General features: G+C 42.0%; 1 protein-coding gene and 1 long non-coding RNA gene across 2 annotated transcripts; both read right to left on the bottom strand.

Annotated features, from left to right (window-relative positions):
* Nucleotides 1-12,490: 12,490 nt before the first annotated feature.
* Nampt (nicotinamide phosphoribosyltransferase) lies at nucleotides 12,491-45,525 on the bottom strand. Its single transcript, NM_021524.2, has 11 exons — nucleotides 45,234-45,525; nucleotides 35,537-35,693; nucleotides 32,725-32,828; nucleotides 30,830-30,958; nucleotides 27,403-27,561; nucleotides 26,573-26,709; nucleotides 24,710-24,935; nucleotides 23,056-23,175; nucleotides 19,014-19,154; nucleotides 17,109-17,243; nucleotides 12,491-15,437 (listed from the first exon to the last, which is right to left on the bottom strand). Exons 1-11 carry the CDS (start codon nucleotides 45,288-45,290, stop codon nucleotides 15,327-15,329), a joined length of 1,476 nt encoding a protein of 491 aa, NP_067499.2. The 5' UTR covers nucleotides 45,291-45,525; the 3' UTR covers nucleotides 12,491-15,326.
* Nucleotides 38,941-41,744, bottom strand: Gdap10 (ganglioside-induced differentiation-associated-protein 10). The gene has a single exon (NR_045032.2). It is a non-coding gene; the product is annotated as a ganglioside-induced differentiation-associated-protein 10 (long non-coding RNA).
* Nucleotides 45,526-60,948: the final 15,423 nt, after the last annotated feature.

Raw genomic sequence — 60,948 nt, 5'->3', positions numbered from 1 at the left:
CTGCTTGGGACCATTTGCTTGGAAATTCTTCTTCCAACTCTTTACTATGAGGTAATGTCTAGCTTTGATGTTAGGTGTGTTTCTTGTACATATCAGAATGATGGATCCTGTTTTGAATCCATTTTCTTAGCCTGTATATTTTTACTGGTGAATTGAGTCCACTGAAAGTGGAAGATTTTAATGACCAATAATTGTTAATTTCTGTTATTTTGATGTTGGTAGTAAGTGTGTGTGTTTCCTTACTTATGGTTTTGCTGGTGTGAAATTATTTTCTGTGTTTTCTTGGGTGTAGTTAACCTTCTTGGCTTGAACTTTTCCTTCTAGCATTTTCTATAGTGCTGTATTTATGGATAGATATGTTTAAGTTTGCTTTTATAATGAAATATATTGTTTTCTCCATCTATGTTGATTGAAAGTTTTGCTGGGTATAGTAGTTTGGGCTGACATTTGTGGTTTGTTAGAGTCTGAGAGACATCTGTCTGTGACTTTCCAGCTTTTAGTGTTTCTGTCTTACATGGGGGTCACTAGAACCATCCTGGCTTCCCAGTGAAGCAGCTGGCATTGTGGGCCAGAATATAGAGCCCAGGGGGAGGGGCTAGCCTTTATCTTTTAACTGGAGAATAAAGACTAGTTACATTCCGAGTTATATTAATGGAAGATATGGACTTGTATCAGTTATTTGTTGGTTTTCTTTAGTTGTTTTGATTATTCCAGTCGTTCATCTTTGTGGCTGATGATTTATTATATTGAGACTTGATGATTTTTTTCTGTTTTTTATTTCTTTAATGTCAAATGGAATCTAACGCCTCATATGCTATCAGGATGGCAGCTACCATTCTTCTACTGGTAGTGCTCTGTCAGTCCTCCTTCATAAAGCTGATCTGAGGGTCATGAGCTCCCCTAGTTCTGCTAACCTAGAAGATCTCTATTTTCCTTTAATTCTAGAGATCATTTTGCTGGGTATATTTAGCTTGGATGGCAGCCACCATCATTTAGGACTCAAACTATATCACTGCATGCTCCCTTGTCATTGCATGCTCCCTGTTAGTCATTGCATGCTCATTGTCAGTCATTGCATGCTCCCTGTCCCTGCATGCTCCCTGTCAGTCATTGCATGCTCCCTTGTACAGTGCGTGCTCCCTGTCAGTCATTGCATGCTCCCTGTCATTGCATCCTCCCAGCTTGTGGGATTGTGCTGGGAAATCTGCTGCCACTCTAAGGAGGTTACTTACAAAGTATGCATTGCTAATTTTCTTTTACAGATTTAAAAACTTGCCTTGTATTTTAGACAATTTGACTATGGTAATCTATTACTGGGATCTTTTTTGGTCACATCTATTTGGAGTTACATAATTATCCTAGATGCCCATTGTCTTCTCTAAGATTAGTAAAGTTTTCTGTTATTGTTTCACTGAATAGATTTTCAGTCTCCTAAGTTCTCCCAAGCACCACCACCTGTATTGGGCTGGGTAAATTTGTTTTGTTTTGATACAAACTAGAGTCTTCTTGGAAGAAGAAATCTTGTTTGAAAGATTGCCTCCATCAGATTATCCGGTAGGTAATTCTGTAGAGCATTTTCTTGATTAGGAAGGCCCAGCCCACTGTGAGTGGTGCCACCTCTGGGTGGGTAGTTCTTGATGGACTAAGGTGGCAAGCTACCTTATGACTGTAGCTTGGAGTTCCTGCCCTAACTTCCCTGGATGATGGACTATAACCTATGCGATACAATGAACCCTTCCTCCCCCAGTTGCTTTTGGTCATGATATTTATCACAGCAATAGAAAGAAAGCCAAGAAAGGTATGCCAGTGATGACCTAGACATTTGAATGCGTGTCTTTTTGTTTACTTGCTTGTTTTTGAGACAGGGTCTCACTGTATAGCATTGACTGGGCTAGAACTCACAGAGAACCAACTACTTCTGTCTCCAGAGTGCTAGTATTAAAGGCATGAGCCACCACACCTGGCCTTGACGTACAGGTGTCCCAAGACCCTGTATTCTTTCTTCAGTTTTTCTTCCTTTCCTTTATTTATGTTGTAATGTGGTGTTTCTAGAGGCCTGTCTGGGGATGGAGAGATGCAGCAGTGTCTCAGAGCCCTTACTGCTCTTCCAGCTAACGACTGTCTGGAACTCCAGTTCCAGGGAGATCTGTTGCCCTCTTCAGACCTCCATAGGCAATGCATGCATGTGGCATGCAGATATGCATAAAGACAGAACACCACACACCTTAGAAAGCCCAGCTGTTTAAAGTCCTGCCTTCAGGCTCCACTGTTCTCCTGTTTGAGCCAGTCTGTTGGTGAGGCTTTCAACTGCTTTTTACATCTGACTTAGAGAACTCTTCACTTCCAAAATTTCCAACTGGTTCAAAGACTTATCTTTCCCTTTGTTTAATTTCTCACTCATACTGTGAATTGCCTTCCAATTTCATCTAACTGGTTATATCATGCTCTTGATCATTGACTTTTTTAAAGGTAATTTTTGTGAGTGAGTCCTCCGGCATTCCATACACTTTGATATATGTGGGCTGGTCACTAGCAAGTCATCTTAAGAGGCACCATATTACTTTATATTCACATTTTTTATGTTCCTATGATGATAAGTGTATATCCGGTAAAAAGAATATCTGGCACATTTATAGGATGCTTCTTTAGTAAACAGCTGTCTCCCAAAGAGATGTTGTGGGCTGTCAGATTTTATGCACTTTTGAGTTTAATTTTAGCTGAGTATCATCACATAATCTCTCTATGGCCTCAACATGATTTGTGAGTTTGGGCAAAGCATTTACCATATTGGAGTTGGAGAGACCTTTATCTCTATGACTCAGGCATGAGTAGGAATATTAGCAGTTCAGGCAGGTATAGTATATAGCTCAGCATGTAGGGTGTACCCTGTGTATTCCTACCATGTACGTTGTAACCCCTGTCAGGTAATTGAGACTTCTGTGGGCATTGGTAGTGGTTCCAGTAGTGGTAAGGAGCTAGAAGCACCTGTCTTCTGATTGGGCACAGATGTAAGTTCAGGTGCTTCACACAGAGAGAGGCAGGAATAGGATCACAGCACTCTACAGTGGCAACACCACCTAGTCCTATCTGCAGAGCAGGATCAGACAAGGTGCTGGGGGCAACTGAGGCAGGGATCACATGGATGCACGAAATGTGTTATTCTCTTATGCTAACATGGGCATGCCTGCTGGGAGCAGGGCTCTGATCCTTTCAGCTGTGACACATGCAAGAATGGAGTGGGCACAGGTAACAGTTAAAGCCAGGTCAACTTCCTTCCGGCTGTTTCTCACAGGAGAGAGTAGGAAGAGAACCGAGTGGGTGCTAGCAGTTTCTCTACAGCTATCTGCATTAGTAATTTTCTGTTGCTATGATAAAACATCACAAGTAAGGCCACTTCTAGTAGAAAGTTTACTTGGGCTCATGGCTCTAGAATAATTACAGTCCAGCATGACGGCAAGCAGCCGGTGACTCACATCTTGAGCTACAAGCACCAAGCAGAGAGAAAATGAACTGGACATGACATAAAAGCTTTAGAATCTCAAAGCCTGCCTCCAGAGACGTACATCCTCTAAAAGGATCACAGCTTCCAACGCTCCCCACACAGTATCCCAGCTGGGGAATACAAATTCAAGTATCTTAGCCTATGGGGGATACTCTCATTAAATCCTCTACAGTGTTCTTAGAACGTGTGCCTATGGGCTTTTCCTCCTTGTCTAAAGTTCGTAGCTCACTAAGGATGGAATGGTCATAGCTAAGCTGTATAAAACTCTGAGATATCTTCAGGAGCAAAGGGGAACAGAACATAGCCATCCCTGAACCGAAATTCTCTCTGGACCTGGAAGCTGTGTACCTCAGAGGTCAGTAACAAGGGTCACAATGGCAAGGGTCACAAGGGTCACTTTATTGTCTGCTTTGATAGCAGGCATTGCCTGTGAATGGCACTGGGAGAGAGGTGGTAGAAAATATGTACATTACCCATGAAAAACCATGTGTGGCTTAGCCACTCAGCAGGTCAGGGAAGGCTCCCTCATCCCTGGGTCTCCTGTTCTGTCCCATTCAGTCCTCTCAGTGGATTTGTGTCAGTCACTCCATCCAGCCAAACCTGTCCAGTGTAGTCTGTGGGGACTCAGAAATGGCGCTATGCTCTCTGAATTCTCAGGATGGCTTTTGAAGATGATTCCTGGCAGCAAGCGAATTTCTTCTCCAAAGCCAGACTACTGGTCAGATTTCCAGCATTGGAGGGATTTAGACTGTAGACGTATAAAAGGCCATGAACTTCTCCAGTTAGGGGTGCCAGTATCTGACCTGCCAGTTTCTGGTACTCTGCCCTCCATGTCCCTTCACCATCAGTGTGGAGCTATGGTGGCAGCAGCTAGAATCTTGTTTCTCTTGCTGAGCTGATGTCCCAGGTCTCCAGGCTTTTAAAAAGCTTCTGTTTCTGTACCATAGAAGCCAAGGGCTCCTCTGTGGCCACTGAGCAGACTAGAGCCGTATGCTACTTCTTTGGTTCTCTTTGCCAAGGAGCAGAGGAATGACGGGTACTTCTTTGCCTCCTCTAATATGGCAATTAGGTGGTGTCAAACATCTTGTTCAAAACAATATGAAAGATTGTTAAAGAAAATCAGTGAGTTTGATATCAGCAAGGATAAGTAAAAAATCAAGTATTTTAGACACTAGTGTAAAGTCATGGTACATTAAAACTTCCAGGGTCTCAACATCTGGAATGGTAGCAAACAGTGACACACTAGTCTGAAGCCAAAACTATTATTATATGAAGATATTTCCTCTTTTGTATGATGATAACTTGACTTCCTTTCCTGTTTCTACTCTCTTTATCTCCTTCACCTGTCTTGCTGTTCTAGCTAAGATTTCAAGTGCCACGCTGTGGAGGAGAGGGAGTAGCCCTATCTTGTTCCTGGTTCTAGTGGAGATGCCTTGCTTTTCTAGTTTGACCGGATGCTGACCGTGAGCTTGTGGTGCATCGGCTTTGTTGTGTCGAGACAAGTCTCCTGTATCCCTAGACTTGCCAGGGGTTTGTTCATATAGCAGATTACATTTATCGATGCAGGGACATCAGTGCAGCTCTAACATGAAGCTGATTTGATCATGGAGCATAAGCTTTGTGATGTGTTTTGGGACTCACTTTGCAAGTATTAGTTGAGAGTATGTGTATCTCTGTTCATCCGAGATATTGGCCAATAATTCTTTTTTCTTTGTCTTTTTTCTTGTCTCCGTATGGTTTTGATATCAGGGTAATATTGGCTTTATAAAGGAAATTGGGGCAGTTCCAAGACAATCTCAGACTTTCTGTAAAGTTAGAAGGTTCTCACAGCTTCAGGGATCTGGAGAGGTTCTTGGGATTTCCCAGGCAGCAAGAGCTTATGGAGTGGGGGATGGGCGTCTGGGATCTCAGCCGGTAGAGGGGGATGGGTGGGCTGCAGGGATGTGTAGGGTTTGTGGATCTCTGCCTGATAAAGTGGGACTGGAGAGGGAGGCTGATGGAAAGCGTGAGATAGCTAGTCTTCAGACAGGTCGTGGGGCTGAGTGGAGTTGATGGCATGAGCCCAGTGTCCCTACCTAGGATACTAGGGAAGATTCATTTTTAATCAAGTTTCTAGAGTTCCCATCACTTACAGAAAGTATATAAGGGCATGGGCCATTGAAAGAACCATGGGAGGCAATCAACATGCTCAAGACTGTGAGCATGTTCCCAAGACAAGGGGCAGCTCATCCACCATGAGTGCAGTGGCAGAGGAGCAAGAGAACCCATGACGCAAGAGACATGTAATTCCACTGCAGTTTACTGGAACACTGATTCTAAGGAGTTTTGCCCACCCACCCAAAAAAGGAGAAAGAAAGAAAGAAAGAAAGAAAGAAAGAAAGAAAGAAAGAAAATAAGAAAATATCTTAGTTACTTTTCTGTTGCTGTTCTAACACCATGACCAAGGTGACTCATAACAGACAACGTTTAATTGGAGCTCACCGTTCCAGAGGCAGAGCAAAGGCATGGTGGTAGGAACAGCTGAGAGCTGACACCCCAGTCCACAGACAGGAGGCTAACTTCTTAAAGCAGAGAGAGCTGACTTTCAATGGCACAAGTCCTTTGAAACTTCAAAACCTACCCCTGTCAAATACTTTCTCCAACAAGGTCATACCTCCTAAATCCTCCCCAAATAGCCACCAACTGGGGACTATTTAACTATCAGACTCTTACGAAGGGCATCTCATCCCAACTACTTCAAAAGTAAGGAAAATGTGTGTGCAAATTAGATATTTGATATTCAAATTATAGCCTTTGGTGTGTGTCTTAGTTTGGGTTTCCACTGCTGTGAACAGACACCATGACAACTTTTATAAAGGACAACATTTAATTGGGGCTGGCTTACAGGTTCAGAGGTTCAGTCCGTTGTCATCAAGGCGGGAAGCATGGCAGCATCCAGGCAGATGTGGTGCAGGAGAAGGAGCTGAGAGTTCTACATCTTGATTTGAAGGCTGTCAAGAGAAGACTGACTCTGGCCAGACTTGATCATAGATCTGAGACCTCAAAACCAACCCCTTACAGTGACATATTTCCTCTAACAAAGCTACACCTCCTCCAATACGGCCACACCTCCTAATAGTGCCAGTTTCCATGGGCAACGAGTATTCAAAGCATCACAGTGAGACAAACAATGAAATTAAGGTTTCACTTAGGATAGGGTTATATTAACAGAAGAATCAGTTAATACTTAAAAACAAAACCCTTGCCAGGCATGGTAGCTCATGGCTTTAATTCCAGCACTGGAGAAGCAGAAGCAGGTGGATCTCTGAGTTTGAGGCCAGCTTGGTCTGTAGAGTGAGTTCCAGGATAGTAAGGACTACACAGAAAAACTCCGTCTCAGAAAACACACACACACACACACACACACACCACAAAACAAACAACAAAAAAACCCTTAAGATAGTTCTTATCAGCTTTCCTGAAGAATTGTGCTACCAGATAGATTAGTAACATATATTTTCAATCATTAAAAAGCCAAGGAAATAAAACTACCACACAACAGAACAAAAAAGTCTATTCAGGAGACACCCAGAAAACTACTTCACATTGCTCGAATTCTTTTAGTTTTCTTACACAGAGACAAACATGCTGGTTCAAATGAGAAGTCATCCATTCTTCCAGGCTCACATGCCTTTGAGCAAATGAGTAAACTCATACAAATGGAACTGAAGGCAGCTTTTTTTCTGAGGACCTTAGCAGTGTATACATCTCTCTTATGTGGAAATTCTCAAGTGTAACCTCTCCAGTTCTCTCCAGATATATTTCTGTAGGGGCCTAGGTAAAATGTTAAGGCCTAGGTAACAGTTAGCTGGTTAGCCTGAGATTATAAGGAAACTTTCTCATATGTTTCTGCTGTCACTAGGAAACTTTCTAATGCCGATATTGATGACATATTCTGTTATAGTCTGTGCCCTTGGGAACCCAATCACGATAGAGGTCAGTAGAACTGCTTTGTATAGTTACTCACCATAAGCTTGGACCTGAACCAACGACCCAACAGCACTTCCTGCATCTATGTATAAGCTTTTATGGTATTTAACTTTATAAACTACCCCTGGGATGGGCTCCAACACAAGAAAGACACCTGCACCAATATAAGAAACTATTTGGAATAAGACTTCCATTTTGAACAGTGGTCAAGTAAAGTTTAGGTTCCCAAGACCTCCCTAGAAACTGACATCCGACTTGGCAGAAAGAGACATGTATGTGGGAAACTGACATCCTAGTTGGAAAGTTAAAACACGAATTTTAGACAAGTCCCATCCTGATAGACAAGTTAAGGTGTGACTATTAGACAAGGCAAGTCTCCTGTCACAGTTGAATACCCCAACCAATGGGGGCAGGAGGGAGAAAGTATACAACAGAGACAAGTTCCCAAGGGAATCCCCCATCCCTACATCCTGATTGGTGAAATAACTTGACACAGATACTTGTGGATTTTGGGCTTAAAAACACTGGGTCTTAACTCAGGGTCATGGTTCAGTTCCCAGATCTGGACTATGGCCCTGGTCGACCAGTCTTGTGGTGTGTGCTCGATAAACTATCCCTATCTGACTGAGATCGGAGTTCTTGTGGCTTGTGAGGCAATTCTTGGACCCCAACAGTTCTGTCTGTCTATCTATTCTACAATCTTTAAAACAATCCTTTAAGTAAAGCTGGACCAGATGTTATGCTGACTGGGTAGCCCAGCAATAGTCACGTGACTTCATGTATTCCACTTCTGGGGGCACAGTCCAATGGAGGGACTTCGCTTGGTGAGGCTGTCAGCATCACTAGGGAGTGAGTATGGCAGCTCCCCCAAGTTCAGGGCCGGAATGAGTCCTCTCAGCTTCCTGCAGTTCCCAGGCACCAGAACATCCCTGAGGGAGAGAAGCTTGGGAGGAAGTCACTGGACAGTTCGTCTTATGCAGATGGCTTTGCTCCAGAGTCTAGGCAGGCAGGCAAGATGCCCTTTCCTCCCTTGGTAGGTCCACTGCTGCCCCGTTTGCACACGTTCAGACGGATCAGGGCAGTCTGATCCATCTTGTCCTCTTTGCCCATTTGGCAAGTTCATCCAACCTATGGATGCATTTTCTGCCCTTGCTCAATGCTGTGGCCATCAACTGCCTGAGCTGTGGTTTGAGACAGACCAATCAAACCATCATATTGCCTCCTTCCAAACCGTCCAAGTCAGCAGCCAAAGAAACTAAAAATAACTGGAAATGCTTTGGCTAGTCTGTCTCAAGGGAGAGGGTCAGCTGAGGCTCCAGAAAAAGGGAACATAGAGCCGGACAATCAAGAAATACAGTTGCCTGTTCCCTAAAAGCTGTGTGTGACCTTGGCAGAAGAGCAGCAGACACATACCCACTTATACACTTAGGATGGTGTGGCAAGATGCAGACACGGCGCACAGTGGCCAGGATTCTCATCATACGGCAGAACCAAAGTGACGTCTGTCTGTAGGTTCACAGACATGTTTCCTGGAAGGGACCTTCTAGAGAAAGTGACAAGGAAACCATATCTGGAGTGAGACGCTATACGTGGGCAGACAGTGAGGAGGAACGGTCTGTTTTGATCTGGTTGATGAATACAGTCAGGAGCACAAGAGGCAGGCTAGGAGTCAAATGGCCCTTCCTGGTCCTGACAGACCCTTTTCTAGGACAATAGGAGGAAATGTCAGCCTGGAATTTCCCACAATTGCAGATAAATGGCTGACCAGTTGCTAGTTGTTGTTGTTATTATTATTTTATTGTCTTAAAAAGCACCAGTTTTTGGTTTGATGAAATGAGGACTTGGGGTGTACTGAGCAGATGTACAATAGAGACTGAATCATGGCTTGACAGTAGTGCTAGGTGGGGCAGGGCAGAGTGAGACAGAGTTCTGACTAATGAGCCTCCTCTCCCAATATGTGACAGCTGAGTGCGTTCTGTATGTCAAGCCCTAGTGTAGACCCTAGGGCACACACTCTAACTTAGTGGGCAGAACTAGGCAAGGGCTTGCCAAAGAAATAATTCCAGCCCATGAGTTAAAAGTCTCACTTATCAAGGTAGTGTCTCTTGGCTTCATGGCTTCGAAATAATCAACTATTCACAATGTCTGGTATATGTATGTATGTATATGTATGTATACATATATATATATTCCAACTTAAAAAATAATTTTATCTGTCCTTTGTTTCAAAACCACCTGAGAGGAATGAGGTATCTACCCTTCCCCTGTCCCCTCTCTTGCAGTCTCATATACACAAAATAGGAGATTCAGTTGTTGTTTAGTTTGTTGCCTTGTCCCCACCCACTCCCAAGGTGGGCAAGTAGCCCCAGACAATAGAAAGCTCTGCTCGCTCATCCACCACCAGGTAATCAGAGACACACATTCCCTGAGAAGCCCTGGGCATGCCACCGTCTGGCTCAGCACCTGCAATATTGTAATACTGCTTTCTTTGCTTGATACTAAAAGCAGTACTTTTTTAGATATTATAGAGAATAAAAGTCAGTCAGAAAAGTCTAGAACTTTTTTAATGCATGTAAATTTTATGATACAACTGCCTTAGAGTTACTGTGTGCACAAGGCAGGAAAGGATGTGTTCGGACTGGTCAGTAGATTTGCAGTCTGAAAATCATTCGAGCTGCCTTTCTCAGTTAAGTTACCCTCCTCTTTGCTTCCTGTAGGAAGAACACAGTGGCCTTTCCATCCACAGGCAGGCTAGGGTGATGACAAGTTTTATGATCCTCAGAGGACAATTCTTGGCCATCCTGTGCTGAGCCTTGTTCCCTAAACAGGGCAGATAACACTGCTAACACAGGGGCAGAGAGCATTGGTCCCAGGGGTAAAGTCCTGCATCAATGCTCTGGAAGCCGTACATATAGGACAGTGGTTCTCAGGCAGGTATCTCGGCAAGACCTCCCCAGTGTCATAGCCTGGCATGCATGCTTTGGATTTTTAGGAGTATATGTCTGTGGTTCAGAAAAGCCTACAGGTAATCTAATCTAATAGGTAATCTAATCTAACCATCCCCTTCCATCTTCCACCTATCGGTGAACGACTAATATACCAACACCCCACACAAGGGCAGAAAACGGACATGAGAATCAGGCACGAGAACCTAGGAGAACGGGGAAGATGAGGTGCTGTTTCCCAGAATGCATCTGTCCCTGCTTTAACTCCCCTCTGACATTTCCAACATGGCTCATCTGAGAAGAGAGGGCACTGTCTGTCTAAGCTTTATTTTCCCCAAGGCTTGGTAAATAAGCCACAGCCCGGTGTTGGAATGCTCTGTTCCTTTTGGGCGCCACACTTTGCTGGCACACTGTTCTGGGGATGAGTGATGTCAGCAGCCCTGGACACATGAGCCATCTGACCACAGGAAAAGTACAGCTATGACTGCAGCCAAGCGCTCCTTTAAAGATGTTTCCAACCCTGTTTTGGATGTGGCTTTTGTAAGTGGCACATAGATTTTTAATACATTTATCTTGTAATATGTTTAGGGTATTTATGGTTCACATTATGTACATAAAATTCACGATTAATCTTATTTGGCTAGTTGTTCCACATGCTTTTCTCATTTATTTTAAAAAGCATATACACGTCTGGCCTTTTCCTATTAGTCTGAAAGAAATACACTTACTTCCATGTTTACTTGGTCAATATGTACATGTTCATTTATGTTCTAAAAACGCACCAGCACACTTGCTGAAAACTAAAGCATTTCAGAATACCTCTAACTTTGCTCCTATTTTAATTTGGGGCACACTGCTATTCACTATTGTTTCAGACAGTCAGTGTCTGCTGGGTTTGGGGTGTGCTCACTATACCCCCTCCCCCCCACCCTCCCACTCCCTTAGAACTTTCTGAAATGGTGGCATGAAGAAGTTCAGCTTTTGGTGTTGTGACAGAACTCCGTTTATCCTTATTCTTGAAACTGTTTTAGTGGAAACAAGGCTGTCTTAAGACAATGGTAGCTGCTGCGGTGGTCTTGATCCCTTAGAACATGTCTTGTTCTGGCTTTCCCCAATATTTTTATTAGCAAGTATATGAAATAATGTGTCTACATTTTTGTGTAAATCACTGTATTCTACTCAGATCTGCACACTCCATCCTGAGCTCTTCAAAGACACCCTCTGCTCTTCCAGGCTCCCACTTCCACTCTTGTCTGGATGTGACTTTATTTTTCTGAGAATTCATTGAGATTTAATCTTTAGATGGCTGCTTTCCCCAGTTCAGGTGAATCCTGAAGCCTTATGAAAAACAAGGTATGGATTTTCAAGGCAGGACCTATGTGTCCCAAGCTGTCCCACTTGGTGACTCTACCTCAGCCTTTACTAAGACACTTTCACAGACACACACAGTGTACTTGAGATCCCGTTCAGCCGTTACTATCCTCCTCCTGTTGGTCTAGGGAAAGTACCGACTTCCTCTCTTTAGTTGATGCTCATCAGTATCCTTTGCTACCTTATGTTCTGCACGCAACCTCCAAGAGTTCATCTCGTGGGTCCTTCTTTATTGGCTTGATATTCCTTTTCTAGAAATGAAAAGGAGTGGACTATGTCAGCTTTGCAGGCTCTGCTGCTACAGCATGAGAACAATGGTGACCACTACTAAGAGAGTGGGTAGGGCTATGTTCCAATAAAACTACCTACAAACAGATGGTGGGCTGGACTTGGTGGCAGGGGGGGTGGGTGTGCCAACTCCACACTCTAGAGCTGTCTCCTCCTGTGTGTCCCCAATGAACATCTACACACACACACACACACACCATACACATGCCTGGAGGTCCCTCTGTATTCGACTCTGTACCCTGCAGATACCTATTTACTCTTTGCAGAATTCTTAGTAAATGGTACTGCTATCCAGAGCTGCTGAAGGCGGAGAACGGGAACCATCTTCACCACGCCCTCCTCTCAGCCTGATTCTCTGGAGAGATACCTAGAAGAGGTAGGTCTGGAAATGGCATCTGATACACACAATCAAATTTAACATTTCACTAACAGAACTAAACTTTATTTCCATGTTTATTACATGTTTGTCTTTGATGCTGAGTACATTATTAGAATTGACTTAACATACAACTTGGGAGAAAGTCTGATATTCTCCACTGAATGAGTTAAAAAGGAATGTAAAACTACAAAATACTAGTTTAAGTGTGAGTTCTAAGGTATGGTAAATACAACAACAAACATCTTGCTATTTTTCTCTAATTTTCCATGATGGATTTCACTAAAAAAGCTTTTTTTTCTTTTCATTTCAAGAAAGGAAGGCTACTCATAAAAACCTTTTACTTTAAGTAGAGGGTACAAATAACACAAATTCTACTGCCTACTTCAAAGTTATGAATTGAGGGGACTAATGTCAACTGCAAATCTAGTGTCTTAAGAGCTAGTCCAATCTAAGGGTGACACGCAAATCAACTCAATTTGACATTCATGTTAACCATTTGGTACTCAGAAGGGGGATGGCCAAATACTGCTAAGTGACAGAAATCCAAAATGAACCCGTTCCAAGGGGACTGGAGCCAAGAGACATGACTCCTTCCATCTCTAGACCCATTCTGTGCACAAATGGAAGCTACTAGTTTATACTACATGCTTCTAAACAAAACTGGCATGTGCAGCCGGTGGAATTCACACAACACAAAAACACTGCTTGTAGTATGACACCAATGGGTTTTGTGTAGTACTCTACAAGCCTTTGTGAAGAGGAGGAGACTCAAGGGTCTATTTAAGCTCAGACTGGTTTTGAACTTAACAAACCTCCTGTGTATAAAGTCTCAGGTACTGGCTATGCCTATACCCATGCAGGACATGTCTCTGCAGTACTACTAATCTCAGGTACATTTTTTCTTGAGCCAGGTAGTGCGGGCTAGCCTAAAATTTGTTATGTAGTCAAGAATGATGTTGGTTTCCGATCCCTGTGTCTACCTCATTTCTGGGATTACAGGCATTGTAGTGTATACACCATGACCACACTACTCAAGTTCCACTTTTTAAAGTCAGTTTAAGATTTTTTTCATGTATTACAAAATAAAGATTACTAAAAATGAGTAATGCTTACTGTTCCAAGTCTTAGGATCACCTGCTAACCCCTCTAATTCACCTCATATGGTTCCTCATGAAATTGTTTTACATGATGTATGGCTTTTAATATTCTATCTTAATGGCAAGTTGTGAAAACTTTTCTAAATCAGTTTTCTATTATCAGATTCTTAAATGAGAAAGAACAAGAGGTACTCTGTAAAATTCAACTTCCTCCCTTCCCAGAAAAACCAACATCTCTCTTAAAATGCAAACGCATGCTCCTTTTCTTAGAACACAGGCTAGCGAGCTCTCTGTGATTGTGTTTAGTGAACATTCCAGGCTTTGAGGACTATCTGGTCTCTATTGTAACTACTCTATTTCTGCCACCGAAGTGGGAAACATCCTTAGACAGTGTGTAACTAAAAATGAAGAAGCAGTATGAAGTTGGCTGGCCAACCTTGGCTTAGAACTGTGTAGTGTCACCTACAGGTGACCTAGGAGTCACCTCAAAGAGACTGGTGTCTTGTTGAGTGCAATGGCTGACTCAGGACCTAGCAGTAAATCGCTATAAACATTTTGAGGATGAGTATCTTAAATTTAGCTAAATCTCTGTATTAAGATTCTTCTATTAAGAATCAGGCTTTCCACTGGGGATAACATCAAGAACTTACTTAAATATTAGTTACTGAGGGTTTAACTTAAAATTAATAAATGATGTCCATACAGTTTAATATCCAATTTAATTTTTAAAAAACTTAATGAAAATATAACAGAATCAAAACATTTAAAATAAGTACACTCACTACCCACTCCAGCAATTCATTTAAGACATACCAACTATAGAATATGAAAAATAAATTCAGAAGTGTAATTACTTTAAAATACACTACTTCCACTTTCAATATTTTACATTTATGTATATATTCTATAGTGGAAGCAGAAATTCTCTCTAAAAACATTATCTTCTTAAAATCTTGAGGTGCATATTAGAGCCACAGGCAATATCCAACATATAAAATTGCAGAACAGGCCTTTGGGATTTGGCATCACTGGTACATACACTGACCAGGGCACAGAACTGTACAATGCCTAAACATTCGCGTAAGAACCATTCTTCTCTTCCACGGAGAATGACTGCTGCATACTCTACAAGGGCAGTGATGTTCGGAACTCTGTTGGGTGTCTGTCTGTCCTGACATAATTTGCAAATGTACAACACCACAAACAACTTGGTTAAGGCCATGTTTTATTTGCTGATTAATGGACAAAAGGCAATGTAATTTATTTCAAGTATTTTCTTGAAAGTCTGTGCTCATAAAAATCATGAAAAGTTGGAAACAGACTGGTAAATCACTGAAACTTTAAATATATCTTACACAATCTCGTTTGTACAAAAATACAAGTTAAATATAAACATAAAGCAGGCATGGTAATTTTATGCAAATCTGTTTTATGTGATCTGTAGTTATATATAAAAGTTTCTTGGTTTGTTATTTGTGAAAAGATCAACACCAGATTGGATTACTATCTATTAGCAAAGGACCCTGAAAAGCTTGCTTCAGCATTAATCTTGTACATGGTTGTAAGTGTTTTCTAATCTGAGATCATCTAAACACTGGGAGAAAAATAAAAAGGGCAGTATGTCCATAAACCAACAAATAATCTGGCTGCAGTGTATCATAAACACGAACCCACACATCTGTACAATGAACATGTTAGTACATACGCACAGGCGCACACATACGTGCATGTATGTATACACACACTGCACACATAACAACCCGGCCACATGAAGCCTAATGAGGTGCCACGTCCTGCTCGATGTTCAGCTGTGCATTTTTTCTGACTTCATCAAATGAGTAGCTTTTTGTCACCTTCCCATTCTTGAAAACCGTATGGAGAAGATCCTGCCGAATGTAAAATTTGTTATTAAAAAGACCGTCTACCAAATATTCAGATCATGCTTTGACCAATTTACTTAAAGAGGTCAAATCCACAAAGCTGTCAAGGGTCAATACGAGTGAGGTTATGATAAACATTCGTAGACTGGTTTTCTTAAAGGGAGAGGCAAACCATCAGATGCCTCATCTTTTCTACTGCTGAAGAAAATGTTTGCTTGGGAGAACTACACGTAGTCCTGGTAATTATTACTCAGGATCTGGCCAAGTGCCTTAATATTGCCTAGACCTGCCAATCTACAAGTTTAATAAACTTGTTGTCCTTAAATTTTGGCCTTAAAAACGGATACAATCCAAAAACCCAACCCAAGACAGAAACAGAAAAGCAGGTATTTCTGTCTCATTTATATGACCGAGTTACATAGACTGTAACTGCAAAGCCACACAGAAGCATCAACAGAGGAGGAGGGCTCACTTTCCCTGAGGCCACGAGGAGTCTAGTTTCTACATGAAAAGTCTACTTTAATTCATCTTAATGTTCTTTCTTACAGTACACATGATGTTAGCTGGCATCTTGTGTGCTCCGAATTAGTGTTCTAGATGTAGCATTTTCTTTTGTAAGTTTCAATATAAACTACCAGAAAATGCTGGGTTTTACGCGTTAACCAAAATGTCTCCATGATCACAGGGACTCTCCATCAAGCTTGGGACTGGTCACTAGGACACTGGACAGATGCTCTCGAGCACTGGCAAGTTTCCTTTGGCTTAGTCTCAGGGCTCTGCTGCGTCTTCGATGGCCTCATACAGCAGAACCTTGGTAGCTCCAACTGCCTTGTAAAATCTACTCAAAGATTTACTGGGACAACATACAGAGATTTAATTCTAAAATTCTGGTCTACCAGTTCATATGGTTTTCATAGAAGGATTATTTTATTCCAACCCCAAATCTTAAAAGGCATAATGATATAAAATTGTTGTAAGCAGTCAGATTTGCACAATATTAAAACATACTATCAGTAAATGTGTACTTATATTTGAAGAATATACTCATGAGAAGTTTTTCCCCTGAAACTGGAGGCCCCTCCCCCCCCCATCTAGTGGCTTAGAGATCTTTTAACCTTTCAGATCACAAATGTTAAGTGTACTTATGCTGAAAACCATCAGATCACATGGCCTACTTCAGCTTTTCAGTCTGGTTAACCAGGGGAAGAAAACTCAGCTATATAATCTAAGGACCCACTCCAGTTCTATGACACTAAGACAACTTGCTTTATCTATTTTCTTTAGCTCAGAATTCCCTGAGACTCAATTAACACTAAAGAAAACCTTCCGAGTGGTCATTATTAAGTTGTAAAGAAACACTTCCCATCAAAGTGTTTGGAATTTGGCTAGTTTGTCTATTATGAAATTACAGTATTTTACTATAATACAGACAGTTATGTGAAGTCCAAGAGCAACATCTAATAGTATTCTCTGCTGCTATGCTTCTCCAGAAATTAGTCACTGCTAACTTACGGTAAGATTAAAACCATATATACAAAAGCCCGGTAAAGGAAAAAAAGTATTTCACTGGTACCACTGTTCTTAAAACAATTTGAAAGAATAACACAAGACTCCCTTTTCCTAATTTGTAAATCCAGTTCACGACTGTTTTAAAAATCCCAGTCAACAGATACGTACATGGCCATATTCCTCAAGGTCTCCTTTTCCTTCTTCAAGTGTAACAAAGTTCCCCGCTGGTGTCCTATGTAAAGATAACCGGCCCTTTTTTGACCTTTTGTTGGGATCAGCAACTGGGTCCTTAAACACATTAACCTGAGAAATCCAAATTAAGAGACAAATGGTAAGTCATCTCTCACTGAATGGTAAGTCATCTCTCACTGAATGGTAAGTCATCTCTCACTGAATGGTAAGTCATCTCTCACTGAATGGTAAGTCATCTCTCACTGAATGGTAAGTCATCTCTCACTGAGTGGTAAGTCATCTCTCACTGAATGGTAAGTCATCTCTCACTGAGTGGTAAGTCATCTCTCACTGAATGGTAAGTCATCTCTCACTGAGTGGTAAGTCATCTCTCACTGAATGGTAAGTCACCTCTCACTGAATGGTAAGTCATCTCTCACTGAGTGGTAAGTCATCTCTCACTGAATGGTAAGTCATCTCTCACTGAATGGTAAGTCATCTCTCACTGAATGGTAAGTCATCTCTCACTGAGTGGTAAGTCATCTCTCACTGAGTGTCTCTAAAGCATGTACACAGCTCAGTGCTGTACACAGCTCAGTGCTGGAGCTCTTGCCTGCACACACAAGGCTGGGCCACAGCTAGACTCAAGCTTTAAAAGTGTTGAATATGTAACTACATCAGCCTACAACTGGCTGTTAGAAACAAAACTCATTAGTTAGCCTGCTTCCTTCAAAATAGCCACGCTGTGGGAGCCCAAATCTTGGCTATCTTTTATAGGACGATGTAGAGAAATGTATCGAGTCGACCTTACATAACAGATGTGTTTGCAAACTACAGAGAGAACTAGGGTGTTTAAGATAAAGACACTCTTGTCGTCTAACCTTCCTCTTTCATTACTTCTTACCTTTATCCTAGTAAGAGGCTGGAGATACAGCTCAGAGGTGGGGTGCTGGCCTAATATGAATGAGGCAATGTATGCACAGTTACACGTGTGCACGTGCACATGCATGCACACACGCACACACAGTTGGAGAACCTGCTGGGCATGGCGGCACAGATGTGAAACACAGACCAAAGGGCTGCTGCAAATTCTAATCCAGCACTGTCACACTGCAAGACCCTGACTCAGACCAGTAACAGAATGACTTAAAGTATCTGAAGTATTTTAGGACCAGAAAGGTGGGGGTAAAACTCAAGCAGATGGCACCAGCAATGGAAGAGAAAGAAACAAGACAGTCTCAGGACTCCACAAAGAAGGTGGACACAGCACACAGGGTTTCTTCAGGATTTACTTACTAGTACTGTTTACGTATGTGAAGGTGGTCAAAGCACAGCTCTATGGAGCTGGGTTTTCCTCCACCTCTATGTGGGTTCTGGGGATTGAACTGGCATGGGAAGAAGAGCCTCTGTCTGCTGAGCCATCATGCCTGCTCTGTTCTTTGGGGCTCTTAGCTTCCCCTGACCCCTACTCCACAGACTCCTCACTCAGCCTTTGAGGGGAGATGAAAGATGAAAGGGGTGGCTGCCCAGCTAATACTACGGCCACTGAACATAATTCTGGTATCAAAACCAGAAGCTCAAACTCCACCCTCATAATAGGGTCTTGACAGTGACATACTTGATCATCTTTAGTGTGTGATGGCCAGGCGAGCTGACAACCTTAATCTTACCCAAATGGAACCAGCTTCTTCATACAAAGGAATATACCAAACACTGGGAATGACTCTCCAGTTCCCGGAAATGATTCAGTTTATTGGTTCCCATGTCTCTCTTGTTACCAGCTGACTCCCTTGTTTCTAAGTTAGGTAGTGGCCATCAACATGTGACAGCCCTCTGACTGTGGCACTCACTGCACTCTTCCTAGATACACAGAAGCAAGGAGAAGAAAGCTGAAGGACATACCCCAAGGCCATTGGTTACAACATAGCTGCACTTGAAGGAGCAATTCAAGAGGTCTCGGGTTAACTTCTGTAGCAAAGCGCCACCAGAACCGAAGGAGACATTCTCGATACTCCACTTCTTTTGTTTCATTCCCTCTACAATCTAGAAGATTAAAAACAAAGATGATAGAGCTTGCTCTCCAAGGACAGTATTGAGATACAGCGGCTTTGTATCACTCAGCACTTAGATACTTACAGGCCTAGGCAGACAATAGAACACGTTTTCTTTCTAAAGTCCCACTCAAGACGCGAAAGGCGTTAACATGGGTGCGTGGGAGGAGGGGATTTCCCCTGCAGTGGGCACTGTGCTTGGGATGTGGGAGTGGAGAGTCGTGAGAAGACTGGCTATGTACACTTAAGGTTCTCTCAGCTCTCTTCCCTAGCCTCCTCAAACATCACTGCCCAACGTGATCAACAAGGCTGAAATACTAGCTCCTAGGGATTTCTAATCATCACAAATAAGTCCCAGTGCACTGTGTTACTACATGTGACAATTATTATAAGCCCCAGGTAACAGATATGTAATTGGCAAGAGCATATAATACTTTTTTATGGGTAACAGTAGTGACAATGGTCATTTCAACCTCCCTCAAAATGAGTAATTTTCACATTCTCCCCACACATCATTTATATGTTCTCTGAACAACTAAGTCTCAAATTGATCTTTTCTTTTGATTTTCAACATTGTAAAAGGAATGGAAATCCCAAATAGCACATGAGTTACTAATCCAATCATTTTCAAAAATCCAACCATTTAATTTTTCTGTAGGTTTTTTAAAGCCAAATGTTTTCCAGTAAGAATTAATATAAAAATCACAGTTTATTTAAGTGATTCCTTTATCGTTTATAGAAATCTGGTCTTGTGTCTATTTATTACTGTGCTCTGTGGGAGGCATGGGAATCCTCATGTTCACAGGTAAGCCAGGGGAACCGGCATGGAAACACACAGGGTTGGAGAGAGGAACATCACCCGCTTTCTGCCCAGAAGGCTAGAAGCAAATGTGGTTCACAGCCCAGTGACCTCTGCACTTCCTGTGGGGCTGAGACCACACTGGATCCTTTCCCAGAACCTTACTATAAGCTCACCCATCTACAGAACTTATCTGTTTTACAATTTATAGAGCTCATCTTTATGAAAGATGTCACAAGTACTTACAAGGAGTGTCTTAGGATTGAGTTCGTATTGCCAGAAAAATATTTCCTCACATTGTGCTGTACTTTAAATAAGGTCTAAAATTCTCAGTCAGACTCTTGAAGTCTAAATCAACAACTCCTTAGTTGTGTTGAACTGATCTAGCTTCTTGCCTCCTGAGAATTGCTGTAAGCTGCGGTGGTCACAAACAGCCCCCACCCCCATTACCCAAACCCAAAGGTAACCAAGGCCCCTAAACAGTTTTCACTGAGATGACTATGAAAGAAGTGAATTTCAGTACAAAATAAATGCAAGTAGAAGAGAAAAGGGAGAAGGCTGCTCCCCATGGAGAGGCAGGAGAGTAAAGGGCTTCAGACTCCGCACCCAGCGTCATACAATCATGAAAAGGAGAGCTGAATTTCACATCCCTTTGTGCCAGTCAAAAAACACCCACAAATAAATCAAAGTGTAAATAAGTGGGCAAATTATTACTCTTACTTCATAAACCATTTTCATATTTCATACAGAACTTTCATATATATTTAAGTTGGCTCAGGAGCCCTTAGGATTTAGTTATCTGCTAATATCATTCACATAGTTTTGCTCCATTGTATAAGTGCTTTTCACATGTTATGTATTATGTATGCCAAAAAAGTAATTTGTTCTTAGCATTTATATCAAAGTTGTAATTCACTTTTTTTCCCACAAAAACATGTTTAATAACTTGTTATATAAAAATCAAACACAAAATGTTATCAATAATTCAAAGTCACTTCTAACATGGAGTGCTTATACTTAGGGAAAGAACTAATATATACACATAGTCACAACATTTGTAAGTACAACTCAAGAGCTATGAAGCTCAAGAATTCTAGATTTACAGCTAGAAGTTCCATAAGTTTATCTGTAATCAAGTGTTCAGCACTAATTATGAACAACTATTAAACCCAAAGCAAGAAAAATAGGAAGGAATGACAGCCTGTTTCTACACCTTTATGACAAATACTTCTCAAAGGTAAAAAAGGCAATATAAAACTTACTTAAGTGACCAAGATTGCTTATTGGATTCCCCGAGTGACGTTTTTGGCAACTTAGGCCAGCCTGATGGAAGGCAGTATTCTATGTGGTCAGGAAGCCTGTGCTGTGCCTCACCAGAGCAAGTCATAGAAACATCCAAGAGATGTAGACAGAAGGGTTCCAAGATAAGGATTCGGGACAGCTCAAGGGAGGGAAAGCCTTGGGCATCTTTCAGACATCAAAGAAATCCTCCTCGATGAATGTTGAGGAGTCAGTACTATTAAATGTCATTAGGAAGTCATCCTAGTGGAGAGACCTGATGGCAGCCAAGCAGATCAAGTCCCAAGACACCAACAGAAACAGGACGCTGTTTTGTCTACTGCACATGAGATCTTTGGCTTCTTGACAGTAGAAGCTAGAGCAGGATGCTCTAGGGAGGATGAATGTTGACAGGGAGTAGGAGTAAGGGGAGGCTGGCAGTCCAGGAAAGGTGGCAGCTTGTTAAATGAAGCACCCCTCCCCAATTTTACCACAATTAAACAATCTGTTTAGCGTATGTAGAGAGAAACTGTTAGGATGAATATCATTGCCTTTTAGAAAGCACATGAGACTTATTTCCAACATGAAAAAAATCAGGCTCTATCCTCTAAGTGTGGGTTTATTCTACCTGCTTAGCTTTGAGTACCAATTTAAGATAGTCTTCCTGTACCGGTGAATGTATTTACATCTACAGAAAACTACTTGTCACAGACAGTTACCTTCAGTTGTCATCTTGACACAAGCTAAGAGTTACAGGGAGAGGGAATTTCAACTGAAGAATTGTCTATGGCCAGGTTTATGGGACATTTTCTTAATTGCTACCTGATGCAGGAGGGCCCATCACACTGTGAACAGTACCATTCAGAGAGGTAGGCCTGGGCTATATTGAGAAAGGTAGGTGACTGAGGGGGTTTAGAACAAGTAAATGTGCCAGCCCCAATTTCTATACTCAAGGTTCTCTACTATCCCCTGTAAGCTGTCCTACCAATACTTAGTCCTTCTCATACAACAGCTTCTAATGTCCCAAGACCCAGTGTCTTAAAGCTGAGAGAGTTCCCACTAAAGCAAGGTAGTTTGGGAGGGTAGGGAGAAGTACCCTCATTCTGTTCCCGCCAAACTCCAGATACCTCCCCTCACTCGGGAACACAGGAGACCATACAAATATGATTACACATCAAAGCTATCATTTTCAAATCAATCTTTTGAAATTGATGTAATCTGGGCACTGACTTGAAGTCATACTGCCTTATAGTTTCTTTGACTGAAAGCAACTCAAGGAGGCAGGTCTATTTGGATCACAATTCCAAGTTACAGTCCCTTACCATGGGACCATGGGGAAGTCAAGGCAGCACAGGACCCAAACCCAAGGAATTGTCAACAATGGGTGGGTCTTCCCATCTCAATCAATGTGATCAAACTACACCCCACCAGCTCATACATCAACCTGGCCTAGATAATCCCTCTTTGGGACTCTGTTCGCAAGTGAATCTAGTTAGATTCTGTCATTCTAGCAATGAGCACCAATTGTTACACATACTCTTGGGCTCTTCAAACAAAAGCCTTTATTTTTCTTTCTCTTTAGAATCCTGTCAGAAGGTAGGTGGTGAAGCCTGGAGAAATATGCTTTGACTGCCCCTTCAGTATTCTAAGGTACTATTATTTCTAAACTTTAAGTACTACACCAAAAGTATTTGCCATTATAAATATTTTAAATAAGACTCACAATTGCACTTAAAATTTAACAGGCTGTTTATGAATAAAAAGCTGTTTCAAGAATGGGGATTTCATGATTGGAACATTCATGTAAAACACACACCTCTTGTAAAGTATTGATATCCACGCCATCTCCTTGAATGACTCTAAGATAAGGTGGCAGCAACTTGTAGCCTTTTGAGTTCTCAGTAACAGGAAACTTCTTGCCTAAAATATCTAAGACCTGTGTGAGAAAAACACATGACATAGTAACTAAAACTGGGACAGGGTAGGGGTGCTCCCTGAGCTAAAAAATATTTTTCCTTGTTAAAACAATTTTGAGAAGTAAAAAATTCAACCACTTAATCTTAAGCCATGTATAAAATCATATAAAGTTTGTTTCCAATTCCTTTTAACCATATCAGAAACAGGTGTGCTCTTCTTTCCTCGTTCAGTTATGTCACAAGTCGCACAGAACACGCTGGTTTTCCTTTACATCTTTCAAATTACAGATTCAAGAAAAAAACAAACCCGTACTACTAAACCAGCACACATTTAAAAGAAAGTGTAGGGAGTGACACAGCAAATCAATAATGATGCCTTTGATTTGGGTTTATTCTGCTTGCTTTACTTGTGTCTGACATTTGGATTACAATGCTGAGAGAAATGCAACCATCACAGTAAGAGCCAAGTGTGTATGACGTGTAGCTGCCCAAAGCTCTTGGCTCCCCAACGCTAACATGCTAACACGGGTAGTACTTAAGTCACTCTATCCAATGACGGCCACTTAAGATTGTCCAGCAGCTCAGACACTTAACACAGATTTGAACTCGTTCAGGAAAACACAGACACAGAGGAGCTATCAGACACACCCCTTCAGACAACAATTACTCCCTGATGTAAACTGCTTAAAGATCCTAATGAAAAAGCCCATGTAAATAGCTTTCATTATTCTTATAACTATCACAATGGAACTGTAATAGTGGCTTAGTTTGTCAAAAGTGAAATACTTCAGGCTAAGGCATCCGACCCTGGGCTGAATACAGAATAAAAAAGAGCTCCTGTAATCTATGCTCCCACTTCCTAGAGTTAACAATGAGGTACCAGCTGCTCCTTAGCTGACTAGGACCCCATTTCCATGTTTCTCAACCTCGGCAGGTCACTTCCTCCTTTACAGCAGAGAGTGAAAGCCTCTCTCTCTCTCTCTCTCTCTCTCTCTCTCTCTCTCTCTCTCTCTCTGATAAGATTAAAGCAAACACTTTGGTGTGAAGCACACACGGTGGTTCTCTAATAGAAGGCATCAATGGACTCCTGCTGTGGCGAATACTCTGTAGAAAAGGAAAAGCAGGCCCTGACCACCACGAAGGCCTGCCTCTGCTTATTAAGCAGTGTATCTCCAGCCGCACAGGACCTGAAATGCAGCTCTGAATGACCTGTATTCCTCATTACCCGGAACACATGCTAACACCTTCAAAGTTGTAACAACGACTTCTAATACATGGGATAAGCCACGAGTAGTCTGATGGATGGTAATGCTACTAATTCTGAAAGCAGACAAGGAAGTCTTAAGCAGTCCTCAATTGTCTACTTGACAATATATAAATAAGCTCATCTTTATATCCTTTCTCTGCAATTAATGTGTGACCTTGGGCAAATCTTTTGCTCTCCCTCTCTGAAAAATGGGTGACTTTTCCAGAGAGCCTTGAACTGATGTATACACAAATGAGCAGGGAAGAAGCTGGTGTCCAGGCATCCTAATGATACACACTACAATTTACCTTCAATACAGTGTCAAGAGGATTTCCAGAGTCAGGTCTGATGATTAGTGGTGCCTCTGTACTTCTCGATACTATCAGATGTCTCAGGTCTTCACCCCATATTTTCTCACACGCATTATAAATGTCATAGCTATCGCTGACCACAGACACAGGCACTGATGAGAACTGTGTTACTATGTGTTCAAAAGCATCTTTCTCATGGTCTTTCCCCCAAGCCGTTATGGTACTAGGAGACAAAATGAAGAGACAGACTTATTAGGCAGACACACGACCTATTTCTGAAGTATCATTAACCACCTGTTCATTATAGCACCTCTTTAGTGTCACAAGGAAGGAGATCCAGTTTAGTAAGTGTACATCAGAAGGGGAGTGAAATATTTGGGCCAAACCACTCCTTGGTCAATATGTTTTTAACATTACAAGTTGATTATATTCAGCTTAGTAGTTATTACTACTTAGCTCTTATATCATTAATCACCAATAAACTGGTTTTTGTTTTGGTATCCCTCAATCTACTCAGTGAGCTACAAAGCACGTGTAGCTAGCCTTCTGTACTACATGTCAGATGCTAGAAAGGGTGAATATATAGTTCCATTTTTGCTTGGCAATGCTAGTACTTGGTTCTTTTCTATGAATTCCTGAAACTGTATACCAAAAGACATATATCTGTCTTTTTTACCTTGTGAAATCTTTGATCTAAGAGCAGTTATCTAGTACTTTATCACAGTATATATACCGCTTATATCTTAAAATGTCCAGTAACAGGCAGTGATGTAGTTTACCTACAGGTTCTTTTTATTAGTATGTGCTCAAGGAATGAGAATCTTAACAGTTAGTTTGAACATAACTATTCCCTTATGAAATCAAGATTCTATATACTGTCCCTATAAAAACTTTTTTGAGCTGGCCAATGAACACGAACCTTTCTCAACTAGTTTGAGACGACTCCACCGTAATTGTGCTTCTTTAAATAAAAATGCTTAGCAAACAGAGCAGACTGTTACTAGTGTACTATTTTTATCTTGAGAGGGTCAGCTTTATATCTTTCTGTCCCTTGCAGCACCAAGCAGACTGCCTTGTATATGAAAGCTGGTGAGTTATTATGTATCAGAGTGATGAGGCCCAGGTCATATATACCCAAACCTACACAGAGCTTTACGCATTCCTGAATGACTATAGGAAAGGAAGCTGAGAACTAGAGATAGAGACATACACTTATTACTTATATACGCTGTTTACTTCTTATAAAGGGAACTCTAGAACTAGACTGGGGGCAACCTGGATTGTAATTTCCTAGTGTACCTTTGGTTTAGTAAGGACAAATAAATGAGCATTAGAGAAACAGAACTCCTTTTTAAATTATCATTATTAAAATGGCTTTTTATCTAGAATTGAAGATACAGGGTCCAGATGACAATTTTCTGGGCAGACAAGTGAGACTACATAGAAAAGCAGGGTAAGTAAGCAGGACTCAGGACATTCCCAGCTTTCACTTAGTGAAGAAAAATCTACCTGCATATGCACTATAGCAAATGAAAGACCATTCCTTAAAATAAAACCAATATGGCAACTATTAAATGTTAGGAAAGGTCTTCAATTCTTTTACTACTAGAAAGGTTTGGGAAATTCTAGTCCTGCTGGATGCTAATCTTTGTAAAAAGTGTGTGCGCATCCAATTTTTAACGTCCATGAACGGTTATTTAGCATCTGGCTCTGTGTACTGCTGAGTTATAAATAACAAATTCAAACAAGTTTTAGAAAGCCATTTTGTATATTTGTAGGGCCAGAGATAGAACCCAGGGCCGTGTGCATGCAAGGCAAGTGTTCACATAGCAAACTCGAGGAGAACAAATTCAATTTTACCTGTGCTCTGCTGCTGGAACAGAATAGCCTGGAACAGGATCTTTTGTCCCATAGTATTTTTTAATTAGAGCAATTCCCGCCACAGTATCTGTTCCTTTAAAGTTAACCAAATGAGCAGATGCCCCTATGCCAGCAGTCTGGAAGATCAAACACAAACCGAAATTCAGAGAAGGAACATACCAGCCCACGTGCTTCATCCCACCTGCCTCATCCCACTTTCGGACCTCATCCCAGTGTCCTTACCCTTGCGCTGTTCTGCATCAGCATCTGCTGCCCCTGTCTGTCTACGCCCCCATCTAACACATAACCACTGGAACATGCGCTGAGAGGTATATTCCATGTACTAGGAACAGGATGACACACAATAGATATGCAGGCATCTGTTGCTATGCCTCCAGAATTGCAAGAAATGGCCTACTTAAAGCAAGCTCAGTCCCAGGGATAATTCTGGTTGAGAGGCCTCTCACTGCAGCGGTTTAGACAAGAATGTTCTGTACAGGCTCAGATATTTGAGCACTTGGTCTCCAATTGGTGGTGCGTTTGGGAAGGTTTAGCAGGTACAACCTGCTGGAGGAAGTGCATCACTGCAGGAGGCTTCAAGGGTTTCAAGCCTCATGGCATTCCAGTTTTCTTACTCTGCTTCATGCTTGTATTGGAAGCTGTAAGCTCTTGGCTTCCTGTTCCTGCTGTTTCACCTCCTGCCACGACAGGCTCTCCTACCTACCTCCCATCTGTTGCTTTTGGTACTGGTGCTTTCTCACGGCAACAGAAGTAGCTAACACACACTGACAGTCCACACTGTATTCCATGAGGCTCATCTGGTTCCTTACCTCTTGCGAAGAGACTCCTCTGTAACCAAAGTCATGTAACTTGTATTCCAGACCATCTAAGTTACCAGAGGTTTCTAACAAATATTTGGCCAGTATTTTCTTCTGTTCTCTGGAATTTGTGGCCACTGTAATTGGATACCAGGACTGAACAAGAATAGTCTGTAACAAAAAAATAACCACATTATGAACATAAAATACTGGGCTCCTTCTGGGGAAATCATAGCTTCCTTAGAAGGACTATCCTGTACATCTGGACTCTTAGAAACTTCAGTGAGCTCTGAGGAGATAGACAGGATGTGCACTACAGATGTAGTCCAATGAGGAGATGGATAGGCTATGCACTACAGATGTAGAACATCGCAACATCCCCACACAGATCAAGACTGTGTCTAGCAGAAAATGGAGAACTTTCCTTTCAGAAGTGCTTATTACCAAGTCACCTGCATAACTGAAATGGCGCGGCTGCTCTATCTGCTCACCTGGCAGGCCTCAGTCTCACCATCTTTGAAATGGCATTTTATAACTGTGATCTTTTAAAAATCATCTTTTTAATGTGATTGTTCCTCAGCCCCTTTGTATGCCTGAGACGGTCTGCAGAGCTCCTAGCCTCTCTTAAACTTAGCTGGAAATCTGGGTTGGAAGGACCAAGGCGTCTCCCGGCACCAATGCTCATGCCGGTCACTCATTATTTCAAACACACACTCTGAAACAAAATTCAACTATTTTGGTGTTATGTTAAATCATTTAAAGGAAGAGCCAAATTTGTAAGTAGTGTTTTCCGTGTCTGGCAACAGATTTTAAGTACACAGTGGGAAACTGAGCTGAAGACTGGTGAAATGGGGATAAATTTCTTCAAAAGATAAAATGAGCCGGGCAGTGGTGGCGCACGCCTTTAATCCCAGCACTTGGGAGGCAGAGGCAGGTGGATTTCTGAGTTCGAGGCCAGCCTGGTCTACAGAGTGAGTTCTAGGACAGCCAGGGCTACACAGATAAACCCTTTCTCAAAAAAAAAAAAAAAAAAAAAAAAAAAAGATACAATGACTGTGTACTTATGTTTAGCAATCTGTGTGCCTTTGTGAAGGTAAGAGGTGGGGTTGGCTGTCCTCTTCTATCCTCTGCCTTGTCCCCTTGAGGAGATGGATATTTCTTTTTTGAAACTAGAACTCACTGATTTTGGGGGAGGCTGAACGCCAGTAAGCTCTGGCAATTTCCCTGTCTGTCTCCCCACCTCTAGCCAGCATTGGCACTGCAGGTGTGTACAGCCTTGCCGGATTTTTATGTGGTTACTGGACAATGGGCTTTGGAATCTCACAGCAAATACTCTTATTAACCTCCACTCTCAGCTGCCTGATAGATTTTTTTCTTCACATTGTAGTTTCTTAGTAAAATACACCAAACACCAAAGAGTCACTCTCAGAAGACGATCAACAAAGGGAAGATCTGGACTCCCATGTTTTTAAGACTGTGGCCACCACTGTAACCACTAAGCCCCTCCAGCTCCATTTCTCTACTCTTTACCTGCCCTTTGGAAAGTCCACCTAACCATAGGACTCCTCACCTGGACTAGTGATGGACTACTCAGCTGCAAACTAAAAGGGATCCGTGCGCTTGGTGGGCTTTGAGGATAAAGTGCTAGTCTGAATGCACACTGAGACAGTGTACAGCTCAGTGCGACAAGTATGTGTTTAGCATGTATGAGGTCCTGTGCTCTGGGCTCTATCTCCGGTACCACCAAAACCCAGCCCCCTTCACCTTTCTCCTACTTTTGTGGTTTTTATAGTCTTTCAAAATCAAAATCTCTGAACACACACTAAGATTCCTTGTCACCGGCTTCCAGATCACAGTTAATCGAAAGCTTTACTATACACGATAGACGATTAAAACTTGTATTTTAGCCTACTATACCTTTTCTAGCTTTTTTAGGCTTGCCACTAGTTGATGGCCCATCAAGAGTATAACAACATTTTAAATTCTCTGTCAACTTCGTAAAATTTATTTTCCTGGGTCTTAGTTTTTCAAAATCTTATTTTCTGCAGTATAACAAGTTACGTTCATCAATACTGAAATGTTGATGTTAACTATGTAAACACCGTTCAGCAGTGTGGTACGTTTCTTTTTTTTTTTTTTTTTTAAAAAGAATTATTTGCTGGGCGTGGTAGCGCACGCCTTTAATCCTAGCACTCGGGAGGCAGAGGCAGGCGGATTTCTGAGTTCAAGGCCAGCCTGGTCTACAAAGTGAGTTCCAGGACAGCCAGGGCTACACAGAGAAACCCTGACTCGAAAAACCACACACACACAAAAGAATTATTTATTTTATGTATAAGAGCAGTACACTGTAGCTGTCTTCAGACACACCAGAAGAGGGCATTGATCAGATCCCATTACAGATGGTTGTGAGCTACCATGTGGCTGCTCGGAATTGAACTCAGGACCTCTAGAATAGCAGTCAATGCTCTTAACCACTGAGTCATCTCTCCAGCTCCCAGCAATATGGTGCTTTATTGTTGCTTGCTGGGTTATTTCCTCTACAGATAACTTTATAGTAATCCATCAAGAAGCCAGTATTATCATTACCAACTTAAGAGATATATTTAAGCAGCATCCCTGCCCCACCCCAAATCCCAGACTACATATATGCCCCTTTCTTAGATTTAGAAATTAAACAGTATCATGTTGATATTTAGAAGCTGAAAACCTTCTCTCGCTCACACACACACACACACACACACACACACACACACACACACACACATACACACACACACACAGAGTGAATGAATTGACTCTAATTGGAATAGAATGTCCACCAGAAGTAGTCTGTAGTTATTAAAAATGAACTTGGGCTACTTTTCTCATTTTGCTCTAAGCTAGTTTAAGTGGAGAAGGACAAGGGATTAGCTGGCCTGGTGCAGCAGCTGTTCGTGGAGCAGAGGCAGAAGGACAGTCAATTCAAGGCCTGCCTTCATTGCGACTTAAGGTAACTTAGTGAAACCTTGCCTCAAAAACCTTTTTGAAAAAAGAGCAGGGCGTGTAGTTTACTGGGAGAGTTGCCAAGTGTGCACTAAGCCCTGGATTCCAGCCCTAGCAGTGCCAAAAGAAACACACAAAAAATTGTAAGTAGATGTCAAGCGAGCTTTAAGAAACCAGTATCAGTAATGGGATTTAGACAGAATCCCCTAAGATCAGATTTCATTAAAAGAACCTAAAAGTATCATTTAGTGATAAGGCAGCTAAAACAGAAGTTAACTGTAGATCACACAGCTTTTTCAGTAGGAGCAAACTCCAGATTCTTAGTTCAATGATCTCTTATCTTTACTCACACACAAAAGCAACAACCAAACCAAACCAACTGACCCCCACCAACCCCCAAAAATCAGAATTCAGAAAAATTCTGGGGGGCGGGGAGGGAAGGAAAAACCCTACTTACCTCAATCCAATTGGTAAGCCAGTAGCACTCTGGGTCTGTGTTTTCCACTGTGAACAGCACGTTCCCTCTGGGGATGACAGAGCCCTCGGGAACAGCCTTTACTTCAATCGGGAGATGACCATCGTATTTCTGGCAGGAGGCAAAAATAAATTCATTCATTCAACAGGCCGAAATTCAGTTGACTGTTTTATTGAGTTGGGTTTTTTTTGGTTTTGTTTTGTTTTTACATTTTATGGAAACTAAATTTTGGCACTGTAGAAAATATAGATGTTGTTAAATCATTAGCAATCATCTAGTTAGTGAGTGTATCCTGCAGCTTCTAAAGTGAGTTAAAATGATTAACAATTTAGGCACTAATCCAACTCTTTAAATTCATGCTGTTTCTGCTAAGAACACCTACCATTTACGACCAACATGGATCAAAACAGCATTTTTCCTGACTTGTTCAGAAAAGAGAGAAAGTTCACTCTAACAGACTCTAAAAATATCCTACAAAACAACTTGCTTGACATAGGTCCTTCCCACAGATGAAAAAAGAAGGAAAGACTAAATACTAGTGTTAGAGAACACATACACTAACTACTTAAGAATTTTAAGTAAGCTTATTTGTTCTCTGGCAATAGACTTTTAAAACCACAGAGACCCTGACATGCAATGCCCAAGTCTAAGTTATAGCCCCCCCCCGCCCCTCCCCCCAAATCTCATGTATTTGAATACTTGGTTCCCAGATAGTGGAAGTGTTTGGGAAGGATCAGGAGGTATGGACTTATTGGAGGTGTGTCATTTGGGGGTGGGGTGGGCATTTTTCTCTGCCTTGTGGAGAAGGATGTAAGTAAGCTCTTAGCCTCAGCTCATCAGTTCCCTGCTATGATGGTCACACTCAACTTCTGAAATGGAATGCCTCGATAAACTCTTCTGTAAGTAGCCTTGGTTATGGGTCTTACTTAGCACAGTAACAGAAAACTACCTAGGCCAGTGGCCCCCTCCCATCCTTTCTCAAGCTGAAAGCTACAGTTAACCCTTGTGTAGAAGGCAAGATTTTAGGAAACCCTAAGAGTTTATATGATTCAAGGCACAACATTTAAGTGAGAAAAAACTATTTGCAATGAAAAACACTGGAGGCCTCATGATGTAGCAGAATGCTGCTTACACATCCTGGTTTGATCTCAACCTCACTGCCAAGACCTTGGGGTCATTTAACAGCTCTAGACCAGACTATAAATTGGGCCAGACCAGATTATGTCTAGTGAACCCGAAGATTTCCTGCATACACAATCAATACTGACCACTAGAAATTACAGACTTGTCACTGCATGCTATCTTCACAGAGACTCTCCCAGAAGGGAGTGACAGCAAACGCACATTAGCTCAGCCGGCACACTTACTCAAATATGCAGTATGATATGGCTCTGACTTTATCAAAGGCCCACAGGTACCGCATTTTAGCATAAAAGTCATTTTACTATAGGCATGAAAGCTACAAGTATTTCCACTGACTACTTGGTAAGAGACAGTTCCCAGAATTATGTTGTAATAAATTTCTATTCTGAAACTGCGAAGTAACCATACCCTTTAAAATTATTAGTCTATTCCCATTTCTAAGATATGTTTTCCAGAAATGTATTAAAGTATCTTTCAAAAAAATGAGTTATTTACATTTTAAGTCACATAGCTTATTACTTAGGTCTACTGTAAGCTACTGGTTAGTGATTCATACTACAGGAGAAAACGAGATGTTACTTACAGATTTTTGTTAAGTATATCTAAAAATAACCATTATATTGAGATCATCAACAAAAAGCGTTAGTTATAGCTGAATTTTCTATTCAAATTCCATGGCAAGAAATTTTGAATTAAACCAAAAATAAAACATAAACACTGACAGCCATTTTTACCTCAAGGATGTAGTTCCATCCTCTTTCGTTAAAGACATCATCTTGGAAATGTTCTCTGTACACTTCTTTGGCCTCCTGGATTTTCTCTTTGGTCACTACTTTACCTGAAAGCACACAGAGGTCGCGTTACGTTTTGAACTGCCGAGTCACCTCAGCAGGGTTCTCAGCTCTCTCACCCAGCTCATGACTGAAAGGCACAGGGAGGATGAACCAACTCCACCAGGTCAGGAGCAGGTTCAGAAAAGGAGCCTGTACTTCTGGGAGTTTGCCCTTGCCCTGAGCATAAACGGTCATCTGCTTGAAAAGCCCAGAGCAGCCACGCAGAGCCACTGAGGCTCATGAATGAAGCACTCGGGAAGCCAAGGCAGGAGAAGCCTGAGTTCTGAAGCCAGCCTGGATTACAACAGCTTACATAGTATCAAAACAAAATAAACGTAAGAAAAGCAATAGCTTCTTTTCCAGGTGAGCTTTCTTCAGCAATGTCTCTGGGGCTGGGGAATCAGTAATTTTCACAATTAGCAAATTTCTACCCACTCTCATTTTTAGCTAGCTTTCCGTCTGTACAATGAGGCTGGGGTGCAGTATCTACTTACAGGATGGTGAGAAGAAAGACATGCCTTAAGATACACAGCTATTTAGCACACACTGGTCTAGGGCAATTTCTTAAAAGTACTGAGAAGGATGGGAAACTAAATGGTAGGTGGGTGGTTTTATAAAGATATGACAACTGTAAAACCTTCTGAATGTACAAGCATCAAAAGTTAATTCAAAACCAAGCACTGACATCAAGGTACTTTGTGGCAGTGTTCACCTGTGTTGGATCACGCAGCTCTATCCAGTGGGGTCTGAACACACACATGTGCACTTTGCTGTCACACCGTACAATGTCAACAAATGCTGCCTAAAGTATCTTGCTCAGCTCTGAAACAAACTGCAGTATTTTTACTGTATATACAATAAATTCTCTGCCCTTACAGAAATACAACGGTTTAAGCACAGAAAATATTTTTAGTGTTTTCCTATGGCCTCTCCTAAGTATGTAGTTGAAGCTACTGTACATTTGTACTGTATTATGTTAGTGTTTGATTTTAAAACTGCTGTTTAAGTTGCTAGTCTGACTTTCATAAAAAATTCCTCTATGCATTTTGCTTGAGATTAGAACAGAACTCCCATTAATTTATGAAATGACCCTAAACACACTTCAGCCATTTGTACTACATATCTATATGAAGTGGCACAGTCTTAGCACTGGTGATTAGAAAATCAAAATGTTGAACTTTAAAATATGTTGAAGATTCTCTATATTCTTGAGTATCAACTATTCAGCTAAGATTTAATTCTTTAGGTAAAAATAAGCACAGGTACATTAATGTTTCGTCCTTAATAAAAGGTAACATTGGATGTAGATGTATTATGAAGTTTTTAATTTTTTAAAAATCAGCTAATATTTGCTTTGTGTATCTGTTTTATCTACTTATATATTCAGTATTGTGTAAACATTCCTCTGGTTAAGAAGGAATCACCAATGGTAGAAGTTAAAGAAGCAGTACTCTAAAGTAGGCAACCAATGTAGCATGTGTGCAGATGCATGTGAGCGCGTGTTTGTGTGTCTGTATAGGTATGCAGTGTAGGCAATGCAGCATGTATGCACATGTGTGCAAAGTAGGCAATCAATGCAGTGTGTGTGCACATGTGTATACAAAGTTGGCAATCAGTACAGCAAGTGTAAGAATACTACTTACATACAATAACTTACAAAGTTACAGAACTGAATAAAAATTTATGATCTTTAAAAACAAATATAAACTCCTGCATTTAAAATACCCTGTGTAGTCTCTTTGTCATATAGTAGAACTTTTACACCTTGCTGGGTTTTCAGTAATGCAGCATGCCTGACCTATTTGACCTTAAAATAATTATCATTTGCAGAAAAATTATACTTAATCTATACTCAATTGAAATTATTTTGTTTCAGAAACTTCTAGATGTATAAGGTCTTTGGATCTGATTCTTTGCCTAGAAACTCCATTACATAATATGCTGTAAATGGCCTTGACAAACAAACAACCCACCATTACTGGGGGGTGTGTATGTGTTCTGTTTTGAATTGCATTTAGAAATAAATTCACTATTATAAATAGTTTTGAAAAATGAAACTTTAGGATATATCGGAAACAATATAAAAATATTCTAGTTAAACCTACTATAATTCAAAACCAGTTTCTGGATTAACAGTAAATCCCTCAGTGCACAGTAAATAGCTCTTAGTGAATGGTTCCATCTACAAGTAAGCAAGAGTGACCTATGAAGATTACTGACTGTCCTAAACTTCCTTTGGAAATATGCTTCAGAAAACCTTTCTCCATCTTAAAACACCACACAAACACACACTCACTCTCTCAAAATTCTAAAATTTAATGCATTTAAATTAACAGATCAAAAACATTTTACAAAAGTAGTTAAGCATGATGATAGCTCGACACTACAGTGTTAACATTTGAGAAGCTGAGGCAGTGGACTGCTGTGAATTTGAGGACAGTCTGAGCTACTCACCAAATTTAAGGCCAGGCTAGGCTACAGAGTAAGGTGTTGTAATAAAAAAAAAAAAAGCAAAACAAGCAAACAAACAAACAAACAAACAAAACCAACCAGAACCAAACCTTCCAAACAACACCGGCAGTGGTAATCAAGTGTAACTAAATATCAAAACTAGATTATTCAAAAAGTTACTTCAAATAACATAACATAGCAATATAGAAAAATATGAAGTCACATAAAAGCAGTGTTTTAAATGGACTGGGAAAAGCAATACCTTTTAAGTACTTATTAAGAATGTACTGCAACCCATAAAATACTGTTTCCTCGTATTTCACCTTCCTTACTTTGGAGTTTTCTGTCTTCTTTTCACGGCATTCAAAGTAGGAATAAACTTTGCTTGTGTTGGGTGGGTATTGTTTATAGTGAGTAACCTAGATAAAGAAAAAATACTTCCATTAGGAAACACTACCAGTACAGTCAAAGCACCACAGACAAGCCTTCCAATCATTTCCAAATCAGAAACTTTTTTTTCCACTTGCTACGGGTCAACCTCCCACCCTGGTGACACAGGGCAAGATACAAGCAGATCACCAAACTCCTTCCACTGATACCTCATCTTACCGTCAAACAAGCGACGGAGATTATACTAAGTGGGCTTAAAACCCTTTGGGTGGAAAGGACCCCACTTGGTCTTAGAGTGCAGCCTTTCTTGCAGTCTGAGGTACACAACCCGATCCAACAGACCAAGGCAGCAAATGCACACAGGCTGTGCACTTGTTTGCTTCTGGTGAAATGCCTGAGACTGGGGGCACTTCAGATTTGGGGTTTTGGAATACTTGACTGTACTTGTATTTGGGGGTAAGACCTGCCTACATGAAAAATGCTTTTATCATTTCTGTGTGCATGTTTGTGTGGTGTGTGTGCACATGTGCATGCAGGTGTGTGGAGGCCAGAGGTGACTTCGGGTCTTCCTCAGGCATTCACTGCTTCCCTTCTAAGACAGTACCTCTCATCAAACCTGGAGCTCATCGATTCTGCTGCACCAGCTGGCCAGCAAGCTCAGGGGCCCTCCCCTTTCTCTGCTTTGCCAGCACTGGCACTGTAAGCAGGTGCCAACATGCCTTGCTTTTCATGTCAGGTATTAAGAGATCAAACTCCGGGTCTCAGGCTTGTACATCGAGCACTTGACTGACTGGGCTATCTTCCTGGCCTCCATATTTTGACTGTGACTTGTTTTATGAGGTCAAGTTTTGAATCTTGACCCTGGACATCCTACTCAAGATGTTTGAGTTTTGGATCTAAAACATCCAACCTATACCAATACTATGTGTCAAGTCAGTGTCTCCTCGTGACCCACCTCTTTCTGCAACTATGAGGCACCAAGGATGTTCTTGACTGCCACAATTTTGTTCTACAGAAACCTGGATTAAAGCAACAGCAGCAGCAGCAGCAGCAAAATAATGAAAAGCAAATACAAAGCTTGTTTTAGGAGTTGTCGAGACAGCTCAGTACATAAAGGTACTTGCTGTTAACAATCCTGACAACCTAAGTTCCATCCCTGGAACACATGTGGTAGAAGAGATCCCTGCAGGTCATTCTCTGACCTCCACATGCGCACCTAGGCACACGTGTCCCTATACATACATAAACATAAAATGTAGTAAAACGTCTAAAAACAAAACCAAAACCTCCCATTTTGTTGTTTCTCACATTGCTTTTTAACTATAAGTTTCTATATGATCTTAACTGTTATAGGTTTAAAAACATGAAAGTCTTCTAACAGCTTTTATTCTATGGATTTGGTAAAGGCCACTGTTAAAAACTTAACTTCCATTTGAAGAAAAGTTACTCACTAGACTTTTAATTTTGTTTTATAGTGTTTTTGTCATACTAAGGCAATTAATTGTATTAAATAAGCCATTTATTTGAAAATGTACAAAGTTACTGTCAAACAACTAGAGAAGTGTGTGTTTGCACAGGGGTAAGAACAGAAAGAGGAACTTTAGAATTTAAGGTACAAGGGTAAGTCACAGCCATGGCGGACCAAGCTTCACGGGTGAGCACAGCTGATACCGAATTTCCTGCAGAGCTTTGATTTCAGGTTCAGGAAAGCCAGTGTTTCTTTGGCTGCACAGCCTCATTCTCAGTGAAGCTCGACTCTATCCTAAAGAATCTTCGTAGCTCAGCATTAGCCCTCTGAAATAAATGCATTTCCACTGTTATTTCCGAACAACCACCCTCTGTGCTTCCTCCCAGCGAGGCAGGCTGGCAGCTCCCTTCTGCTGCACACAGACAAAGCTGTGTGGGGGCAAATCTCTACAGAAGTCGGACTTTCAGAGCCTGGGTCCTACAGTTCCATTCTGTTTAGACACAGCAGAAAACCATAATAAAAGGCACAGGAGCCTGTGGCCTGATACCACTGTCAGTTTAAGGAAAGCTACAAAAACTAAGGGAGAAAGCTACAACAGAACCACAGTAATTAAACCCATTCATTAATCTACAGCCAGGCAAACCAACAACCAGCCAGCCTAACAAACAAACAAACAGCCCAAGGTAAGTGTATTTATAAATGACATTTCAGTTAATAGTTAAGCTTACTGGGGAAAAGATGACCCACACTTAAAATATACCCGAGATATTTGTAACCACAATATCTTCCAAGCTACAACCTTGTAACTCGGAGCTGAAGTAGAAGAAAAGGGAAAATGAAATAAAGGTCTGGACCACACCGACCATGCTTTATAATACTCAGTGTCATAGCAGTATCTCACGGCATCTGCCCTGACCGGAGTTTAGTAGTCCATATACTACTTAGCAGTGTATCTAGCTCCTATGGGATGTTATAATTTGTAAGGCAGGCTGAGGGATGTGTCAGTGGGGAAACACTTGCTGTATAGGCATGAGGACCATTTGGATGCCTGGCACTTACAGAAATGCAAGTGGTGGCCCGACTGCAATCCCATCACTGGGAGGTGCCGACAGGGTCCCCAGAACAAACTGGCTGGCTGGGCTAACTGAACTGTTGAGCTCTGAGTTCAAGGGAGACCCCGCTTCAATGTTATTTTGGAGAACAACTGAGGAAGATACCAGACATTAATCTCTGGCTGCCACACATGTTCATACACCACGTCTGTACAAACAGAATATCCAAGAAGCATGCAAACACGCACACACATACCACATACATAAAAATATACGAGGCTAAGTCAAAAGAGACAAAAGTTGAATGGAAATATCTGAGTCATTTAGCTCTACCAGGGTCTAAAAGTATAATAAAACTTACCATCATAGCTACACTTCTATAAAACAACTAATGCCCTTCTTCTTCTTTTTTTTTAAAAGATCATTTATTTATTTTATGTGTATGAGTGTTACCACATTCATGCAGTGCCTGGGGAGGCCAGAAGAGGGCATCAGACCAGAGGGTTGAGTCACCACGTGGATGCTAGGAACTTAACTCCGTTAAAAGAGCAGCCAGTTAGTGCTCTTAACCGCTGAGCCATGTCTACAGCCTCAATTTTTAAAGCTTTGTTTAGGATACTTTTTTATAGTGCTTTACAACCCACTTTTGCCTAAATATACAGAATGTGGCCTATGTTTAAGGAAGATGCCATTATTTCAAAGTTGCATAGGCTGAAGTAAAACGACTCATATTTTACAATCTTAAGAGAAATTAAATTTTTTTTTTTTTAGAGAAAACAGGTTAAGAATTTAAAATGTCTGCAAATTGACAGGTAATTAACCATGAAAGAGAACTGTTAACCTATGAACACAACATGCTGTTATTAGGATAATACAGGGATGATTAGATCTAGTTATATGGGAATACACAATGGCTAACGGGTACTACGCAGTTTCCGAGTGATTACTCCAAGAGTACAGTCAACAGGTCTAGCTTACTAGTTTGCTGCCCTCGTTACTTCCAGCTAAAGTGGTGAGTGAGCTTCATCCTTAACTAGTCAGTTCATTCACAAGCTCACAACCTGTTTGTTCTACGTGCCAGGCCTTACGGTTTCAGACACCAAGGGAGGAAAACAGGCTGACATAGTCCTGGTTCTCACAGTGCTAATCAGAGAAAAACAATACTCAGACCAAGCAACTACAGATTAAGACGGATGCTATGAAAAGTTGAGGAGAGAACAGAAGGGACCTAGGGAAATTTCTCCAAGGTGATGACATGTGAACAAGACTCAAATGACAAGACAATGACAAGACAGGAAACTCTTCGGCCTAAGGGACAGTACAGAACAACGGCCTGTGTTGCTGGTCCTTGGAACTGTAGGTAAGAGATCAGACGCAGGCACAGGCACAGGGGTTGAGAAGGAGCTCCCATTGTGTATTAACTGCAATGGAAGCCTCTATGTCTTAAGCCAGGGTAACTGTAACCTGATTCGAATTTTTTTTAATGCTGAAAATTGAATCTAGGCTCTTACATATGGTAAGAACATGCTCTAACACTGAGCTACAACTCCTAGCCCTCCTCACAATTTCCCAGTCTGGGGTTGGGGGAAGATAGATGGCACAGCTGAAAGTCTGTCTGTCTGTCTGTCTGTCTGTCTCTCTCTCTCTCTCTCACACACACACACACACACACACACACACACACACACACACACACACACACCAGCATAAAACAATCAGTCCTGCAGACAGAAAGAGAAACATGGATTACTGGATGCTCAAAGCAGAGTCAGGAATTCAGAAGTTACCGCCCACAAGTCAGATAAGGAAAAGACCTACCCAGTGTTTCTGGAGGTAAAGAAGGGTTAGAGCTGGATGTGGAGAGCAAAGAGACATCACGGATACCTCCTAGAGTTTGGTTGAGCAACTGGGTTAACAATGGTGCCATTTACCAGGAGTAGTGGCACACACCTGAAATGCCAGCACTCAGGGAAGGCAGGAAGGTTACCTTGAGCTGGAAGGCCAGCCTGGGCTACCTAGTGAGTAACAGACCAACCACAGGTATGTTTCAAACCCTACTTCAGCTTCTTTTCAAATAAAGGGTTCGTTTATTGAGTCAATGAAGACTATGGGAGGGATAAGTGGGAAGATCAAGAGCCCAGTCTTCAACATGAAGCAACACTAAATCAGTTTCGTGTGCTCAGTTAAGTGTATGAAAAGGAAGATCTTGACTCCTGTTAATTTGTCCACTGCCTTAATTTCTATTGCTAGATAAAATGATTCTATGAGAAATAGAAAATTCTTCACATTCCCAGGCAACCTTACTAGTAATCGTTCCTTGAACTGGCAGGGTCCTCGGTGGCTAACAGCTCTGTGAGGAACACAGGAGCCTGTGAATATAGCCTTTAACAGACCTTCACTGCACCTGCTTTTCTGATGAAAAGGTGAGCTGTCTCAGGGCCTGGAGAGATGGCTCAGCGATTAAGAACTGGACTTCAGTTCCCAGCACCCACCTGGGAGCCCACAACTCTCTGTCGATCCAGGTCCAAGGAATTTAGAGGGACCTGGGACACATGTGGCACACAGACATGCATGGAGGCAACATATCTATTGTTAGTTTTCTTTTTTAGCTAGGAAAAAAAGAAGTTCCTACACGCTTCTAAAAGATTAGGTGCTAGACAATAACTTTCGATGTCTAGAATAAAGAGGTTCTAGTTCCATGTTTTAACACAGGGAGCTTTCTCCAAAGCAGGCTGTTAGGCTGTTAGCCAAGCAACTACATGACTACACTCCATCCCCAAGTGTTTCTACCCTTGCGCCACTAGAACAGTGGGGCCTGAGGATAAAGGCACACTTAATGTAAGCAGAATCCTACAGGGGAATGTGCTGGTTTGAATAAGAATGGCCCCCTAAGGCTCATTTAAATGCCTGGTCAGCCGGAGCGGGACTATTAGGAAGCGTAACCTTGTTGGAGTAGGTGAGGTCTTAGTGGAGGAAATGTGTTCACTGTGGGTGCAGGCCACCCAATTCTCCTTCTTCGGCCTTTGAATCAAGCCTAGCTCTTCCAGCACCAAGTCGGCCTGCAGGCTGCCATGCTTCCCACCATGATAATGGACTGAATCTCTGAACTGTAAGCTACCCCAATTAAATGTTTTCGGAGAGTTGCCACAGTCACAGAGTCTCTTCACAGCAACTGAACTCTGACTAAGACAGGAAATTAGGTGTAATTTTCTCTAGTTGCTCCTTTAAGGTATTCCATAGGTTGACCTGAGATACTTTCTCAAGATCTTTCCTCATAAACTGATATCATATCACCAAAGGCAACTGGTACTCACTTGCCCACTTCTTCAGTTACACTTGTATTTTTAACTGGTAAGAAATAATTAAGAGCCAAAGTTTAAAATGCAATGGGCTAACATATTCAATGCCACAGAACAAGTTCCATCATATGGGCAACACCTACAGCAGAGTAGGCTCTACTATCCCCATCCTGGCTGACACCCTGCTTCACTACAGCTAATGCAATATATGGGGGAAAAAAGCAAAAGTTATCTGCTTCCCAGGAGTTTTTAAAATTTGTGAAGCCCTGGAAATTTGCTGCCACAGAAGATAATTTGTTGCAATTCAGCTCTGAAGCATAAACTGCTTGTAGGAGTTGGTTCTCTCCTTCCACCATTTGGGTCCCCGCCTGAGAGCAAGCACCTTTCTTTACCTGATGTTGCCAGCTTTACTGTCTTATTTCAACTGTCCAAGTTTCCCCTACAACTTATAAAACTTACTTGGAGAAATATATTTAAAATATCACCCTCTTCCTTAGGACAAGGTCTCATATAGCCCAGGCTACCCCATACTTCCTATGTAACCAAGGGTGCTAGGTCTACAGAGGTATGTCAATGACTGCTACATGCATGTGTTTTAAGGACAGGAGAAAAAAAAAAAAACAACAACAAAAGACCAAAACGCTGAGTCCTAGCACTGCCCCTCCTCAGTGGTAAGTGCTGGTGCCATGGACCCATGTCCCAAGCCTGTAGTGTTTACTCAGAAGCACGGAAGAGGAGATTACAAAAAATGGGAACCAGTGAGAGGAAAAGATTGGAAGTTCCAGTCAGAACCAACCTGGTCATATGATTCTCATCTCTCCAAATCTCTTCTGCAATAATTCTCAACTTCCTGTGTTCCTCAGCCATTGGCGAACACAATGTCTGCCGGTTTCATTGCCACAAGGAAGTTAGGCAGCTCTTGGAAGCGTCCCTAAAACCAACCTTTCTCCACCCTGGATTGTAACGCCATGTTGTTCCCTCTGGGTTCCTTCACTCCGTATAAAGGAATGACGGCAGAGTGCTGGGCCCTACGTCGAGGCCTAGGAAGCCTCTGAGAAGCAAGCTACCCTGGCGGCACATCTCTCAGTGGGGTGATGAGACCTGAACACTGCTGAAGGACTACTTTTGTGTATTCTGTCTTTTCCAGCCATAGCACAATGACAGTGTCTTCTGCTAATCTGCTAGAGATAAAATGTTGAAAAAAATGTTAAAACTATTCTCTGCTGTAGGCGCTTATTCAGGAAAAAAAGTATACAGTTTTGTGGAATCCAAAAGAAAATCATCTTTGACTGCTTTCTGGTTATTTCTGATTATCCCAGAGGTAAGTTCAAAGGAAAAACCACGTCTCCTTTACAGGAAAGTCCCGAATGCAATCCAACCACCGAAATGGCTGGAGTGGCTCACACCCATTCTCCCTAGCTGGGTTAGTGCAATGTCACTAAAGCTGGGTAGGAGATGTGCCCTAAGCAATTCTGAAAATATAAATGATTGAAGCCGTAAGAGCAGGCCCTTTTTATTTGGAAAATAAACTCAAGATGAAACTGAAGAGCTGCATCTGCCTGTGTTCTCAGGTCCTTATTACACACAATGAAATACGAGATCCCAGAAATGGAAGTGTGCTTCAAATGCCCCTGCACTAGCCCCGAGTGTCCTGCCCTTTCTTAAGGACACTGTGAAAATGTATCCCACATGTTGCTATATGCTTGGCCACCGCCTTCTCTGCTGTGTAGTTTAGGAAACCATTTCCCTTTAATTTTAGAAGAATCTCTTCATCCTCCAGCCACTCTCTTCTAAACAGCCACGAATTTTTGAGATCTGACAAGAATATATAATTGCCAAATGAAAGAATTTTCATTACTTGTAATATCGTGCTTAGCACTCTTGCTACCTCTCTACCTAGGATTAAAAAGACAAGAAGGATAAATACTTTAATATTAGCCCCCTGAGACCACCGGTCAGGAATAAAATTTATTATATGCAAATAAAATTCCCTCAGCTAAGCAGGACTTGCTAGGACATTAGAAAGCTTTAAGATTACTTCTTAACTAAACACATCTCCAAAACACCACTGTGACCTGCAGCAGTGTCACACTTGGCACTCACAATGGCGGGAGGAGCTACTGCTTTCTTTTTGATAAACCCTGTAGTTCCAGCTGCTCCTTCTCTGCTATGTAGAGCAGACTAGCCTGGACCTCACAGAAGCCTGCCTCTCTGGTTTCTGAGTGTTGGGATTAAAATAATTATGTGCCCTCCTAAGCCTGGACTTTTAAGTCTGTTTATATTTCCCTTTACGTTCAATCGTTTACACATAATACAGTAAAATATCTGAAAATTATCTTGGGATATTTACTGATATTTTACTTTTACAAAATGAGGCTTTTCTAAAATCACTAAGAATACCCAAAACACTTCAACTGAACTACATCATGCAGAGATTTTAGAGCCTCCAGTACCACAACAGAAATGGTAATAATCTTGAAAAGGTGATTTCCACTTTAAAATCCCATCTGAAGTAGGATGTGGAGGCACACACCTTTAATTCCATGACTTAGGAGGCAGAGGCAGGCAGCTCTCTGAGTTCAAGGCCAGCCTGGTCTACAAGGCAGGTTCTAGGACAGCCAGGGCTGCTACACAGAAACTCTGCCTCAAAAAACTAAAATGAAGTAAAATGAAATTCCATGCGAAAGACCACCTGTTGATAAATCTTGGACCCTTTAAAATGAAAAATTACTTACTTACAATAGTTTACCAAAAAAAAAAAAAAAAAAAAAAAAAGGACAAACTAGTATGTAAGCAAATGGGACTCTGAAACATTCAGATTACAGGGCTACAAAAAGTAAAAAGCAAAGAACCAAAACAAAACCACGAGAGTACTACGCCTAAATCGCTACTCAAAACCATCACGATGTTCAAGTAAATACTAAACTTGAAAGCTAAAATTTAATCTGTTCTCGCGAGGGTCCTACTAGTCTGACATTTTATCTTTTAAGCGTCTTGGCTAACAAACTTAACTGAAGATCAGTGCAGTTCATTTCACAGTGTGTATGGGGGGGGGGGGCGGGCGGGCATTTCTTCATCATTCCTCTCTTGGCTAAGGTGCATATCAAATGGAATTAGTGCAAGAGTCAACTCAATAGGCACCTTAAAGCAATGTGCCATTTTACTCTCCCCACAAATTCTCCAGGGTTATAACTCCAGTTCCTTTAACTCTTGGTGTTTCACTTTCCATTTCACAGAAATCACGTAGTTGATCCTGGAGAGCCAGAGCACACTGGCCTCTGCAACCAGGGGGCAGGCACGTGAATGATCCCTAGGTGCAAGGGAGTTGGAAATGCAACCCCACCGAGTGGGACAGCTGAATCAGACGCGGCTCCCGGGGCCGGGTTATCCTCCGCGCTGGGACCACTGGCTGGGTGAGGGGCACACCGCCAGGACCTCTCCCCGAGCTCCCCGGGGCAGGACCGTACCTGCCGAGCCAGGGGCTGTTACCTAACCGGCCCGATCGTCCCACGGTCTCATCCAGTCCTCCCTGTCCCAGAGCCAAGGCCGCCGGCGGCTACGGTAGCTGCAGCGTGCGCCCATCCCGCCGAGCCTCCGGCCGCGCCCCCGCCGCGGCGTAGGCCCCGCCTCCGGCCCGCGCCTCCATCCTTCAGCCACCGCGTTGCGGCTCCTCCACCTGCCCCATCCCGCCGCGCCGGCTCCCGCCGCCCCGGGCCCGGAGACCCCCCCCCCCCCCCATCGCAACTCCACCTTGTACGAGTCGGTGGCCAGCAGGATGTTGAACTCGGCTTCTGCCGCAGCATTCATCTCGGGCCGGAGCGGAGACGCCGCGCCACGAGCTGCCCGGCGCGGCTGCGAGCAAGGAGAAAAATGGGCTTCGCTGCGCTCCGTTGCTTAAGTCACCGCTCGCTCGCAGGGGGGCGGGAGAGCAGGGAACGGAGCGCGGGGAGGGGCCGGGAGGGCGGGCAGGTCCGTGACGCGGCGGTGGAGGCTAGCGCGCTCCCCTGCCCAGCGCGCTCCGGCGGCTTTCCCGGCGGCTCCGCGCCCCGCCCATCCCGGGGACAAGGGGCGGGGCACGGCTGCGCGTGCGCAGCGCAGGGGCGGGGGGGACTGAGGAGGACGTGAGGCACGCGCTCTGCCTCAGCTGCGCCCGCCCCGGGCCTAAAGCCGACCGTCACCCCAGCGCGTGACCTGGGCGCCTGCCTCTGAGGGGCGTGGTCTGATGCAGGGGCGTGGCTTGGCGTTCCCAGCCTCGCCCCTCCTGCCGGGAGTCTCTTTGCCCGCCCCAACCCGGACCTTCCTCTTGTCCTACCCAGTCCCTGCTCGTCCTGAGAGTCTTGTTGGAGTCACGCCACCAGCTAAGGCCAAGGAGCCACCCACTGTCGTCTCCCTGTTCCCGCACGCGCTGAATTACCTTTGTCTCCCGCTTGGACGATGGATGGAATCTTTGGTCCCCATCCGTCTTGTGGATTCCGATCCTCTAGATTTTCCTTTAAAATCAGAGGAGCTGCTTGCGGTCTGAGTTGCCCTGGCGCGTGGACTTGCTTTTCTCCGCGCTCAGTCTGTAGCTGAGCTCTTTGATCCTTTGAAGGCTGACTTTTCCTGGAGAAAAGCCTTTGCGTCTTAGGGAAAGGTTAAATTCAACCCTCTCAGACAATGTAGGGACAAGACCAAATTGAATCTAATATTGTTGGGAAGTAAAAGGCATACAGCCAAGTCTTATACAGTGGATCTGTTTTTTGGTTTTTTGTTTTCCTTTAAATCATTAAATCGTGGGGGAAAGAGCTAGTAACCTCCCAAATAAGCGAAGTGACGTCTGATGACGTCACCCAACTTCCATGAGCCTGTCCTCTTGTTCAGTTTTCACATACAGAGTTGCAAATTTGTTTTGCATAGAACTAAAATTCCCTTTGCATGTTTAATAGCATTTAAGAATTCTAAGATTTAGGCTTTGTTGTTGTTTTGTTTTTATGGAATACAAGTAGCAGGGGGAAATCGGTATAACTAAACTGGCACAGACTGCATCAAGTTAGTAGCTTCCTTTTGCCTTTGACTTCTCAACAATGTTAGATTCAGTTTGGTCTTGTCCCTTCATCGTCTGAGAGGGTTCAATTTAACCTTCCCCTTAAGACACAAAGGACTGTTGAGACTTTTCTCCAGGAAAAGTCAAACAGCTTTCAAAGGATCCAAGAGCTCAGCTACAGCATCCATTCATCTACAATTGACCGCCATTTTAGGCTGTTTTATGCGGGGGGTGGGGGGTGGGTGGGGGGTGGAGGTGGGGGTGGGGATAAGATTCTAATTACAAAGTAGTCTTTGTTCACGGTAGTGTTTTCTAAAAACAAAATTTGATCTTGCAATCTTTCAGTTTTTTTCCCTGTATAAAAATGAAAAAGCCCAAAATGTAAAAATGCTAACATTGTAAGCATACTGACATTGCTAGATAAGTTCAAGAGTAGGGTCTGCAGGAATATTACTGGCTTAATCCCACAGCAATCTTTAGAGGAAAAGGTGACTATTGAAGTTCTTAGAGTTCTTAAAAGCCCCTCTCCCGCAAAGGGCTATATGCTAGTGTGGACTGACTAGAAGGAAGCAGATCAACTTTTAAGAGTTGGGGTCTCAGATATAGCTGTCTCTTGTGAGACTATGCCGGGGCCTAGCAAACACAGAAGTGGATGCTCACAGTCAGCTATTGGATGGGTCACACGGCCCCCAATGGAGGAGCTAGAGAAATTACCCAAGGAGCTAAAGGGAACTGCAACCCTATAGGTGGAACAACAATATGAACTAAGCAGTACCCCGGAGCTCTTGTGTCTAGCTGCATATGTATCAAAAGATGGCCTAGTCGGCCATCACTGCAAAGAGAGGCCCATTGGACTTGCAAACTTTATATGCTGTGTGTCTCACTCATTCCCCTCTCTGTATACTAGCTCTGGTTCTCAAGGCCTTTGCCACAGACCCCAATTTGCCCCATCTGACTTGCTATTTATTCTTACCACATGTGTTAGATATTTGGCAATGGGGAAATACCTTAGAGAAATAGTTATAAAAGAGGAAACATCTATTTGGCTCATAGTTTCAGAGTTTGATCCATATCACTCAGTGTTGTCTTTTTTGGACTTGGAGTAGAGGAGGGAATCATGGCAGAATGAGTGATAGAGGAAAGATTCATAGAAGTCAAAAATGGAGGTGGTGAGGAGAGGGCAGGAATGGAGACAAGGTATAGTCCCAGGAACATGCCCTGATTACCTTCTTCTAGCAAACATCCAAATCATGACATTTCTATCATCTCACCAAATAGTACCATCAGCTGACAAGCTCTCAACATATAAGCCAGAAGAGGGCAGTTCCTATTCAAACCGTAAAATTCTACTTTTGGTCAAAGACTCATCACCATCTGATGTATAAAATGCATTTAGTCCATCTTCAAGAATCCTTAATATCTCAAAACTTTAAGTCCAAGCTCTCTGCAGAGTTCAAAACAAAATGTTAGCTTTCAAGATACAGTGGTACAGAGTAAGCATTCCCGCTCTGCAAAAGAGAAACGGGAACACAGGGATGAGGGATAGAAACGAAGCAAATCAGAAACACAGCAGGACACAAGTCAAATCCTAACTAGCATAACTTCATGTCTGACAATTGGGGCTGCATGCAGACAGGATGGAAACTCTGAGGCTTGGATAGCCATTTGTTTGAATATGGAATAAATTCTATTAAATAGTACAAGATTAAAAACCTTAGCTTTCATCAGTCCATGTTTATAAACATACCTATTTATATAGTTTGACATATACATTAAATGTAAACTATATCTTTACTGTAAGTCTAATGAAGGCTAAGTTTCGACCACATCTTTTCCCAAGGTAACCAAATGTATAGGCCATGTGTCAGATATTACTTGGTTCTTCCTATAAGACTGAAGGCCTACAGACTATATAGAACAGATTGTATAGATTGATTACAATTTGTTTGTTTGTTTGTTTGTTCAATTGATTGTTAGGTACCTATCTTAGCCTACGTCTGTTAGCAGATGTAATTCTCACTTGGGTTTCGTACCTAATCTTGCCTTGAAAGTCTCTGAAGACACATTTTGTTTTGTTTCCTTGTAAGTGAACAGGTAAGAGTCCTGAACTCACTCTTCAATGTTTGTCACTGACCTAAGGGGAAACAGTGTCAAACATGTTACAAGTACATATGCCCCAATTTATCTAACACAGTTTAAACCTTTTTAAAAAATAGCCATTTCAACTATATGCTTTAGTTAATTTATATAAGCACAGTTAATCAAAGCAATTATATTTAAATATTAATAGTATGAAATTCTTTATCCTGATTTACAAGACATTTCACATGGTATACATATGCAAAATAACTCATTGTTCCTCATAATTGCATAAAATCGTAATTTATCCATGAACATAATATTAAAATAAAATAACTTACAATAGCAAATATCAAGGATAGTAGTGACACGACCATCTATATAATGGGTTTTGTTTGTTTGTTTTTTTGTTTTTACTAATTGAACTTGAACAGCCATTCTTATTGTAGCCCATAAGGTTTCTTTCTTGGGCTGGCTGTGCTCTGTGCCTGCAACTTTTCATGGAAATGTCCCATGTACCTAGCATCTTTTTAATATATCTTCAGTTTTAACTGTTACAGTTTCACATGTCATCCTCACAGGACTGCCTGTGGGATCCCAACCAAAGGCTACATTGACTGACTTCTCAGGCTTGCCTTGGTGGAAACCTCTGGATCCTGCGATTGTTGCATTCTGCACACCTACAAAGGCAGCATCATGCAGACAACGCCAAGGTCTGCCCCATGCTCTACTGCAGCTGGTTTCCTTTGACCACGGTAGCAGCAGCCTCCAAATACGCTGGATACCTGCGCAAGGCGAAGGGAATCCAGGGAAAATGGCTTCCTAGCTGAGAAGTAAGTAGGGTACCCAGCAGTGCTGCTCTCAAGTGGAATCTTTTAAAATGATTTTTACCTTTTTCTACCCTGGCGCTCAGGTTGAGATGATTCCCCGTTCCTGAGATGTTCTCGACATAGTCCTATTGCCCCACTGCAGAATGTTTGGCTTCTTTATAATTTCACAGTTCCTTTAACAACTGCATCTTCCTGTCCACAGCTTTGAATTTGTTCCCTTTCTTGAAAGAGTACATGTTTTTAAATATTTCTGTTCTGCATTAAGCTGCTTATTCTCAGTGTAGATGTTGCTTAAAAAGTGTCCAGTTGCAACAACATGAAGAATGTGAATGCTGGATTACCATGTAATTTCCTCTATTACATTAATTATTGCATCATGCTTACACTTAGCTCTATATAAGTCTGACTACAGTATGGGCAAAATGTAAAGGAACTCCTTGTCACCATGTACCATGAGTGCCTCTAACTCAAATCCTAATAGAGTTCTTATTTTCATATGAAGCTTTGTAAGCCTTTACTATTTGTCTCTTTTTAAGACCCTCAGTATTCAGGTCTCTTTAGTGCCAGATAGAGTGGTGCTTAAGCTTCTACTGCATGGTCAGGCTTTAAACTTTTCCAAATTCCTTCCCTAAATTAATTCCAATCGATTGTGAGCTATCTTGGCAGTAGAAGTCACAGTTTTCAGCAGCCTTGGAGACCATGGAGGATGGATATTAGGGCTTCATTGAAACTATCTCCTCCTGGTCAAAAGAATGAAGTCTACTTCTGGACCTGGATGGAGACATGACATTCAGAACTGCTACAAAACCCAAAATATTACCTGTGACGGTCTCTTTTCATAAGAATTAGCCTACCAGGACCTGCCAATTTCCTGTCCAAGAGACCATCCCACCGTAACCCAGAAAGGCTGATCCACCTAAATCCAGGCTAAGAAGTGGAAGAATAATTAGTTCCTTAAGGAAGATACTATATGTATCTTCCCTAGAAGTCCTGCTCCGGTGTGGGGGCTGGCAGTCGCCTCAAGCAGCTCTGCAAAGCCTGATTTTTCTGAGTTAGTCAGAAAATCTGAACCTTTCTTTTTTCTTCTTTTTCCAAAACATGGGCATGCTTTCTGTGATCCCATGGTCCTTCTTGCTCCTTCTGTGAAGCTACCCCTACACTTTCACTATTAGGATGCTTACATAAGGCAGGACTTTTTCTTTTCTTTGTCTCTGGCCTCCAACTGCCGAGATTTTCAGCTTTCCTGTCCTGTTGTTGGTGGTGTTCCCCCACTAAACTCTAATAGGTTGTTTTCTAGCTTTATTTTTGAATCTGGGTTTTATAAATGAGACTAAGGATATACAAAAGGGAGTCCCAGATTTCCCTAGTAATATATGGGACCCAATGTGGGACTCCCTAAAGTTTCTGATAACAACAGCAATGATCCTATCATTTCTCTCTCTCTCTCTCTCTCTCTCTCTCTCTCTATATATATATATATATATATATATATATATATATATATATATATATAGTATGTGTGTATATATATATAATGTGTGTGTGTGTGTGTGTGCTAGTCATTCATTGCTACAGCTATATCATGTAGCAAATGCCTCAAAGAAACCACCTGATGAGAGCACCAACTTGACTCATTGAGAGTTTTCAGTTCGTGCTCACTTGCTTCACTCTGTGTTTCTTGGCCTTTGTCATGGTTGAAGGGTAAGGTAGAGCAAAGCTAGTCCCATATAAAAGATAGGAAGCAGAGAGAGGCTGGAGGAATGGATTGGGCACAAGATACAGGACAGGGATTTTTAAAAACTACTGCTAGTGACTTGTCTCCTCTACATAAGCCCCATTTCATAGTTTCCAGGACCTCCCAACATTGTCCCAGCAGCTGTGGATCATACCTTTAGCACATAAGCCTATGGGCACATTTATATTCAACACATAATACCACCTACCTTGGACTCACTCAATCTTTTATATTACGCAGATCACCTCTTTCTGTTTTTTTCTCAAAGCCCTCCAATCTTTCAACTTTACTGTAGAGCATTTTAAAGTAGGCAGGCTGTTATACACTAATAGAGAACATCACATAGGTATGAGCTAGCCATTCAAAGCAGACACATTATGTCATCTGGAAATCTGGTATCTGCCACACCACTCATCCAAGCTTCTTTCCCCCATTTTGCTTAGCAGTTATTAAAAAAAAAATACCCTTCTAAAATCCTTACCTCAGACCATCCATCCCCTTCACTTGGAAGATGATATAGTAGCCTATAGTTTAAGGTTTAAACCTAAGGCTATAAGGTACTAAATCCCTAAATATCTGTGAGAGCAGAGGTATAACCTACATACTGATCTGCTTCTAGAGGAAAGTGCAGTACCAGATACATATTATGGGATTGGTAAATGTTTACTAAATCAACAAAGATGGCCCTGTGGCACCTGGTACTGCTTACTCAGACCTGGCATCCCTTTTTATTCCTTTGCTCGCTTAGATACACAGTCCCTCTCCTACAGTCACACTCTGCTCAACCTAGTTATGATCCTGAGAGTGGCTTTAGCCAAGAACTGTGGCCCAAGATGATGTGTGGGAGGAACATTATGAGCTGTAGGTTTTCCATCTTTCCCTTCCTTCTTGTTCCACATCTTGTTGCTTCTGGGCTTTCAAATGCCCACTTAGGGTAGAGTTATTATTTATTCATTTGTTTGTTTGTTTGTCTGTCTGTGTGTCCACTTATTTATTTATTTATTTATTTGACAGGGGAGGCTTAAAGACAGGGCTTGTCTATGGAACAGCCCTGGATGTTCTGGAACTTGCTTTGTAAACTAGATTGGCTTTGAACTCATAGAGATATACTTACTTCTGCCTCAGTTTTTTTTTTTTTTTTTGACTGAGAATTATACATCTGAGCCACTGTACCTGAATAACTGGATAGCTGACGAGAGAGCGTCTGTTCAATAGATTTTTATGGCCACAGCATGAAAGCATTAGTTATGCACTTAGTTTCATATAGTATTATAGTAATGGACATGTGAACAATCAATGCAACCAATTTAGCAAAATATTTGCTTTAGCTAGGGTTTCTATTGCTGTGAAGAGGCACCATGACCATAGCAACTCTTATAAAGGAAAACAGGGCTGTCTTACAGTTCAGTTTAGTCCATTTGTCTGAGTCAGAGTTTCTGTTCCTGCACAAACATCATGACTGTACTGGCTAGTTTTGTGTCAACTTGACACAGGCTGGAGTTATCACAGAGAAAGGAGCCTCAGTTGGGGAAATGCCTCCCCGAGATCCAGCTGCAAGGCATTTTCTCAGTCAGTGATCAAGAGGGGAGGTCCCCTTGTGGGTGGTGCCATCTCTGGGCTGGTAGTCTCGGTTCTATAAGAGAGCAGGCTGAGCAAGCCAAGGGAAGCAAGCCAGTAAAGAACATCCTTCCATGGCTTCTGCATCAGCTCCTGTTTTCTGACCTGCTTGAGTTCCAGTCCTGACTTCCTTTGGTGATGAACAGCAGTATGGAAGTGTAAGCTGAATAAACCTATTCCTCCCCAACTTGCTTCTTGGTCATGATGTTTGTTTGTGCAGGAATAGAAACCTTGACTAAGACAATGACTAAGAAGCAAGTTGGGGAGGACAGGGTTTATTCAGCTTACACCTCCAAACCATTGTTCATCACTAAAGGAATTCAGGACTAGAACTCAAGCAGGTCAGGGAGCAGGAGCTGATGCAGAGATCATGGAGGGATGTTCCTTACTGGCTTGCTTCCCCTGGCTTGCTCAGCCTGCTTTGTTATAACCCAAGACTACCAGCCCAGAGATGGTCCCACCCACAAGGGGCCTTTCCCCCTCTTGATCACTAATTGAGAAAATGCCCCACAGCTGGATCTCATGGAGGCATTTCCCCAACTGAAGCTTCTTTCTCTGTGATAACTCCAGCTGTGTCAAGTTGACACAAAACTAGCCAGTACAGTCTATTATCCTCATGTCCACAAGCATGGTGACTTGCAGGAATGGTGACATGCAGGCAGACATGGTATTGAAGAGGTAGCTAAGAGTTCTGCATCTGGATCAACGGGCAGCAGGATATGACAGTGGGGCACTAGGCCTTGCTTGAGATTCTAGACCTCAAAGTCTGCCCCCAATGACACACCTCCTCCAACGAATCCACACCTACTCCAACAAGGCCACACCTCCTAATAGCACCACTCCTTATGGGCCGGTTTTTATTCAAATCACTACACTTCATCCCCTGACCTCCATAGGCTTGTAGCTGTATGATAATACAAAGTGAATTTAGTCCATCTTAAAAAAAAAATCCTCATAGTCTATATGTCTTAAACTTTGTTTAAAAGTCCAAAGTTCAAAGTCTCTTCTGAGACTCATGCAGTCCCTTAACTGTAATCTCTGTAAAATCAAAATGAAAAAGCAGATCACATACTTCCAACAAGTATCTTCCATAGGAGATATACATATATATATATATATATATCTCCATTCCAAAAGGGAGCATAGTAAGAAAACACTGGACCAAATGACGAGACACAAGACTAGTTGGGAAAACTCTGAACTCGGCATCTCCTTGTCTGATGTCAAAATGTTCTTTAAGTCTCCAACTCCCTCCAGCTTTGTTGACTGCAGCGCACTTTGTTCTCTTGGTCTGGTTCCACTTCCTGTTAGCACCTCTCCCTGGCAGGTATACCATGCCTTTGACATCTTCAATATTTTGGGGTTTCACCTTCACAGCTTCACACAGTGGCCCTTCTGGGCCTCTTTGCAAGGCCAACCCTGACATCCCTGCTTGGTGGCTTGCTTTAGTAGTGGTGAAAGATTTTATAACCCCCCCCCCCTTTTTTTCTATCCTAAAGTCAGAACCACGTGGCAGAAGCTACCACACTTTGCTGCTTGGTGGAGCTGAAATATCACCTTCTCATTCAATTTCATCTTCACCAGCTTTCTAGTTTTGATGGTTTCAATGCCTAAGCTTGACTGTCCTGGACCTCAGTCTCTAGACCCAATCCAACTAAGCCAAAACTCTTCAATTTAGGGTAAGGCAGAATTTTTGGACAAGGGCTTCTGTCTTAGTTAACATTGTATTGCTAACCATGGCCATGACAACTCTTCTAAAGTAAAACTTTTAACTGAGGCTAATTAATAGTTCAGAGATTTAGTTCATTATCTTCATGGTGGGATACATGGCAGCAACATGCAGGCAGTCATGGTGCTGGAGAAGGAGCTGAGAGTTCTACATCTGGATCTGCAGGCAGCAGAAGTGAATGCCACACTAGGCGTAGCTTAAGCTTCCAAGACCTCAAAGTCTGCCTCAGTGACACAGCTCCTCTAAGAAAGGCACACCCACTCCAACGAGGCCATGGATCTTAATAGAACCACCCCCAAAGGTTCTACATCCTTTCCAAATGGTGCTGCCAACTGGAAACATTTATCTAAGTCTTTGGGGTCATTTCACATGCAAACCACTACACAAGTCCTAAAAGTTGCCTCTCAACTGTTCATCAATGTGGTATGTACAGAGTAGAATGTGGGCATGAAAAAACAAGCATGGACCCCCTAGCAGTGTCAAAGGAACACTTGCTGGTGGTGATGCTTCTACGTCAGTCAGAGGCAGAGCAGGTGGCAGACCTTTGTTCATCCTAGCCTGATGCCTGGCTTGGTGGCCAAAACTGTTTTATGCCTAGGACAGGTAAAAATCAAATCAAATCAAATCCAGACAGTGTGCAGTGTCAAAAGGAGTAAGACAGAGACCTACATTCCTCCAAGTCATTCGGTGCAGACCGGAAAAGATGCCCACAGACCCGCCCTGTGTCCCACAGCACAGAACCATAGACACACAGAACACCCTCTACCACCAAGCTTCCACAGTGAGATGTTTTTCTATGCTTTTTTGATTGCTTATTTGTTTGTATGTTTCATGTTTTTTGGAGGGGGAGGTTGAGTGAAGGGTGGATATGCAGGGATGAGAGATGAGAGGCACTGGGGTAGATGAAGTGAAACACACAAAGGGGTGAAGTGAAACGCACAAAGAATCAATAAAAGTTTTTTTTTTTAATCCTAAGAGAAAACAAAAACAAAAAGAGCAAGAGTTCAGCGTTCATTGAAGTCTGTGTAGGAAATAATGTGGCTTGGACCAAGGGAGTGTGATGGGGAAGAGTGAAAGGGGATCAGAGGTATTTGGAAGCAGAGGAAACAGGACACGTTGAGAAGGGAGATGTGTGTGGTGGAGGAATGGGAGGTTTGTGGAGGAATATCTGCAGGGAGGTGATGATTCTCAGGCTCTGGCTTTCAATATTGCATGGCTCCCTTAAGAGAGTTACGGACTACACAATTAGAGGAGCTAGTCAGAAGTTTAGATTGTGCAGTGTGAGCTTGAGGTTCCCACTAGACAGTTGTGAGACCGCCTCTTGCCTTAGAGAGTTTTAGATGGTTTTCTGGATTTTGTCGTTCTCTGCCTGATGTCTAAATGGCTACCCAACCTTTAAAGTGTCTAAATTAATACTCAGGAGTAAGTCTGCACTCCATTCTTCACTCTCACTTCTGAAATGTCGTGGCCATTAGTTTCTTCGGTAGTGTTTGTAACTCAGTTTCTCCAGCTCCCTTCTGCCTGGTGCTGACAATATGGTAGTTCCTCCCCATGTTTTTGAAATCATAGGATACGCTGGGATAAGTCTATACCAACCAAGCTTTGGGGGATAGGCCAATGGACTTCTTTCAGATGAATGACTTCTGGAGAAATTTATCACGTGCAATTTTCATCCTTTGCTATTGCCCATTTATTGGGGAATTATACACAGAGAAATTTTTTTTTAGAAAACAAATACTAAATTCACTTAAATAGGGTGTTTATTATTGTTATTTTCTACATTGTAAATAGGGTTAGGATGTACATTAGTTGGTAGGGTGCTTGCCTAACATGCATAAACCCTGAGTATGAGCCCAGCACTACACAGATGCATAGTGGTGCTTGTCCGTAATCCCAGGACTTTGGAGGAAACTGTAGGAGGATCAGGAGTTCAAAGCCACTGTCTTAGGGTCTTATTGTTATGCAGAAACACAATAACCATGACAACTTATATAAAGGAAAACATTTATTGGGGATGACTGACATTTCAGAGGTTTAGTCCCTTATTGTCATGGTGGGAAGTATGGTGGCACGCAGACCAACATGGTGCTAGAAAGGTAGCTGAAAATTCTATATCTCTAGGTGTCTCATGTGAGGCTACGCCAGTGCCTGGCAAATACAGAAGTAGATGCTCACAGTCACCTATAGGATGGAACACAGGGCCCCCAATGGAGGAGCTAGGGAAAGCACCCAAGGAGCTAAAGGGGTCTGCAACCGTATAGGTGGAACAACATTATGAACTAACCCCAGAGCTCGTGTCTCTAGCTGCATATGTAGCAGAAGATGGCCTAGTCAGCCATCATTGGGAAGAGAGGCCCCTTGGTCTTGCAAACTTTATACGCCCCAGTACAGGGGAATGCCAGGGTCAAAAAGTGGGAGTGGGTAGGTAGGGGAGCAGGGTGGTGGGGGGAGGGTATAGGGAACTTTTGGGATAGCATTTGGAATGTAAATAAAGAAAATATCTAATAAAAAGAAAGAAAATTCTATATCTTGATCCACAAACAGCAGGAAAAGACTGAGTCACTAGGCCTTACTTGAGCTTCTAAAACCTCAAAGCCTACTCCCAAAATGGCATACTTCTTCCAACAAGGCCACACCTCCTTTAATAAGGCCAAACCTCCTAATGTGCTACTCCCTATGGGCCAAGCATTCAAACACATGAGTCTATGGGGGCCATTCCTAGTCAAACCATGACAGCTGTCTTTGGCTACTTTAGGAGTTCCAGGTTTGCCTGGGATACACGTGGCTCTGCCAATAAGTAAGTAAGTAAGGAAGTAAGTAAGTAAAATAAATAAATAAATAAAGTAGTAAAAGAAATGAAAAAGAGGAAGAGAAGGAAGGGAGAAGGAGGAGGAAAAAGAAGAGAGGGGGAAGAGAAAGAGAAGAAGAGAAAAAAAACAATAAGTAATATGTATGGAAAATGAAGATAAAAAAATCCCACCATATTTTTTCTTACATGAAGAGGGTTCAATAATAATGCACCTCATGACATTAGATCCACTCCTCAACATGTCAGGTTCAGAAATGACTCCATCAGGACCCTCAAAGTTGATCTGGCTAAGGAGGATTGAGAATCTCTAAACAGGCAACCAACTGATTTAGTCTCTGACAGAAGATATAGTAGTATGAAAAGAAATCAGATTTGACAGTGAGATCCTGGTATCTGCACAGCAGGTTTCCTCTATGACCAATCTGTTCATCACAGATTTGCTTGGCAGGTACAGAGTAAGACGTACCATGTGAGATGTCCTAAAAAGATATCCTTGTTAAGTCAAATCTGAGAAATAGGTTTTCTGTACTTCGAGGAATTTCTGTCAAGGTTAGCCCCACTGGTCTTCTAGAGTCAAAGAAGCCTGCTTCTGCACAAATCAGACAAACTCTGATGAATCCCAGAGGCTCCACTTCAATGTGTCACAGTTGCAAAGCAACTGGACAGGAGGTTTTGTTCTAAGGAACAGTTGAACCCTATCTTCTCAAAACAAGTGTTGCCAATTTCCTACTGAATCAACAAGTTTGTTAACCATCTCTTCAATATTTTATGCTATGATCATATTGCTTTCTGTTTTCTCTCAGAAGATAAGCTAGTATCAGACAACAAGATCCCGGTGCATTCAAGTTTCAAGAATGGCTTTAAAGCTGTGTGCTGGAACCATTAAATCTATATAGAATCTGCAGCTTCTTGTTTCCCCACAAAGAAATGGTTTAAACTGATTAGAAAGGAAGCCATACTTAAAGGAGGGGCTAACAGTGAACTCCCACTAGACTACATCTCTTTAAGGTCGACAGCTTCAACGTTTCAAGTATATGGATGGAGCCTCTACTATGAAGGACAAACCGTATCCATATCAGCACTACTCTACTTCCTGTCACATGGATTGTCTAATACACTTCTTGTTTCCTCAAAGCCAGCAAAGGCTATTTCTATCAAAATGCATTACCATTAATATAATATAAGGAAATAAACATGCTCATTGCCATATATTTTTCACAACTATTTAGTTATCTTTGTGTGCACATATGCTCATGTACTTGGAGGCCAGAGAACAAGTTGAGAGAGTGGATTGTCTCCTTCCACCACGTGGGATCTGGGAACTGAACTCAAGTCATCAGGCTTGGCAGCAAGGACCTTTACCTGCTGGGCTGTCTTGATGATCCCTTGTTCTATTGGTCAGAAACAAACTCAGGTTCACCTTTACCAAGGTTACAGATCGTATAAGGCACTTCGGTTTTCTTTCAGTGCCTGGAATATGCTATGTTCTTATCTGACTCAGGCCACTGACACAAATGATTCTACTCTACATGCTCCTATCTCCACCTTTACCTAGTTACTTTCTGCTCTTCCATTGGATTCAATTCAATACTTCTTCAGGGAAGCAGCCTCAGGACTGTCAGCTCAAGTTTAAGCCCCCTTTAGATGTTAAAGTAACTTCTAGTATCTTTTATTCACACCACCACTATGGCCTACTATTCAACAGATGATGGATTTCCATTTCCTTCTGGATGATCCCTCTGTGGCACAGCCTCCCCGCCACAGCCTTAGCACCGACTGTAGCACTCAGTGCAGAGCAAATGCTGAATAAATAATAAGCCAGCGATGGTTTGACTGTTGAGGGGACCTGCAGAAATAAGGAGTGCTATCAATTCTATGCTCAGGCATCACAAAAGGACTCAGAGGAAGAAAAAAATTAATAAGAATAAAATTCCTAATGACATATGTATGAATGTTTTAGGAGCTAGACCAAAAGGTATTTGGGAGTTCTATGCTGGGTCCTCTGTGTTGTCAGATTTAGTCCCCAAAACACAAATTTCCAGGAACATACAGAAGGAAAATTTCTAATAAGAGATACTACAGGGAAACTGGGATGAGGGAGGTGGGGAGATGGAGTAAAAGAACTACAGTCTGTTAGTACAAAGAGATGTAGTCCTTTCTATTAAATTGTTAGGTCTCAGTAGAGCAGAGCTACTTGCATCCCTTCTTAAAATACTTAGGAAAAAAAGTATGAAAATAATGAACCACAACAGGAAAAATGAATTTGAGCAGACAGAGAAAGGTGGAAAATCATGGTTTGTAACACCATCAAGAAAACTACCTTAGACATACAAATGATTTCAGAGACAGCATAAGTTTGGTACTATAGGATTATGTCTTTTAAGGGTCACGTGGTGAATCTATAGCTGCGGATGACCTTGAACTTCTGATCCTCTAGCTTCTGTCTCAGCTATGCACCAGGCTGGAAGAGTTTCAAAGACTCCTTGCCATTCAGATGAAGCAGAGATCTTGACTGAAGTATGTGCTTTTATGGCATTTGAGTGTCTCAAAGGATGCAATTTACAACCAGATTGAAAGCTAGAGTCAAGTTTAAACCATGTAAGAAAACACACAATGGCAAACTTGCTTCCCTTGAAGAGATTCCTGTAGTAAGTGAAGTAGGTGTCTAAGGGGGTGCATTGTTCAGGGCCACAAAGGGGCAGAGTGATAAATTCAAGATCACACACATTTGGGTGTCAAACATGGCTCATCTGCTATTTTAAGACTCTTGTTTGTAATCTCTCAGAAAGGAGAATGTGGTCTCCATATCAGCAGTGTCAATTTTGTCAGTTATGCTGAAATTATTGACTATCTGCCAGAAAAGCACAGAACAGTTCCCCATGGGCAGGGGTCTCCTCTTCCTTCTCACCTCTCATCCGTTTTCTCTGTCTTCATACCAGATCTCCAGTTTCAGATGAAGTTGCTGGAAAGCCCTAGATCCTATAGAATGAAAGAGTGCTCCGAATGCCCTTTTTCCTCCAGCAACTTGTCTGAGTAATGAGAATTGACCCAACTTCTTAAGGCACACATTAAAAACATGTACTCCACGAAACTGAAAAATCTAAAAGAAACATAGCTGTTTTGATAGATACCACTTGCCAAAGTTAAATCAATTTAAATAAGCCTACAACCCCTAGTGAAATAGAAGAAATCATTAGAAAGTCTCCCAACTAGAAAAAGCCCAGGGCAAGATTGTCTTAGCATAGAATTCTATCAGACTTTCAAAGAAGAGCTAATACTAATACTCTCCAAATTATTCCACTAGTAGAAACAAAAAGAACATTGCTTAATTCATTTTATGAAGACACAGCCACCATGATACCAAAATTACATAAAGACTCAACAAAGAAAGAAAATTATGGATCAATTTCCTTTATAAACATAGATGCAAAAGATAATAAAATACTTGCAAACGAATCTAAGAACACATTAAAAAGATTATCCACCATGATCAAATAGGCTTCACCCAAGAGATACAGGAGTGGTTCAACATACAAAAATGTATTCTACCACATAAATAAATAAAGAAAAGAAAACATGGTCATCTCATGAAAAAAGAAGCCTTTGACACAATTCAGCACTCTTTAATCATAAAAGTATTGAA

This window comes from Mus musculus, chromosome 12, assembly GCF_000001635.26.
Source record: "Mus musculus strain C57BL/6J chromosome 12, GRCm38.p6 C57BL/6J".
Taxonomy (NCBI): Eukaryota; Metazoa; Chordata; class Mammalia; order Rodentia; family Muridae; genus Mus; species Mus musculus.
Note: the sequence above shows the minus strand (reverse complement) of the source record. Positions and strands in the feature narration are given on the sequence as shown.

Excerpts from the sequence above, each read along its gene's own strand:
- Nampt (NM_021524.2), bottom strand. The coding sequence starts at position 45,290 with ATGAATGCTGCGGCAGAAGCCGAGTTCAACATCCTGCTGGCCACCGAC. Across the intron at positions 30,959-32,724 it reads GATGGAACTACATCCTTGAG|AAATACGATGGTCATCTCCC; the intron begins GTAAAAATGGCT and ends GCCTCCTGCCAG. Across the intron at positions 27,562-30,829 it reads GGCTTACCAATTGGATTGAG|ACTATTCTTGTTCAGTCCTG; the intron begins GTAAGTAGGGTT and ends TTTTTGTTACAG.